General features: G+C 40.5%; 1 long non-coding RNA gene across 1 annotated transcript; it reads right to left on the bottom strand.

Moving 5' to 3' along the window:
- Positions 1–34,272: 34,272 nt before the first annotated feature.
- Positions 34,273–54,404, bottom strand: LOC110195622 (uncharacterized). Its single transcript, XR_002320945.2, has 3 exons — positions 54,096–54,404; positions 41,689–41,787; positions 34,273–35,267 (listed from the first exon to the last, which is right to left on the bottom strand). It is a non-coding gene; the product is annotated as an uncharacterized LOC110195622 (long non-coding RNA).
- Positions 54,405–72,089: the final 17,685 nt, after the last annotated feature.

Genomic DNA, 72,089 nt, shown 5'->3' with positions numbered 1-72,089 from the left:
TTTAACTGGACCTGTGATCCCACTGGCATAGTGACATGCTATTGAGAAAACCCTCTCTACTAACACAGACTGACCCCTTATTTGTAGTGTAGTCTTACACAGTTGCTTAGGGACACTGAGAAGTTAAGTAATTTGTCCAAGGTCACACTGCCAGTACATCAGATGCAGAGCTTGAAGCAGTTGGGGGGGGGGTGCTAGCGCCATCTCAAACTGGCTTTGGGGAGCCAATTGTTAAACATTTACCTGCACAGCAATGACCTGAACACAGATTTTTCTGGATCTTCATCTGGTTCTCTATCTGCTGTACTATGCTGCCTTTCTCCCTAATAATTAGGAATGTCTCAATATTGGAATGGGCTACAGCTATAGGTGGTGAGTTGTCTGTCATTGGAGGTATTCAAGTACAAACCATCAACTACTGATTCCTGAATGCTGTAGAAGGGACCTAGAGACCATAACACCCCTTGTGCTCAAAATAATATTCTGAATTATCCATTTCTCAAGTCTTTGGCAGATTTTTTAAATATGTAGCTGTTCTGATTTTAGAATCAACAAATGCCCTGCAAAAGACCCAAACCAAGGAAGCTCACCATGCAGCCGAAATATTTTCTGACACAGCTCTGAAAACAGGGGGATGGAGAGATGTTTGTTTCCTGCCAGCTCGATACACAGTGCCTTACATAAGATCACATGCTAAGACAGGCTGTACTTCTTGGCCTCCAAATCAGGAATCATGCTTTGGGGATCATGACTGGAACAACACAGAGGCAACAATTCTGAGGTACGAGTTCCGTCCAGGAAAGGAGTCAAGCCTAGGCTTGCCATGGCTCCCCACACTGTGAAGTGAGAGGATACTAAAAGCCACCTTGGTTTTTAAAGCATTCAGATGGTGGAGCATTCTGAAACAAAGGATGAGGTCCATCTGAGAAAGATCAGCCTAAAGAATGGTCTCAAAATTTCCTTTAGGGAGACCGTGCAATGTACACAGTTCAGCATGAGCTCTGAAGAACACAGTATTCATTGGTGTACCAGATACATGTTGATGTCTCTTTAAAGCTGGGAGCATTTAAACAGTGTGGATCAAACCATGTACATTTTATTCAACTGTTTACTGCAAAAAAAAGAAAAGGAAGGGAGAGAGAGAAAGAGAAAGAGAGAAAGAAAGAAAGAAAGAAACAAACAAACAAACAAACAAAAAAAAAAAAAAAAAAGAAAAAAAAAAAAAAAAAACAAAAAAAAAAAAAAAAAAAAAAAAAAAAAAAAAAAAAAACAAAGAAAAAAAAGAAAGAAAGAAAGAAAAGAAAAGAAAGAAAGAAAGAAAGAAAGAAAGAAAGAAAGAAAGAAAGAAAGAAAGAAAGAAAGAAAGAAAAGAAGATAGGAAGGAAGGAAAAAAGAAAGAAAGAGATGGAGGAAGGAAGGAAGGCAAGAAGGAAGGGAGGGAGGAAAAGAGAAAGAAAGAAGGAAAGGAAGGAAGGAAAGAAGGAGGGAGGGAGGGAAGAAAGGAGGGAGGGAAGGAAGGAGGGAAATAAAAGAGAAAGAAAGAGAAAAAGAAAAAAGAGGGAAAGGAGGGAGAAAGGAAGAAAAGAAGGAGAAAAGGAAGGGAGGGAGGGAAAGAAAAAGAAAAAAAGATCTTAATGCTTCACAAAACAAACATTAAAAAATTAGAACTGCCAGAGGGGGGCTTAAAAAAAAAAAGGAAAAACCTTTAGACAGACAACGAGCCCAAAGGGACGGCTCAACTTCCCCTACCTTGTTACTAACAAGCAGATGTGATGGGTAGAACCCTACAGCATTATAATTAAGCTCAGTGAAAGAGCCAGGGGGCCATCTAAGCCTTCTCAAAAGCTTGCCCCAGTGTTGATTCTGCAGCCTTTCTGTGGGTACTGTTCCAGGGTTTTAAGTGACTGTCAAAAACATTTTCCATATATTTAGAGTACACTTCTTATATTTCATACCGGACCCATTCTTTCCCTCTACAGCCCCGATGAGCAAGGGTTCCACCTGTCACTCAACATGCAGCTGTTTATTTTTCTTTGACCAGCCATGCTTCCAATTCCAGCTTTGGCCTCAGTGGATCTGTGATTTCAGTGATGCAGGCATTCCCTTCAACAGTACAGGTTACTGTCCTGCCCATTCTGTGGGACTTCGATCTATACGTTCATTGCAGTGGGGCCTTCTTCATGTTCTCTTGCTATTTCATGGGTACCATTAGAGCATGGGGGTTGCGTGACGGTTATGTTTCACTGTCACACTGTTTTAGTACCAGGGGTACCCATCTTATTTTTTCCTCCAATTTTCTTCCAATCATTCAATCATGTCTTTAATGACATCTTTCACAGCATCTCTCCCATCTGATTCCTTGTTTGTAGAGAAGGCAGCCTGTTCGCGCTCACCAAGAAATCTCTGTTGCTCTTTGGGTAACGGTCAACTTCAGTCCTTTGGAGATTGCAATATTCCATGACTCACAACCATACACTTTTTAATCTGTCTTCAGAAGCAAGGTCTCCACTCATGACTCTCCTCATTTTTATTATTCCCATCTGCACTCACTCCAAGATCCCCCTCAAAGACATGACCTTCCCTTCCTGGGCCTCAACAAGCCCTTTGGTTAAGGCTCCTCAGCGAAGCATGAGCAAAGGCTTGGAGCTAGAAGGAGTACAGTGTGTTCTGAGGACAATCACATTTGTCTGGCTGGAACAGAAGGCTCATGTCAGAAGAGAATGAGAAATAAGTCTGGACAGACAGGGTCAGACCAATTTGAAGAGTATGTTGAATGCAGGGGCCTTCCCCTCTACGGTTCACTCTGTGCTCATCGATGCATACCCATTTTATGTACAAGTCGGTAGAATGTCAAGTACCGTCAAGGGCAGGCACTCTGAGAGTTTTCTCTTAGTACGGTGACTGGCGCCAGGTCAGTGATAAATGAAGGCTTCTTGATTGATTCATTGACTGCCAGGCTAAAGACTATAGATTTTATTTGATTTGCAGTGGTAATTGTTGGAGTGGAAACGTGAACCCGGGGAGTGGCTGGGTATCTTCTTGGAACTTGAGTGAATCTCTCCCAGCTATCATGTGCCTTGAGACAGTGACTGCCTTTTGTCCTGTAACCACCCCAGTGCACAGTATGTTCTTGGGAAATGTAAACAACAATGAACTAACAGGGAAAAAAAAACCCAAAAAACCAGAAGGACTTCTCTGCCCCTAGGACTTCTGTGAATCATGGGAGCTCTTTTGGTTTGTGGCAATTTGCTTGGAGAGCTCTTTCAACAACTTCTTGTACGTTCCTGTTAGCACTTTCTGTACCCTGCGTTTTCTCCAAGAAGCCCAGCTCAAGTCTCCCTTTTCCTGGAAGTCTTTCCTAGCTGCTCCCCTCTTTAATTTGTCCCCCCTCTCAGTTCTCAAAATAATAACAGCTACCATTTATGTGCCAGGCACCATACTAAGTGCTTTACAGATATTATCTTATTTAATCTTCACAACAACCTTGGGAGATAGGTGCTGTTGTTATTCCCATTTTACAGTTGAGGAAACTGAGGCAGACAGTGGTTAAATGACTTTCCTAGGGTCACACAGCCAGCAGTATTTGAACTTAAGTCTTCCTGACTTTATGCCTGGTACTCTATCCACTGAGTCAGCTAGCAGCCTCATAGCCCTTCTGTTCACGCCAATAAGAATCACAGCATACTAAAGTCCAGAGGGGCCCCAGAGATCATTTAGTTCAACCCCCATGTTTTATAGTGGTGGTAATTGAGGCCCAGAAAAGGCAAGTATCTACCCCAAAGTCATACCACTAAGCTAGTTAAACAGCAAAGTAAAGCCTTAAATCCAGATTTCTGACTCCAAAGCCATTGTAGTACTTTCCACGACAGCAAGCTTTTCTCCTAATCATTTGGCCCGTGTCACAAACGGTCTCCCTCATTTCCCATATCTACTCAGTTGCCATCTCTTGGTTATTCTACCTCCATGACATCTCTCCTATCTGCCCTCCTTCTCTCCATTTACATGGTCTACCACCCTAACTAGGTTAGGCCCTCATTATCTTCTGCTGGACTACTTCAACAGCCTCTTCACTGGCCTTCCTGTTTCTGTTCTCTTTCCCCAACCCATCCTCCACACAGCTGCCAAAATAATCATCTACCCACAGGTCTGACCATATCCATCCATTGCTCCAAAATCTTCAGAGGCTCCCTATTGCCTCTAGGGTAAAATTAAAACTCCTCGCCTTGGCATTCGAAGTCTGTCATGGTGTGGCTGTAGCCTATTTACCAGACTTATTTCACATCGCTCCAACCAAAATGGCATACTTGCTGACCACCAAACTTGGCCTTCCATCGCCTACCTCCCACATCTTTATACAGACTCCCAGTGATGCCTGGAATGAACTCTCTCCTCCTTCTTCCCTGCCTTAAAATCTTCTACTTCATCAAGGCTCTCCTTCAGTGTCATGTCTTCCAGAATCCTTTCCCAATTCTATAGCAATTAGTGCTCCTTGAATTGTTTTAATTATCTATGTTAATATTATGTACCCCCAGTAAAATGTAAGGGAACAGGGACTGTATTTTTATTAAGTTTTTGGAGCCTTAGGACATAGAATTGTGCCTGGCACATAGTTGTCTCTTAATAAATACTTATGAAATGACTGAATGATCTTGCAGTGATATTTCATTATCTTTGGGAGACAGTTTAGTGCAATGAAAAATGCATTGGTTTTGGAGGAAAAGGAGCTGGGTTCAAATCCTGGTTCTGCAAATCAAGTCAGATCAATAAGTCAAAGAGCATTTATTAAATGCCTACTTTTTGTCAGGTACCACGCTAATTTCTCTGGACCCACTCTCTCCTATAAAATGAGGGTTTTGGACTAAATTGCTTCTCAGTTCCCTTCCAACTTTAAATCTATGATTCTCTGTGTTTTTAGTCTTACATTCTCAGATTGTGAATTTCTCCAAAGTAAGAGACCATGCTTTGTTCACGTGTGTATTCCCTTCAATCTCTATTGCAGTGACATGCACATTCTAGGTTCTCAATAAGGATTTTGTGGTTAGGTTGACTTCTCTTCTTCTCCATTCTCACCCAAATTAGACAAAGGACCCAGTCTTCCCCTCCCTTGGCCCTTCCCACAGTCTTCATGACTAGGCTTGCCTCCAAGGCTAAATGACATTGTTCTCACCTTCTCCTCCACCCCTTACTGCCACCCAGGCTCAGGGTCCTATATATATAAAAAAGGCCAAAAAAATCACTGTCTTATTTTTAAGATTGGAAGTTGGGTTTTGAGCAGGGCTCAGTTGTGATCACTACTCCATGAGGAAAGGATCCAAGTATATCTGTTTAGACCAAGCTATCTCAGGTACTCTGTCTGGGGGTATCCCATGCTCACATTACAGCAGAAGAAAGGTTCATTAAATCAGAGACTCCTAAAGTTGGAAGGGACTTCAGGGGACACTGAGTCCAAGGCTGTAATTTCCTTGAGGTCAGGGGCTGTCTTTTGCCTTTTTATGTATCCCAGTGCTTGGCAGGTAGGTGCTTCATAAATGTTTATTAAGTAACTGATTGAATTGCAACTCTCCACTGGAGAACACTGGGAAGATGGCTTCTTGGAAAATCTTGATAACACGTAAGAGAAATGATGCGGAGAGATTGGGGAGCGTGTATGGACATTCTGTAACCGGTTCTGCTTAATTAATTGGTTCCATGGATTTAAATGGAGATTTTTCCCATTGATTGCCTAGCTGGAGCTATCAACATTTTCAGAAAAGGCCTGAGTCAGCTTCAGCTACCTCTTGGCTTCTTTCATATCTGGGAAGAACTTAGTGACTTCCTCTCATGATGTTCAGTGAGAAATTGTGCTGTAAGGGAGAAAGGCTCAGGGCTTTCACCTCCCTCTGAGGACATTTGACCTCCTAGAAAGGGCCTGAATACTTAGTCTTGCATCTCCAACCTTGGTCAGGAGCATGAACCAGAATAAGAACCCAAGTGTTATAGCCAGTCCAGTAGCAACACTCCAAGGAACAAGCAGCCAGGGAGGACCTTCTGGACCCCAGCCCTACAGGAAGAATCATCTGTCAGTCAAGTTACATCTGAACATAAACTTGACGGACCAATGCTAAATAGGAACTAAGCCTACTCCCCCAGAGATACCATGCCCACATGGTATTGGAAAAAATGTTTGTATTTTATTCTTGCTCTATCTTTGAAGTAAATATTCCTTTGTAAAAGTTACCTACTGTTGAGTGGCTAAGTATAAGAGGGGGGCCAGTCCACTGGCCCCTAACAACAGGGGAAATATGGCCAGTGTGAGTTTGCACTAATGGCAACAGAGAAGAGCTACACCTTTCCCCGAATTCCTCAGGGTCCCCTGGAACTCTGAGGGAGAGATGTATCAGCCTGGCCCTGAGAGAGTAGAGACAGAGGGTATATTTTCCATCTCCATTATCTCCAAAACATCATCATTTTGGTAGGGACAAAGACTACCAGAGCTATTACCCTAATAAATTTTGTACTTAGAGCTAATTCAGCTTTAGGCAGCCCAAACCTGGAGCCTTTTGACAGCGCTAACAGAGCTCGCAATGCCCTTCCCAGAAAGGAAAGTAGATGGCAAATACTACTGTCCAGCTTTTAGCCACTAAAAAGTGGACCTGTGGTAGTAAAAAAGCTTTAGGGGACTTATTTCAGGTCAGCCATCAGGAGGCTGAAGGAGCAGAGCTTCAAATAGAACTCAAGGCACAAGGCACTCAGCAAGTAACTTCCCGCTATGCTTCCTGGAGAAGGAGTTTAGGAGAAAGCAGAAGCAATTAGAGACACCATAGCCCCTACTCAATCATCTGCTTTCCCAAGCTAGATCCTAAGCAGACAGCAAGTTGACCCACAAGTCATTAGGCTACAGATGTTAAAGTCCCTTTCAAAAGCCTCCAGAAAAGGTCGGATCATTCTTCATTTCCTTTTTTATGCACCTCCTCTGATCATAACACAGTATTGGGACCTGTAGGGAAGTGAGCTGAAATCTCAAAGTATAAATTGCAGTACTTAATTTTAGGGACAGTAAAAATCTAGTTGGGGTTAAAAGACAGATAGGAGGCAGAATAGTGTAGGAAAAAGCACATTCATTTGGGAACCAGGTCACCCACTTGAGTTTAATTTATGGTTCTATCATTAATCATCTGGGTGCCCCTGGGTAAATCACTTCACCTAGGGTTTCAGTTAACTTACTGTAAAATGAAAGGTGGGTTCAGGTGGACTAGATAATCTCTAAGATCCCTTCAAATTCTAAACACTATAGTTCTATGAACTGATTAGAAGATAATTAGCATGCCTATCAATTGGGAATGGCTGGAAAAATTCTGGTATATGAATGTGATGAAATATTATCATGCTATAAGCAATGATAAAAGGGACAGCTTGAGAGAAACCAGGGAAGACTTGTATGAACTGATGCAGAATTAAATGAGCCGAACCAGGAGAATAATTTGTACAAGAAAAACAACACTGTAAAGCTAAACAACTTTGAAAGATTCAAATATTCTGATTCATGCAATAACCAATCATTATCCAGAGGACTGATTATGAAGGATACTAGTGATCTCTTTATAGAGAGATGATAGACCCAGAGTGCAGAATGAGACAAACATTTTTGGACACAAACAAGGCAGGAAGTTGTTTTGCTTGACTATGCACACTTGCTACAATAATTTGATTTTTTTTTTTAATTTTCCAGTGGGGAGAGAGAGAAAATAAATCCTTGTTAATTGAAAAATAAAAACAATTTTTTTAAAGTTTAAGAAAAAAAGGGCAACCATCAATCTCTAGAAGTGATATGGGCTGGACAAGGACAATTAGCGTTTTAGAATTTCTGAAGGACAAGACATCACTTTGGGATGGAGTGCTTTAGGAGACCTTTATGGAAGAGGGAGCCAGATGTGAAGGATAAAGAAGAAAGGTTATAGACTTGCAAAGAGGAGGGGAAAAGGCATTCTAGGCTGGGCCAAGAGCGTGATTGAAACTATAGAGACAAGAGCACACATGGTAGTCTCTGAAGACAATGATTAAACTAATCTATTCTGAGTGGATGTGTAGGGGAGCACTGATATATATGTTTGGAAAGATAGCCTAAGGTTAGTTGTGGAAGGGCCTTGAAGACAAAACTAAGAAATTTGGACTTGATTCTTTTGGTAATGGAAAGCAATGAAGGCTTTTGAGCAGGAAAAAAGATATGATTCAATTAAATACAATTTTAAACAAAAAACTTTGATTTGTTCATGCCTAACACTATTCAAGATGCTGAAGAAAGAAAATAAAGCTTAGATAAGAGATGATGTCTGCCTTCTTAAGGCTCACAGTCTAATAAGAGAGTATACTACCTTCACATATACCTGTAATACAAAATGATAAGTCCATTAGAGATGTAAAAAATAAGTGTTTTGTGACTTCCAAGGGATAAAAATTTAACATTGATGGGGGGAATCAAGGAAGAGTTTATGGAAGAAATGATATGTATAAGAGTGTAAAGGATGTGTAGGAACTCAAATCAATAAGCATTTAAGTGCTTACTATCCACCAGGTACTGTGCTAAGAGCTGGAAATACAAATAATTGCAAAATAAAAGACAGTTCCTGCCCTTGAGGAATTTACATTCTAATGGAGAAGCTAATGCATGGAAGGAAGCTAAAAAAGTCAGGGGGTCAAGGAGGGAAGGACATGTTTGAGCACATGATGGAGAGCAAAGTTGAGAGTCCGGAATGGATCCCAGAGAGGACTGTAGGAGTGAACATGGCTCGACAATTTCCTTAAAATGTAGGATCTGGGAAGAACCCATCAATCATAGGAAGGTACTATAAGGGAGGAAAGACCTTCCAGGGTAAAAAGACTGCTTGTTAATAGTGAAAAAAGAAGTACACCAAGTTAGAAACACAGCCCAAAGAGGAATGGAGGATTGAATATGGCTGACCTGGGCATTTTCCTTAAAATGGAGATTTTAGGAAGAACTGACCAGTCAGAGGATGGGTCTACAGAGGAGGAGGCATCTTCTCAGGAAGGTGAAAAAGATAAAGTAAAAAAATAGCATGCTTTGACCCGCATTCAGATTCCATCAGTTCTTTCTCTGAAGGTGGATAGGATTTTTCATCTTAAGTCCTTTGGAATTATCTTGGAACATTGTATTGCTAAGTATAGGTAAGTCATTCACACAATATTGCTGTTACTTGTACAGTGTTCTGGTTCTACTCACTTCACTTTGCATCAATTCATGTAAGTCTTTCTGGGTTTTTCTGAAGCTATTCCGCTCATCATTTCTAATAGCACAACACTATTCTATCACAATCATATTACTGCAGGTCACATCTCACTCTTCCTATAGTAAGTTGTTGTTGTTATTCGGTTGTTCCATTTGTATCTGATTCTCTGTGACCCCACTTGGGGTTTTCTCTGCAAAGATACTAGAGTGGTTTTGCCATTTCCTTCTCCAATTAATTTTACAAATGAGGAAACTGAGGCAGAATTTAGTGACTTGCCCAGAGTCACACAGCTAGTAAGTGTCTAAGGCCAGATTTGAAGTCAGGAAGATGAGTCTTTTTGACTCTAGGCCCAGCACTTTATCCACTTTACCACATAGCTGCCCCCTAAAATAGATAATGGCCTTCTAATTGGACTCCATGCTTTCAGTCTCTCCCCACTCCAAGCTCTATTCTTCTGCTCAGGTGCAAAAATTATTTTCCTAAATCCCAACTCTGACCATGTCACTCTCCTACTCAATAAATTCCTGTAGTTTTCTATTGACTCTAAGATCAAAAATCATTTCATTCATTTATATTATTTAATTTTTATGTAAAATTTACAACACATAAAATTATAGGTATAGTAGTACATGTATATTATTTTATGAATGAGCAAATAATCATATATTGGGAGTGTGTCCACAAATTTTTTTTTTACTGATGGGGCACATGAACAAAAATAATTGGAAGCCCCTGATCTTCTCTTCTCTAGGCTAAACACCTTCAAATCCTTTAACTTTTCTTCAGAGGTCCTATCTGCTTCTCCCTTCAATCATTAACCTTATTTTTTCTCCTCTGATCTGTTCCCACTTATCCTCATTTCAAAGAAGAAGGAGAGGGAAGAAAAGAAGAAAGCTTTGCATGTGTTCTCAGCTGATTGATCTACCTTTTCTCTTATTAGTTGGCAAGGAACACAGGTATAGTCCAGGGAAATGACTTTATTTGGGCCCGGGGCATCTTGACACAAGCATAACTAAATGAAGGCACAAATTTGTTATCTTCCCACACATGGCTCTTCCACACAAGCCAGAATGAGCCGGTTGTATATAGCCAGTAGGTGCAGGCCCAGGTCCTAGGAGACCATAGCCACCTCCTCCTGAATGGATAGGCTTAATTTAGCATCAGTTGAAGCTGCACCAGGGAAGGTTTAATGGATTAAGTTAGAATGAGGTATCAAAATGCGATTGAGAAAAACCATCTGTCCACAGTCAAGCAGGTGCTTCCTGCAGAAGCAAGGGAAAGAAGTATCTTAAGAAAGCCCTAAATAACTACACCAGGGAGGCTGATTTGATAAGTAACTCACCAGCAATGGCCTGGTTGATTTCCTCTTGTGAATTTTAGCCTGATGCAATACTGAGCCTGCACTCACGTGGACAATACCTAGGTATGGCCCTTGGTCTGCCCAGATCCTGGGTGGCAATAATGATGATAATTGTGCTTGCAGAAAGAACACGTGACTCTGCATGTTCCAGAAAGAAAAAGAGGGCATCCTAGTGTGAAGTTCTTCCCTTGGCGGTTCTTTCTATCCCAGTGGCTTGTCTTCTTTGATACAACCTTCATCCCCTGCACTAGTCACAAAGGCAAAGGTTTGTATCCTGAAGCTTCAAGTTTTTCATCATTGAATCAGCACAGCACAGAGAAAGAGCCAGGGCAACTGTATTTCTGGAAGAGAACTAGATCCAGGCGTGTTCCCCTGATTACTGCCCCACCCCATTACATATATAAGTCCTGTAATGTAGCTCCTTTCACAGTGAATTTCCAAGTACTGAAGAATTAGGAGTTATAAATGGACACATCCTATCTGGACAGCTTTGGAACTTATAAATCCCGCAGCATCCACTACAGTGTATGGAAAGGGACGAGTGGTATTCTCTTGTGTATCTGGCAAAGCGGCTGAGGATAGATGTCATTTTGTCAACACATGAGCATGGCTCTTTCTGGGGCCTCTGGTCATTTTCTTCTGCTCCCCTTGGTCTCTGGTAATGGGAGGGATACCTTTTTTTCCCTACAAAGAACTGGCCCCAGGAGGTCCCCATAACTAAAACAAAAGTTCTTTTCAGGCCTCCTAGCTATGCTGCCAAGGTGTGAAAGTAATTAGCTGCAGTTCCAACACCACACTTACAGATGATGTGCATGGGGAAAGAAGCATTTGGAGGCCAAGTCATGATCCTGGAACAGCCTTGTACCAAGAGCAGAGGCCTGCTTGGCCAGGTGAATCTATACTCTGTAATGAAGAGCCTGCAGAAAAAACTCCCTGAGGGAAAACGGGGATTGCTAAGGATTCTGGGAAAGGTCATGACTACTAACACCCAGCTGGCTAAGGCAGCTTTTGAGAGGAGAAGCCCCTAAATTCTCTTATTCCAGAACTCAGAATGTTCCCAGCTCAAAGCAGGGTATTGATTTAGACTTCCAGGAATGCTTTCGGTCTAAGTGATTTGTCTTGTTTTCTATAAAAACTAACAACACTGTCATTGATTGGTATGAGAGGCATTCAGACTCAAGGCACATCTACCCAGCACAGAGCAAAATTAATCAGAGGATGGCAGCTTTGAGAAAGAGGCTCCACATTGTGATTACTGCTGCCAATCTCTTCTGTGGGTTCCCAGGATGTCCAGGCAAGCTGTGGCCTATCCCATGCAAAATGGCTGCAACCTCAGTGAGTGCCAGCTACACACACACACACACACACACACACACACACACACACACACACACATTCTTCTGTGCTATTAGGCTGGAATTTCCCGGACAATGACCTTGCTTTATTATGTCCCAGAAGAAATGCCATAAGCCAAAGAACTAATTTATTTGTAAGTGGCTGAGGCACCTTGGTAAAGAGGACCCAATAAACCAGGAAAGGCTAATAGTGTTATGTTGGGCATGAACCCAGGGCTGTATGCCAGGCTGGTGCAGCCTGAGATTTGAATCATTATTCACAATATTCACATTATGGTGTCGTTAGGATATTCCCTCTGGGCCTGAATTTTAATTGAAATCATTATGTACCTTTTTACCTGGTTTTTCAACATGCTCTTGGTTATTCTTACTTCTTAGTATGTGCGGTAATTTACATCTCTCAGCCTCCCCTTTCTCCCCTCCCTCTTCCCACCTTCCACTTTACTGCTCCCTCCTTCTTCCCTTACCACTTCTCACTTTCTCTCACCCTTTCTCCCTTTTTCTCTCCCTCATTCCATCTCTCTCTGTCTCTGTCTCTCTGTTCCTCTCTCCCCACCTCCCCCTCCTTCCTTCTTTTTCTCTCTCACCCTCCCTTCCTCCCTCTTTCTCTCTCTCTTTTCATCTCTCTGTCTCTCTGTCTCTCCCTCCCCTCCCTCCCTCCTTCCCTTCCTCTCTCTCACCCTCCCTCTTTTTCTCCCTTTTTCCATCTCTCTCCTTTTCTGTCTCCTTCTCTGTCTCTCTCTCTCTTTCTCTCTCTCCTTCTCTGTTTCTTTCTGTCTCTGTCTCTGCCTCCCTGTGTCTCTGTGTCTCTCTGTCTCTCTCCTTTCTCCCTTCCTTCCTCCCCCTCACTGTCTCTCTTTTCACTTTCTCCCTCCCTCCTTTGTTCTCTCTCTCTCCTTCTTTCTCTGCCTCTCTGTGTCTGTCTTGGTCTGTGTCTGTTTCTCTCTGTCTCTGTCTCTCTCTTGCTGTCTCTCTCTCTCTCCTTTCTCCCTTCCTTCCTCCCCCCATTGTCTTTCTCCCCACTTTCCCCTCCCTCCTTTGCTCTCTCTCTCTCTCTCTCTCTCTCTCCCTCTTCCTCCCACTCTCCTCTTCCCTCTCTCTCTCCTTTTCTCTCTTCCCTTCCTCTTTCTTTTTTCTCTTTCCTTCTTCTTCCCACCCCGCCCACTACCTATGTGAAACTTAAGCAAGTTACTTAATGTCTCAGCCTTAGCTTCCTCATCTGAAAAATAAGGAAGTTGGATTAGGCCTCCAACATCTCTTCCACCTTCAAATATATGATCTTATGGAGCAACTTAGAGCAGTTTACAAGTCTGCCAGAGTGAGTTATCAATGCTGAAGACTGGTTTCTGTCCTCCTCCCCTCTTCTTTTTGATAGAAACTGGAGTATGGGGGGGGGAGTATGGGGGGGGTAGGGGGAGGGCTTCACCAAGGAGAAGTCCATTATAAACAAAAACTTACCAAAATAGCATCATCCACCATATGTGTTACACTGGGCTGGGTTCTGAGATACAGAAGTAAACAAAAGCAATGACACCTTCTATGTGTTCATATGAAACTCAAAGAATAAAATGAATGCAATGGGACAATTATACAAAGAAAAGATATAGTGTTGTCTCTTTGAAAGTTTGAGTTTTCAAAGCCAGGCCTTCCAAGCTTTCCTCCTCAGAACCTGCATCTGCAAATTAGGTAGGCCCTCGCCCATAAATGGCAGTTCTTGGAAATGACTGAGTGAGCCAGCCACATGTCCTAGGTCTGGAGAACTGGATTAAAATCACATAGTTCAGTCAATTGTGGTTTGTTCTATTTTTTCACTCAGTAATAGCAGCAAATATTGAGCAACAGAACAAATTCACCTAAATCAGACGATTTGGACAAATGCTTAAGACAGACAGCTTAAGACATAGAACTTGAGTTTTGTTTATTTCTTTGAAATAAGACTTCTACATCTTTCTTTACTTAGCATTCATACTGTGCGTCTAGACATGCCTATAGTTTGGCTTTTGGTCCCATTGGGGTGTGTGTGTGTGTGTGTGTGTGTGTGTGTGTGTGTGTGTGTTGTGTGTGTGTGTAAAACTCTTATCCAGGCCTCTACAAATAAATTATTATTAAAAAATGAAGCATATATGATCTCTCATTTTAACAACTAAGAATTTGGGACTGTTTCATTATTTTACTGTCTCAGGGAGAACAAGATTCTTCACTGGCCAAAGTATAGCACCTTTGCAACTATATTTTGGGCAACAAAAAACCTCCAGTCTTCCTACTTTCGTTGTTGTTTGACATCATGGAGGTGAATGCCATGACATGCTCGTGAATTGGATTTAAGTGAGAGAGAACTGTGCAAAGTCACCAGCTCTACTTTCTCCTCTGGAACCATACGAGTCCAGTGGCTAGATACACATCAGGACAACTGGAGATGCCCCGTCCCCCCACTCTTACAAGATACTGAAAGATGGTTAGAGACACTAATTCTTTGAAGCTTTTGAAATGGAGGACTATTAAAGGAAGCATCCTGTTACATCAGTACAGTAGAGAGAATGTACTGGAAAATCAAGATATTTAGATTTAAGTTCCAGCCTGCCCCTTGCCAACCGTGTGGCCTTGGTCAAATCATTTAAGTCCTATGAACCCCAGTTTCTTTAGGTATAAAATGAGAATGTTCAACCAGATGAACTCCAAGTCTTCCAGCTCTTAACATTCTCAATTCAAATCAATGGATCCTTGTGTCATTACCTCACTGGACTAAAAGAGAAATACAAAGAATAAGGAACCCAGAAATTGATCCAAGATCCTGATTACTGGTCCTCAGTTCTGCCCATTGTGGGAAAAATGTCTTTGTTTTTTCATTGACTGATTGCAGAGCTTAGTACAAAATCTATAAAGCAGATATTGAGACAAACTGTTTCATTGTCCAACTTCCTAAATCGCCAATGCGTGTCATGGTATAATAGGTATTGCTAACCTGTCCCAATGTCTGTATTTTCACATTTAAATTCATTTACCTCCCTGCACACACGACACATGCTCCAAGTCAGAAGTCAGCAGTGTCAGTGTCAATTGAGATCAGAGGCAACTTCCATTTGGGTTCGTGGGCACACCAACTCAGTTTTTCAAGGGATCCCCTTGTCTAGACTGAAATTGCTTTATTCATTTTTGCCTTCCATGAGAATGAGCCAGGATGAATTCTTCCTCTCAAAAGCAGAGTTTATTTTTCTTTCCTGAGCATTTTAAGATGCTCGGACACATGCCTCACAGCAATTCCGTCCTCATTTCAGTTTGGGGCCTGGCCAATTGGTAAAAGGGTTCAGTGTGTGTTTATTGCTTCTTTGTTCTCTAGCATTTTCTGGAGATTGGTGACTGATTTTCCAGGCTGCTGCAGGAAGGCAGTCAAAATCCTCTGGATTCACCAAGCCCTCCAAAAAGACCCAAGATTATTTCCCCACCTGAAGCCCCCATCCCTTTATTAGCATATAGGGGAGCCATCATTTCCCTCTCTAAACTATTACACAGAGCTCTCCTGTAGCTGCAAGACCTATGAATGAAGAGACAAGTCACCCAGGCACCAGAGCTTATAGGCTTTTGGGGAGTGAGGGGGATGAGAGGAGGGGGCCTTGCTTTGCTAGCTCTTATCTGGAAGACAGGGGACCTTCCCCCTTGACACTAGGATCTGGAAGACTCTGGGGCCTCTGCTGTCTGGTTTCAAGTAAACAGCTGATATCAGTTTGGAGAACAGATTCATGGGAGTTTGGGTGGGCATTGGGTTGTTTTCCCTCCCCCACAAGTTTGTCTCTTATCTTTAACTCTGCCAGCTGTCTAAGCTCCTGGGTATATGAATCTGATGCAAAAGATTATTAGCTCCCCTTCATAACCAATTGCATTAATAATCATCCCCAGTTCTTCCCCTCCCTGCCCCTCAAGGCCTGGTCCAATTTGTAGATCTCTTTCTTGTCTGAGAGGTGAGAGAGCATTTTGTCTGACACCTGTCCTGGTGCTCTGCAAAGTGCAAAGCACTATCTCAATGGGAGCTATTATTATCATTATTATTATGATGCCCTCCATCTCCACAGTCTCCATCTGCTGCCGAGGTTCCCCAGGGATCAATGTTGTACAACTTGAAACACGGCTGCGGTCATTCAGCGCTGCTTGAAATAGTTCTTCCCCTTCCCCTCCTACCCCCATCCCTCTTGCTTATAGGACTGCCTTCCTTCATTTCACACAACAATGAACTCATTATCCTCACATCATCCTTCCTTTAGCATGGCCATTCCCATGGAGTGGGGTAGAAAGGAGAAGGGTTTTGTTCTCTGAGGAGTCACAGCCTTCATCACCAGGGACTGCATCCTACTATCTGATATGAAACAGGTAGCCATACACAAATCTGAGAGGATGAGTGTAAGGTCAGGTCTCACCACAACTCAGCATGAACAAGGGCTTGGAAGGAAATGGAACCCCAAGCCGGAATGGGCAGGGCTCCCTCATCTGTACCTGAGGCCCAATTTTAGTCCCCACTAGGATTTTCCTCTTCTGCAGCTGTCATATCCCCGACCTTTACTTGCTGTCCTCCAAAATCTAGGGCAGAGAGGGGCTATGACCCCCACCTGCATTTTTTCATTGGTATCACTGGGTCTTATACACACCTCCTTTTTCTTTCCTAGCCAATCTGGAAGCAAAAATAACAATTCTTCTTCTTCTTCTTCTTCTTCTTCTTCTTCTTCTTCTTCTTCTTCTTCTTCTTCTTCTTCTTCTTCTTCTCTTCTTCTTCCTTCTTCTCTTCTTCTTCTCTTCTTCTTCTTCTTCTTCTTCTTCTTCTTCTCTTCTTCTTCTTCTTCTTCTCCTTCTTCTCCTTCTTCTCCTTCTCCTCCTCCTTCTTCTATCGTTTCAGTCATGTCTGATTCTTCATGACTCCATTTAGGGTTTTCTTGGCAAGGATACTGGTTTTCCATTTCCTTCTCCAACTCATTTTATAGATGAAGAAACTGAAGCAAACAGGGTTAAGTGACTTGTCCAGAGTCACACAGCTAGTTAGTGTCTGAGGCCAGATTTGAATTCAGGAAGATGAGTCTTCCTGACTCCAGGCCCAGCACTCTATCCACTGTACCACCGAGTTGCCCAAGCAAAGACAGGGTCTTCTCAAAAAAAGTTTTCACTTTCATTGAGAATGGACAAAACCAGAAGAATCTGGATTCTGAGAGGATAAGAGCCGGTTTGGGGGGTTTACCCAGTTTTTCTTATATTCCCAGAGTCAGTGTCTTACACACAGTATGTGCTTAATAATTGCTCATTAGGTTGAATTAGATTGAAAGAAAGGCAAAGTAAAACAGAATTGATTGCCATGTATTCCAAGAATAATCAGTCTGGAAATAGAAGAGACCTCAGTAATCATCTAGTCTGAACCCCTCATTTTACAGACAAAGAAACAGAGTCCCAAAGTCACATAGGTGGTTACTGTCAGATGTGATATTTGAACCTAGATCTTCTGACTCTAGAGCTAGTGTTCTTTCCATTATGAGTTAAAGGTCACAGATGGCTTATCCTAATATAACCCAATATGTGACAAGTCTGTTGGCACTAACTTCTGGGCCAAATAGCCCCCTCTCCTACCTATGTAGCCTTGGGGTCTGTCCAGCTACCATCTTTCCACAGTCTTTCCTCTTCCAACATGTCCTTCTTCTAACTGGGCCAATCACTTACCTTTCAAGGAAGGCTTCTTATCCCCTTCTGGCCTGTCATCCAACTTCCAGTTTCAGTAATCCTTTCTACCACTAGCTCTAGAGACATTAATTGAGTCATTTCCAGGGAACTTTATACAATGGCTCCTCTTCAACTAGATGCCAACTATGACACCTCACTATGAGATGGAGGTAAACCTGGGTTCTCCGTAGAAGTTTCACCAGGTTTGACCAAGGAAGAAAGACTTGTAATACATAATTAGTAAAGGTATTTATCGTCCAAAGACTAACTTAGTTAAACGTGGAGATCTTAATCATGAGAAAATGGAACACCAGATGAATTTTTTTCAGGCACAGTGATATAAACAGTCAAAGGAATAACACAATAGTCTACATAGAGGAGTTGTGAGTGCAATCATTGAATGTGTCTACACTGAAAAAATCACAATTTTGAAATATTAAGTATAACACCATATACAAATCAATCTCCAATCACATCCCTATACAATTCTCACTGATAGGAGAGAAAAGTCCTTTATTCCCAAGGTTCACAGCAGCTTTGGAAGAGCTAGGTAGAATGATTCCCTTCTTGGTAAGTTAATTTGTATTTCCTGGGAAAGTGGTTACATGGCACAAATGGTGATGTAGCTGATATCTATCCATTAGGAAGACTTGAGTTCAAATCCAGCCTCAATCATTTACTAGCTGTGTGACCCTGGGCAAGTCACTTTACCCTGTTTGCCTCAGTTTCCTCATCTGTCAAATGAGCTGGAGAAGGAAATGGCAAACCACTCCAGTATCTTTGCCAAGAAAATCCTAAATGGGGTCACTGAGAGTCTGACACAACTCCACAACAATAACAACATCCTCCCAAGCACTCAAGTTCTACAACCAAGGTGTCATTCTTGACTCCTTTCTCAGTCTCAACCCTCATATCCAACCTGTTACTTCTGTGTTCAGTAACATTTCTCATATATGCCTCACTTCTGTCCTCTGACCTGCAACTACCTAAGTGAAGACCTTCATCACCTCATGCCTAGACTATTTCAGTGGTCTTCTGCATGGTCTCCTTGCTTCAAATATCCACTCAAACCCATCCTTCATAGAGCTATCAAACTGATCTTCCAAAAAAAAAAAAAGAGCCAGGCCTGTTCATATCACCTCTCTATTCAATAAACTTCGATGGCTCCCCATCAACTCCAAGCTCCTCTATTTGCTATTCAAAGCTCTTCATCACCTAATCCCTTCCAACATTTCCAGTCTTCTCTAGTAAGTACACCTTACTTCCACCCTACTTACCCTTATGTTTGATGACAATGGCCCTCCTGTGCACACAACACTCCATCTCCCAACTCAGACCCTTTTCCCTACTCTCCATCTTTGTGTCTGCCTCCTGGCCTCCCTGGCTTCCTCCAAGTCCCAGCTAAGGTCCCACCTACTGCAAGAAGCCTTCCTCAGTCCTTCTTAATCTTAGTGTTGATGACCCCCAAGTTATCCTGCATAGGATAACTTGTACATGATTGTTTCCACGTTGTTCCTCCTCATTAGAATGTGAGTTCCTTGGTTTTTGCCTCTCTTTGTATCGCTACCATTTAGCATACAGTCTTGGTACAGAGTGGGTACTTAGTACATGTGTGTTGAACAACCAATTCATTCTATTTGCAAGCATCTTTAGCCCCTCCCCCCCAGGAAACAACTCAGGACAGACAGGTTTAATAGGTGCACCCTCTGAGTCACTGCGTTTATTACACTAATGCCTCCCACAACTTTGGCTTGAAACAGGGTCACCTGGCACACTGGATAAAGCCGAGGCCGGCAGGCAATTTTAATCGCCCTTTCGACTCCGCATTCCGAGGCAGACAGGGATTTCGGGAGCGTGTCAGGCTCGTCGGAACTGTGAGGATTCTCTCAACTCTATCAATCACTTAGCAGCTTCTAAAGCTGAGTCCACCCACCAGGCAAGAGCCGACAGCGATAAACTTGAGTCTGACCCAAGGCTCAACCACATTCCTCTAATAAACTGAGCCTAGAGGACTAGACTCTGCCCATTAATCCCACGTGGCATCGAAGCCTGATCTGGGCTATTTGCAGCGTGACTGTCTGGGCTCCAAGCCTGAGCCTCTAGATTTTCTCACCTTTATTCCACTAACCTCCTCACCCTGGAGATTCCTCCACCCTTGCGGGCCCTCCTCCGATAGTGTATTCCCTGGAACCACCACTTAAGGAAGTGCTAAAACTATCCCACACTAGTACCTTCTGTCCCCCCAGTGCAGCTGCATTTTGCTTTTTATACGCGGTCTTCCCACACTAGAATGTAAGCTAATTAAGGGCATGGACTTTCTTCTTCTTCTTCTTAAATTCAATATATCCAAAACAGAACTTACTATCTTTCCCCCTAAATCCTTCCCCCTACCTTCGCTATTACCAACCCTTGTAAGTTAGTACATCCTCCCAGTCCCTTAGATTCACAACGTAGGAGTCATCCTGGACTCCTCACTATCCCTCACCCTCCCCACCCCACCCCCATCTCCCAAATAGGCCCCCTTCTCTCCTCTAACACTGCTACCAATCTAGTGCAGACTCTCATCACCTCTCACCTGGATTATTACAATAGCTGCTGAGGGGTGGAGGGGATCGAGGTCTGTTCGCCTCACATCTGCCTACTCCAGTCCATCCCATATTCGGCCACTAAAGTGATTTTCCTAAAACAAAGATCTGACCATGTTACACCCCCGCCCCCCAAAATTAATAAACTCCAGTGGCTCCTAATTGCCTCCAAAATCAAACACAAAATGCTCTGTTTGGCATTCAAAGCCCATAATAACCTAGCCCACCCTACTTTTCTAGTCTTCTTACACCTTCCTTCCCAACATCTACTCTTCAGTGCAGTGACACTGAGCTGATCCATGAACAATACACACCATCTCTCAGCTCTAGACATTCTGGCTGTTCTTCGTGCCTGGAATGCTCTTCCTCCTCTATTCCAGTTACTGACCTTCCAGGCTTCCTTTAAGTTCCAACTAAAATCCCATCTTTTAAGGGAAGCCTTCCTTAAACTTTGTTCATTCCACTTGCTAGCTCCTTGAGGTCAAGGACTGTCTTTAGCCTCTTTTTTTATCCCCCCAAAATACTTAGTAGAATGATAATGGACATAAGCATATCAATTATTACAGATGGGACTTTCTTATGCAAATAGGCAAAGGAACTATGCATTGTCAGTACAAGACTTCCAGGACGGAAACTCCATCCACCAACCTAGGGAGCTCCTTTGCTTGGGATCACACAGTTTACAAGAATTAGAAGTAGGATTCAAACCCAGGTCTTTCTGCCTCCAAGCTCAGCACTCTATCCACTACACTGCTACTTCTTTTTGCATTTAGAAAATAATATTAATATTGTTTACAAGGAAAGGTTCAGAAAGGCAGTAAAAGAGGAGGAGGAAGAGGGGAGGCATATTGAAAATGACTGTGATGTGAAAAGAAATACATCAATTATACTTTCTTAAATGACGCTCATTATAATGGTAATGACACCATCTTGTACTGCTACCTCAACTTTACCTTTTCCCAAGTGTTCTCATGACTCTTATGGCCTTTATTTTTACAAGGTGTTATTATTTCCATTTTATAGATGAGAAAACTGAGGTCAGGAAAGCAAGTGGGCCGGGGTTCTAGGAAAGTCAGAGTGAGGGGAAAGAGTAGACACCACAAGGCTCAGCCAGGTATTTATGGGCCCCTGGGCAAGTTCTTCTTTGAAGGGGAGGTGCCTTGAAGTCTTGTGAGATGTCCTAGAATGTGACCTCAATCTTCCTGTGGTACTTTCCCTACCCTTTGATCTCTACTGTTTAGCATACCTGGCTATTCTCAGAAGCTCACGATTTTGACCTGGTCACCTATTATGATCCCTCTCTATTCCTGACCTCATGTCCTCTTTGGCCTCCTCTCTACCCCTGGCCTGGCAAATGAATTCTAAGTTCTGAGGGTTCCCTTGGCTGGAGCCTTTCTTTGATTTGTTATCCCTGCCCCCCAGCTTAATCCTGACATAAAGATCCAAATTCCCTGTCCTTGACCTGTCTAAATAGGGTAGGTGGTTTTGCATACTTATCAAAGCTAAAACCACAGCCCAGGTTTCCTACCACCAGCCCAGTTCTCTTTCCAGTGAACAGACTGGTGGTTCCCAAACAGGATCTCACTGCCATTGTGTAAAAAAAACCAAACCATCAGTGTTGTGATGATCTGAACTTCCTCATTCTCCTCTGATTACTTCTGATTTAAATATGTTTTTCTTTACAAAGGTAGCCTGGGAGAATTTGCCTATTTCTTTTATCTCTTTGAATCATCTTTCCAGGCCCAGGGAAAGAAAATACTCCTGGGCTACATGTGTAAATGTGAGAAAAGTTTCTCCCCCTAACACCATACCAAGTGAGCAAGACCTAATCAAAGCTATACTCCAGCCCTTCTGTCCCTCCATAAGTAAGACAGCCCCCTCTCCAACAGGGCTTCCTCCTATAAATAGATATCTTTCTTCCTATAAATAGATACACCCCTCTTGAGTCTATTGGTGCCAAGTAAACACGGAGATGAAGCTATCCGTAGGACCATGAAGTCTCAGCACACTCTGGGAGTTGTGAAATGAACCACCTGCCTGAGCTCGGCTGTGGCATTTGGGACACATAAGTATTTGACTCTCTGCATTAGGTGCCTAAAACACAAATTTATCCAGTATAGGCCCTCTTGGACAACATAATCATCTCATGTAACTTTGGGGGTGGGAGGGGGGATGTCAGATGTATACAAATGAATCACTATAAATGCTCTAGTTTCCTTTCAGAGCTCAGCTCCAACACCACTCTCGATAGGAAATCTTTCCCAGGCCCACCACTGCTAGCACACCTAGGTGATGCAAGGGATAGCATGCAGTGTTTGGAGTCAGGAAGACTAGAATTCAAAACCTGCCTCAGATTCTTACTAGCTCTGTGACCTTGGGCAAGTCACTTAACCTCTGTCTGCCTCAGTTTCATCATTTGCAAAATGAGGATCATAATGGCACCTATGTTACAGGGTTGTTGTAAGCTTTGAATGAAATAACAGGTAAAGTTCTTTGAAAACCTCAAGGTACTATGTAAATGCAAGGCTTAATGCTGCCTCTCCCTCAAATCACTGTGTATCTATTTTGTTTGTGCCTATCTGTGTATTTCTTGTTTCCCCCAGGTACACTGTAAGTTCCATAAGGGCAAGGAGCAAAAGTTTCCTTGAATCCCCAGTACCTTCCACAGTGACTGGCATGTAGTGGATGCTGATAAATAATTGTTGGCTGCACTTGGTCATGTACACGCCTCTTATCCCAGCTACCAGGGAGGGAGCTACAGGGCAGCAGTGGGGCTAAAGCCATTCTGGTGTCCACACTAAGTCTGACACCACTGTGGTGTGCCCCAGGCAGCGAGAGACCAACAGGCTAAGTAAGGGGGAGCAAACCAGCCCAGGTAGGAAACAGAGCAAGGCTTCCATGCCATCACTGATAGGAGGTAGATAGATAGATAGATAGATAGATAGATAGATAGATAGATAGATAGATAGATAGATAAAATAGATAGATGGACAGACACACAGATGCATAGAGATAGATAGATAGATAGATAGATAGATAGATAGATAGATAGATAAAATAGATAGATGGACAGACACACAGACACATAGAGGTAGACAGATAGATAGATGGACAGACACACAGACACACAGAGATAGATGGATAGATAGATAGATAAAATAGATAGATGGACAGACACAGAGATAGATAGATAGATAAAATAGATGGACAGACACACAGACACATAGAGATAGATAGATAGATAGATAGATAGATAGATAGATAGATAGATAGATAGATAGAAATAGATAGATGGACAGACACACAGACACAAAGAGATAGATAAGATAGATAGATAGATAGATAGATAGATAGATAGATAGATCGATCAAATAGATAGATGGACAAACACACAGACACATAGAGATAGATAAGATAGATAGATAGATAGATAGATAGATAGATAGACAGATAGACAGATACACAGATAGAGATAGATAGATGGACAGACAGATACACAGATAAAGATAGATTGCTAGATAGATAGATACAATAGATGGACACACAGACACAGATAGAGATAGATAGATAGATAGATAGATAGATAGATAGATAGATAGATAGATAGATAGATAGATACATAGATAGATGATAGATAGATAGATAGATAGATAGATAGATAGATACATAGATACATAGATAGATATTTAGATAGACAGACAGACAGATAGACACAGGAAATAGTTGGTAGATAGATAATAAGTGAGCAAACACTTATTGTTTGATGAATTGATTTAGGGGAAAGATAGGGCATCTCTGGAACACACATGAGAGGCTCTGGAAAGCAGTGATATAATAGCACAAAGACAGGACTCAGATTTGAGAACTGGATTTGAGCCTAGGTCTGAAGACCTAGAATTCAAAGGGACTTAGAGATCAGGAGACCCAAGCTGTTCATTTTATAGTTGAGAAAACTGCAACCCTGAGACAGGAAGTGAGTTGCTCAAATTCATAGTTAGCAAATAGCAGAGTCAAGATTCCAACCCCAGGTCTATGACTGCAACAGTCTGTTGCTCTTTCCACAGGACCAAGCTCACCATGGGACTTGAAGGAGTTACTTAAACACTTGATGCCTCAACCATCTCACTTGTAAAATAAGGAAGCTGGTCTGGTACCAGGTGGCAGATACACTGCCCACAGGCTACATATGACCCACAGCACTCCCCAGTTTGGCCCAAATCGGATTAAAATGTATTGGGGGAATATGCAACAAAATAAAAATACAATAAAACATAGACAATATTACATTTTAAAATGAAGTAAATATGTAGACCGCAGGGATCTTTATGAACAGCTTACTGGGCCCCCCCCCATTTCTATTTGAGTTCAACGCCTCCAGTGTAGATAGATAACCTTTAAGGTTCCAACCAGCTTTAACAGTCTGCCAATAAAGAGCCCATGATCAATTATCAATCCCATTATATTGCAAAGTTGTCATTTGCTTAGTAAGTTAGGTAGATCCTTTTGGGGACACTCCGTATTATTGCGTTCTCATTTGCAGATGGCCTTTAAAAATAATTTGACAACCTTTTTAGAACAATCCATCCTCTTTAGAGCTAGGTTGTTAAATATCGACTAAGACCCTTCCCTCTCCAGTTTCATGGACTAGTCTGGTAGCTGAATGATGGAGTAAGGCGATAGGAACAAGCAGTGGTCTTGGGGTTAGGAGAGACCTGTATTTGAATCCCACCTCTCCCAGGTACTACCTGCATACGCAAGTCTCTCTAAACCTCAGTTTCCTCATTTGTCCAATGGAGATAATGATAGGACTTAGCTGATAGGATTATAGTTTTAGAGCTGGAAGGGCCTCAGATGCCATCTGACCCAACCTCCTCTTTACCCAAGTTGATTTGGTTGTATCAGAAGCGAAATTTGAACCCAGGGCCTCTAACTCCAGATACAGTGCTCTTTTTACTGCCTCACAGAATTGTGTTGAGGATCAACTAAAAATAATTTCTATAAAGCACTGTCTAAACAGCAGCTATTATTTTTTCAGGTTAAAAATACCAGCAGAATGGATGTTTTTTCATCCGTTCCACAAAGGACCTTTCCAAGTATGTTGACTCATTCGTACCTTTTTAAGTAAGAAGCATATGAGTGACAATTGGGTCTGCAGGTTCTTTGACAGAAAGAAAATATTCAATGAAATTGGGTCCATTTAAGGGATTTCAGACAGCTAGTCAAGGCAATGGGCTGAAGTGTTGCATTCAGATCCTTTCTTCCTGGAGTTTCCAGAAGGCCAGATGCTTCAGTTTCCCAGTGCTGAAGGATTCTGTAATTTGACCCATGTCAAAGCCAATGGGAATCCTTTAGTCAAAATTGATAGACTTTTCTGAAGAGGTCAGGAGAGCATCCGTGCTGTATGAGAAATATCATTGCTCTTCCTTTTTTTCATTAGAAAATTGTGGTCCACAGGGATACTCAAGTTGGAAATTTAAGATGGCTGAGTTCTATTTGTCTCCAGTGATAATTCACTGTCTGACTCACCCAAGTCATCCAAATGCTTGATGTCTCCATTGGGAAAATAAGACTATTGATGACTGCTTCTCCCGGCATGGAGTGGGCTTGATGCTCTGACCCTCAGGTCAGATACTGACCTAATACAACCTGTGGAAAGAAATCTTCTTAAGTTGAAGAGGAGAATGTAGAAGGAGATTCCATTACAACTTCTTTATTGTTCAGTTGTTTCAGTCGTGTCTACCTCTTCATGACCCCATTTGAGGTTTTCTTGGCAAAGATACTGGAGTGATTTCCCATTTCTTTCTCCAGCTTATTTTACAGATGAGGAAACTAAGGCAAAGAAGGTGAAGTGACTTGCCCGGGGTCACACAGCTAGTAAGTGTCTGAGGTAAGATTTGAACTTGGGAAAATGAGTCTTCTTGGCTCCAGACCCAACCCTCTATCCACTGCACCAACCTGACTGCCCATTACAAGTTCTACATAACAGCAGACCCAGTGGGGCAGAATCTGGCATGGAATTCCTTCTGAAGATCAAGTTGGCTTCCCATCATCACCCTTTGCTTAGCTACTACAGCCAGTTAGGAATCACTTCAGAGATCTAGATCACTGGAAGAAACTATTAAAATCATCTAGTCAACTTCTCCCATTTTATAGATAAGGAAACTGAGACCCAGAGAGAATCCGTTTACTTTTCCAAGGTCATACAGCTATTTAGCAGTGAAATTAGGACTCAGAGTCTAAAGTCTCTTGATTCCTAATTCATGCTATGTAGAAAAGAAGGAAAAAAGAATTTAAGTACTTATTATCACTGAACTAAAACAATGAGAATAAAAATAGAAATCCAGACAATCCCTGCTCTCAGAGAGCTCACATTCTAGTTAGCAGAGACAGTATATATGCTAGGGTTCAGCTGAAGGGCCAGTGGCAAAGTCTTGTGGTCTGGAGGTTGTGCCGTGGGAAAGGGAAGATCATGGCAAGATCTGGGAGGGATGGTTTCAGGTAGAGACAGTGAGGAATGCCCAAAAGCATGGGCTCAGCCCTTCAGAGATGAGCGATCTCGGACTGGATTCTGGGATGGGGCAGGTGGGGGCCGCCCTGCAACAAGCTGGCATATGATATGCAATTGGGGCATAAACTGAAAAGCTGCGTATAAGGGGAATAGGAGAAAGACAGAAAGCTTTTGGACCTTTCTATAAGGCCAGAAGGGGGAAATAGGCCACTCCAAGTCTAACCATCAGCGTTCAGCTCTGTAGAAGCCATTTGTGAGGATACGTATACAGTAACACCTCCCCTTTTCAGGGAAGACTTCAAAAGAGGAAAAACACTTCAAGAAAATCAAGTCTCAGTAATGATAAGGACTGAACTGAAAGGTTTCTGTAAGGCTCTGACCTCTTCTGTTTTTTGTTTTGTTTTGTTTTGTGTTTAAGAAATTTTATCCTTCATTGATGAGGTTGAAGAACATAATGGGATAACATCAATGCACAGTGTATATGGGGAAAACAAAATATACTCCAAGGATCATTGCCTTCCTACTAAACTGGTTTTCTCTTCTTCTATGAATCAACTGGCTTATGGACAAAACACCCCAGAATACTGAAGCACCCTCCTGATTGGTCTCTGTACATCAAGTCTCTTCCCCCACTCCAAACCATCTTCCGTACAACTACCAAAATGAATTTCCATAACCACAGAAATGACCAACTCACTCCACTACTCAGTAAACTCCATTGGCCATTTATTATCTCTAAGATCAAATATAAATCCGTTTGGCTTTTAAAGCCCTTCACAACCTTCACCCCCCCAAGCACACCCTATATTTTCAAGTTCATTATCCATTACTCTCCTTCCTGGGCTCTACGGTCTAGCCAAATTGCCCTTCCTGAAATGTCATGTCACGTCCTGTTTCCACATCTTTCCACTGGCTGTGTTCCGTTCCTGGAATGAGCTCCCTCCCACAGAATCACTCACTTCTTCCGAGACACTGCTCAAACACCACCTTATATGTGCACCCTTCGTAAGTACCTTCACTGCTAGTGCCCTCCTTCCCTAATGACTTAGTATTTACTCTGCCCATACTTTTTATGTGTCCAATGTGTCCCAACTCTACCCTTCCCCCCTCCCCAATAGAATGTAAACTTTCTGAAAGCAGGAATTGTCTCATATTTTTTTTTTGCTTTTATATCTCAAGCACCATACCCCTAGTGCTTTCTAAATGTTTATTCATTGATTCAATCATGGGGTCATAGAATATGGCTTGGCTCTCATTTTCCAAATGAGGAAATTTAAACCCAAAAAGGACGTGAAGCAGGATTTGAATCCAGGTCTGAATCCAAACCTGGTGTTCTTTTCATGGTCTTATGTTGCTTCTCCTCTTTTTTTTTTCTTTCTTTTTGTTAGGCAATCGGGGTTAAGTGACTTGCCCAGGGTCACACAGCTAGTAAGTGTCATGTGTTGTGTGCCTGAGACCGGTTTTGAACTCAGGTCCTCCTGACTCCAAGGCCAGAGCTCTATCCACCTTATGTTGCTTCTCAAAGAAGAAGAAAGAAGCAAGTCTTTTACCCCTTTAGTTAGCAGCCTAAATTTAAGCCCCAGCCTCTCCTCCCCACTAACATCATTTCATGAAAGATCCTCTAACCCAGAATCAACCATTTAATAAGAACAATAATAGCTTTTATTTAGCTTTTTATGGTTTTGCAAAGTGCTTTATATGCATTACATACTTTTTTAAGGTAAATGTTATTATCTCCTTTTCCAGATGAGAAAACTGAGGCTGATAGAGGCTAAAGTGACTTGCCCAGGGTCATGCTTCTAATAGATATATAAGGAAGAATTCAAACTCGAGTCTTCCTGATTCCAAGTCCAACACTTTGCCCACTGCTATTAAATAAAAGAGTGACTTGTGAGGTCACAGCATTCCCTCCCAGCAACCTCTGCAGCACAGGTGATGTTTGGACAGAATTTACATTTATGCTTGTGCCTTCAGGGACTAATACTGCAGTTGTGGGAGACAAGTTGGTCAGGAAGCTTTCAAACCTGTCCACAGTTCTTTGTTCCTTTATGATCACAAACAAAACCCAAAGCCAGGAAGTGCTGCCTGCCCCACTCCACCCACCAAACTACCCACCAGTGGCCAGTGCCACGCTCCCAAGAAGTCAGAATGTCCTTTGGGTAAGAAATAAGACTCTCCCACTTCCTTGTTCTGTGTGGGAGCAACCCCAGAAAGGCACAAAGCTCTCCAGGTTCCGTCCCAGCTGGATGACTAAGGTGCTTGGAAGTCTAAAGAGCATGGGGGTGGAGATGGGGGAAAGGTTAGGCGAGAAAATGGGGGACAAACAATGTGAAAGAGAAGCAGAAAACAGGAGAGAAAAAAAACTGGGGAGAGGGAAAAATAATTCATCAGCAGAACCAGAAATTACCATCAGTTAGATTTACTGCACTCATATGCCAAACTGCTGCCGACCATAATTAACTTCAAGACAAACCCTATCTCCCAGCTTAGATTCAATTAATTCACATGGTGTTTATTGGAGAGCTTTCGTTATTACACGATGGGAGGATGGGCAGGGCCCCCAGCTTAGCTAACCCTCCAGTCTCTTCCCCAGGACAATTTATATGTCAGTTATATTGTGTTCAAGCTGTAGAGCAGTGACAGAATGAATAGATAAGTGTTTGTAGGAACAGATATTCAGGAAGACGCCACATTAAGCAAGCACAGCCACTGGGTGATGTCATTTTTTTTTCTGGCTATTTGTTTGAAATCTGAGAGAGGAGAAAAAAAAAAACACATCACCACCACCCATGGCTATCAGAGTGTGATTTAATCTGATGTGTCTTTGAAGCTCTAATTGTTATCAAATTAATTTGTGTAAAAAAGCTAAGGCTCTTTGAGCTGGTTGTTTGCTTGAAGGAAAGGAAAGAGAAAAGAAACAGCTGTAAGAACATGATGAATGTCTGTGGAAGGGTCCTGTGGTTTGTAAACATCTTAGAAAAGGCATCTTCCTTCCTCGGGGAAGTACTGTCTGACAGGGATTGCTATCTGACCCTAAACAGGCAGGTTGGGCTGAATGCAGTTTATTCTGCTTTCCATCTTCTTAAAAACGGATGGAAAGCTCTTCAAAATGTCCTCTGTGTAAAAGAGTGGGGAAGGGAAAAGCAGAGGGCGAGGAGGAGGAGGTAGCCTGGTCAAAATAAAAAAAAAAAATCCAACAAGGATCCCTGTAAAAGAATACATATCCTGCTGCAAGGGCAATTTCTTTCCCCTGAAATTGAAATCAATATTAAATTAAACGTGTGAGCTTCATCTCCATGGGTAACTGGTAGAGACCTTGCTAGCTCTCTTTCCTAGCCAACTGTCACCTTCATCAAATCTGCTTGGACAGCTGATATTTGGGGCAAGTTTTCATGCCTGCGACGTACATGTTCCCCAGAACAGAAATAGATTAATACATTCGTCTGTTCCCTGCTGCTTGGGAGCAAATGAGAAAGAAAAAAAAAACAACAACAACCTCATAAAACCAAGGTTTGTAGAGAGAACAAAGAAAACGGAGGAAAAAAATTTCAGCTCCTAAAGCATCCACATCCTGTTAACAAGCTCTGTCACCTGTGGCAGGTCAGTTAAGGGGATATTGATCTCTGGAAGAAGCTGGTCTGAAATATTATCTCAGTGCCTCCAGTGAGACTCCCTTTCTCCCTTGCTTTGGAGAATAATATTCATTGTCGTTCTAATCTTTCAATTTGCTGATTTCACTACTTAGCTGTTTTTTCCAGGACAGAGTGATTCTATGTTGAGGCCGCCCAGGAAGACACATTAGGAAACAGTCATTAAGAGAAACTAACACAGAGGTCCATAATCACACCATGGAAGTGCACACAAAAGCAATTCTCTCTGTCACACTTCCTTGTTGTTATTATTATTCTCCGGCCAGTCTGTAGTCCTCACCAGAATATGATTTCATACAGCAGAAGTATGGAACTTGTCTTCCCCCCACCCTCCCCTCCCTCTCATGGCTCCTACAGGATGGCACATAGCCATCTCTACTGTGAAAAGATGGAGGATGAGCCAAAGGCATCAGGCCCCCTGAGGATGGCAGAAAGGATGACCTTGATTGAACTGGCACTGAAAGCATTGAGTCAGAAGAAAAAAGAAAAAAAAAACAAGGGAGAACTTCCTAAATAGGAAAACAGTGTTCATAAGTAACATCCTTACATGTGTCATCATCATTATCCTAAAAACCTTCCCCCACAAAACCCCATAACTCTTCCTGGGGTAGCTGACAGATTGAGTGGGCAGGAGAGACAGAAGTAATGGCCATGAGAAAATAACATTCCTAGAAGCCACTCCTGTCTTTGTCTAAATAATGGTTTCCAGTTTGCTCAATAACTAGGTATAAATTCCAAAATGGCAAATTCTGCTTCTATAGGGTGTGCTAGTATACTGTGACTATACCTATTAATATGAGTATGTGAATGATAGAAGACAGGAGTAATTTCCCCTAGGCTACAAGGAGGTTAAACTATAATTTATATTTTACTATTGAAAAGAGATCCTGTCCAGTGTGGCCCTGGACGGGATGGCCCCATGAGAACCTTTATAATCCTCTGTACCTCATGGTACAATTCTATGAGCCAAAGGCAAAAGAGGGCTGTCTGGATTAAAAAGAGGAATCTGGGAATACACGACAAAATTGGATCATAGGTTTATAATTGGAAAGGACCTTAGAGATAATTTAATTCAATGTACCCATTTTACAGATAAGGAAACTGAGACCCAGGGAGATCCTAGCTGAAGTAATCTGTTCCAGTGGAAAGATCATTGGAAATCTTGGCTATGCTGCGTATTACCTGTATGACCTTGGGCAAGTCATTTATTCCATTTGGGCCTCAGTTTTCTCATCCGTAAAATTAGAAAATCATATTCTCATCAATCTTTCAATCTGTTTTCTTAGGATCCTAAGTGATTTGCCCAAAGTTATACATGTGATAAGTAGCAGTGATAGGATTTGAACTCAGCCTCTTTGCTTTGGGAAGATAAATATTTAAGTAGCATAGCTGTGATCAGTTGAGAGACAACTTCTCATGATGGATGGAAAACCGTCCTCAGAGTCAGGATGTCCTAGGTTTAAGACATATGCTGATTGCAAGTCACTTCATCTCTCAGTGACTCAGGCAATGCTCTAACATGTAAGTTGAAAGTCAGTTGCTCTGGGAAGACATATATGAACTGATGCAAAATGAAGTGAGCAGAACCAGGATAAGACTGTATACAGTAATTGCAATATTGTGCAATGATCCACCACAAATGATTTAGTGGTTCTCAGCAATACAATGATGTAAGAAAATTCCTAAGGACTCATGATGAAAAATGCTATCCACCTCCAGAGAAAGAATTGATGGAGTCTGAATGCAGATCAAAGCATACTTTTTTAATTTTATCTTTCTTGAGTTTTGTTTTGTTGTATTTTAATCTGTGCTTTCTTTCACAACATGACTAATATGGAAATGTTTTACATGACTGCACTCATATAATCTCTATCAAATTGCTTGCCTTCTCAGGAAGGAGGGAGGGGAGGGAGGAAAGGAGAGAATTTGGAACTTAAAATTTAAAAAAAAATTAATGTTAAACATTTTAAATGTAATTGGAAAAAATATTTTTGTTTTGATTTTTGGCTAGGCAATGGGGTTAAGTGACTTGCCCAGGGGCACACAGCTGGTAAGTGTTATGTGCCTGAGATCACATTTGAACTCAGGTCCTCCTGACTCTAGGGCTGGTGCTGTACCCACTGCGCCACCTCACTGCCCCCTGGAAAAAAATATTTTTAAAAATCAGTTGCTGATAAAGAACATCTCCTCTCCAGGATTTCCCTATATCAATGAAGCCACAGGTCAAATTTTTTTAAATGACATTAATTATTTATATAAGAACAAGCTTTACAGATTCGCCCTTCAGACAGAGGGTAATACACTATGGTACACAGAGCCCAAAAGAGATGTCTACCATCATTACATGTTCTGAGTATGGACAATTGATGTTGCCTGTCCAGTTTAGGAAATCAATCATGGCTTAAGACAAGTTTTACCAAAGAGGGCCCTTCATTTGTCTACTGGGGAATTCTGCTTTAAACTATCACATTTACACGCAACTGATCAAATGCATTTGAAAGCAGTAGCTTTACTAGAGACCAATTCCAGGGGCTATAACATCCCATTGAGAAATAAAGTGTTCCAAAAAGAGTCATCAATAAAACATTTTTAAAAAAGAAAAATAGTCTGCATAACTGAATTTTACATGTAACTTCTTTTTCCTTTAACCATTCTTGAATGAAAATCTAAGTCCTATGGCATGCTTTGCTTTCTGCTTTTTTAAAAAAATAACCTTTTCTTGATGACTGAGCTATCAAGAAGGATGTTAATTATTATGCTATACTAATTATTATATTATATTTTGCTAATTATCATATTATATTATGGAGTGACAAAATGATCCTTTTGGGGATTCTTGAGGCATCCCTACACTTCACACTACAGTTAACGTGTTCTGTGTCCACCACCACCCAAATGCAGCTGTCACTAGGACAAGAGCACTACCCACAGGAAGACTGAACAGCCAAAACCCAGGTGAAGCTTAGAGGAGATAAGGCGAGTCCAAACACTGAGGCATTAAAAAATGGCAACCTGGAAAGTGTGCCCTTTTGGATAAGCCCCATCTCATTTGGGGTCACTTCGGCCTTGGACATTTGCCTTCTCCCTTGACCACACCTGTCATTTCTTCGTCTTTGCATCTGAGTGCGCCCAAAGCGCTCTGTTTCTGGATTTTGGATGCATCTCCTAACTCTGGCCCTCTTCTTCACTACTACATTGGCCTTCCACAGCCTTTCCTTTATTTCTGCAGACCACCTCCCAAGAGTCTGTCACAGTTATCCTTCTTCCACTATAAAGAGGCTCCTGTTTATGGACAAGGCCAGAGGGAACATGCTTGCCTCTGAACTTAATATTTACTTAATAGGGTTGGATTAGGAAGAATAAGCTAGGTGGAGTAGTGGATGGAGCTCTCACCTTGGAGCCAGGAGGACCTGAGTTCAAATCTAGCCTCTGATACTTATTAGCTGACTTTTTTTTTTTTTTTGCTTAGGCAAAGTGACTTGCCTAAGCAAGGGGAAAAAAAAGTCAGCTAGGTGGTGTGGTAGATTATTATTTCCCCAAAAACATCCCTGAGTCATTTGCCATATTGCTTCCACAGCCATTGATCCTATTTTCCGGCAGCCACACATTAACAAATACTCTGGGAACTGGGTGGATGCTTCAGTGGGTGGCCTTGGAGAATGGAGCTGAGTTGGGTAGCTCAGGTCCACAGGCAATATCCAGGTCAAGAGAGGAATCCCTTAGTAGGTGCTTAATAAATGCTTGTTGGCCAACTGTCTGAAGCCATGGAGAAGTAACTCTTGGAGAAGCTGCCCCAAAGGGCAGGAAATGCTTTTGGAAAGTGTATTGACCATTGTCCTCAGGCCTAAGAGTGCTGTTTTTTAGAATTTTAGAAAAAAAATGCTGTTTTAGTAGAAAGCTAACGAAAAAGATTTTTGTTTAATGTCATGTCTATTCTGTATCACCTAACAAGACTGAACGCCAATAGTTTCTCCAGATGGTGACATACGCAGAACGTTGTGCTTGGAGTACACAGACCTCAGTTAACGAACGTCCTATCTCCACCATTTGCTAGGCAAATGTCTGAACTTTTCTGAGTCTCATTTTCTTCATCCATAAAATGGGATGTTAATACTTTCAACTTCCTACAGTTGTTGTGAAGGTCAGAGAAAATAATTTATATGTGCTCATATAGTTCCTTATACAAATGTGAGTTGCTAATATCATTCCTGTGACTGTCCTGATTAATCCCATGAAGCTGCAAAGTATTGACTATACTGGAAATCCAATCTAACAATTTCTTTAAAAAAAACAAACAGGAGCAGTTAGGTGGTACAGTGGATAGAGCACTGGTCCTGGAGTAAGGAGGATCTGAGTTCAAATCCAGCCTCAGACACATAACACTTACTAGCTGTGTAACTCTGGGCAAGTCACTTAACCCCAATTGCCTTACCAAAAAAAAAAAAAACAGTAGGCTTTCTCAGTGAGGTAGAAAGAGAAAATTCCAGGAGGTTATGGGCTTCTTTGCCAACCCATTTTCAAGAAAAACAGTCTCTATGTTCCTTTTAACAATCACCAAGAGGCATCGACCTTTTTACAACAGGCCTTGGAAAATGGCTTATAAGAAAAAACTGAATGTGTTGTTTCTTTTCAGCTTTAAATATCAGAAAGATTGCAGCATTGTGTCATACTACAGTTAAACCCTCAGAGTTTCCACTGTTTCATGATTCCCTTTCTCGGTTTCTGCCAAAAGGAGGATATGTCTGAGGACCTTGTTTCTTTTATTTTGGTTTTGGTTTCTGCTTTCTCGTCCCCTGGGTATCTTGGAGTAGTTGGAATGTGCCTTTGTCTCTGCATGTTCCTCTCCCTGTCGATCTTTTTCTCTAACAAGTACCCACTTGGTTATCCAGGAGACCTAGAAAAACAGGGATAAGAATCACATAGGATGAGAAAGTCTAGAGAGTTTGCAATTTGCTTCGGTGGAGGGAGCATCCATGTGGATGGAATCACAGATATTTTTCAAATGGTAATAATAGCTAACAAAACCCTTAGCATTTTATTTCATCTGATCTACACAACAAACTTGGGAAAGTAGGAACCAAAATATTCTAATGCCCTCTAAGAGAAGAGGCATAGGGATATCCACTATTTAATCTGTGGTTAATATGGTGTTGAAGATGAAAATATTTTTTAAAAAGTAGTGGGAGAAATAATCATTTCTTAAATATGATCTCAATTTTTTTTTCTAATTTTTCTTTACTTCAGTGACTTGTAAAGAGTGTAGTAGAAATGACACTGGATTTGAAGTCAGGGTAGATAGGTTCAAATTCCAGCTCTGCTAATGACTACAAGTCACTTACCCCTATCTGGGCCTCAATTTCCTCATCTGGAAAATAAAGGGGTTGGACCAGATAATTTCTAATACTCATCTTCCACAGAGGTGCCAAATTATTGCTCCTAAAACACAGATCTCACCATTTTATCCCTCTTTTCAAATAATTCAAATAGTTTCTTATTGCCTCTAGGAGACAATATAAAATCCTCAGCCTGACATTTAAAGCCCTCCAGAATCTGGCTCATACCTACCTTTCCAATGTGATTTCATAGTACTTCGTCCCATGCACTCTCCAGCCTATTGAAACAGACCTGTTCAGTTCTCCTCACACATTACATACTGTCTCCTTCCCTTTGCAAAAGTGGCCCTTCATGCCTAGAATGTACTCCTTCCTCCCCTCACAGAATATAAAGTCCCATGAAGTCCAGCTCAGGTACCAGCTCCTATGAAGCCTTTTGTGATTTTCCTACTGGCTATTAGCACTTTCTCTCTCTTGAGATTCCTCTGTATTTATTTACTTGTGTAAATGCTGTGTTTACCTCCTTTCTCTTAGCTGAGTCTAAACAGCTTGCAGGCTGGAATGACTTGATTTTTGGCTTTGTTTTTCCAAAGTGCCTACCTCAAAGCTGGGCACATAATAGGTACTTAATAGATGTTTATGGGATTTCTTCCAGATCTAAATCCCTTGAATATATGATCCAATGACTATCACACAAGACACATCATTTCCTGTCTTCGGGCATTTTCTCTGGCTGTTCTCCACATCTGGAATGCTCTACCTCCTCATCTCTGCCTACTCACCTCCCCAAGCTTCCTTCAATCTCCAGCTAAAATCTCACTTTCTATAAGAAGCCTTTCCCAAGGCCCTTTGGGGCCCCCAAAACTTGTGCTCTACCTCTGCTCATTCTCTCCAATTTCTTCCTAAATAATAACTTGTTTATACATAGTTGTTTGCATGTGGTTTCCCCCATCAGACTGTGTGGGAGCTCCTTGAGGCCAGGGATTAGGTGTTTCTGTTTTGTTTTAGTTTGGTTTGGTTTGAGGGAGGGGGTTTTTGTTTTCTTCTTTCTTTGTATCTCTAGCACTTAGTATATTGCCTAACACATTTGTTGTTAAGTTGTTTCAAAATTGCTCCGACTTTTTGTGACCCCATTTGGGGTTTCCTTGGCCAAGATGCTAGAATGGTCTGCCATTTGCTTCTCCAGCTTATTGTACAGATGAGGAAACTGAGGTACTCAGGGTTAAATGAACTTGCCCAGGGTCACAGAGTTAGTAATTGTCCAAGACCGGATTTGAACTCAGATCTTCCTGACTCCAGGCCCAGTGCTCTTATTCACTGTACCACCAAGGTGCCTAACACATAGTAAGCACTTAATAAATGCTTAATTTTTTTTAAGATTCAAGATAATATAAAAATCATGTTTTTCCATGGGCTCTTAAAACTAGAAAGAACATTCAAGATTATTTAGTTCAATCCTGTCCCTGACTTGAGTCTTTTCTACAACACCCATCTTGTCCCAAGAAATTCTGCCTTCCTAAACAGCCCATTCCATTGTCAGCCAACTCTAGGTGTGTGTTGTTGTGAGCCAACATCTATCTCAGTGTGATTCTCACTCCTTTCTTGTCATTTTTACTCAGTCTATTCCACAAACTGCTCTTTTTTTAATTTTTCTTTTCCATGGGTGTTTCTTTCAGCCAACTCTCTAACTATGTTGATGTTTTAGAAAAAGCCTTAAGATCAGAGCTTCCCTGGGATGGTGCCTCTATGAAGTGGGATACTGGTATGTGTTTAACAAGTGGCTCTCTGAGAAAACAAATACAGACATGAGAATACACTGGTAAATTTAATCCGCGTTATTAACACTTTATCCATTGCTTTCTTAGGTGTAGACCGGGGTGGGGAACCTGCAGCCTCGAGGCCACAGGTGGCCTTCTAGGTCCTTGGGTGCAGGCTTTTGATCAATTCCAAGTTTTACAGAACAAAATCCTTTTATTAAGGGGATTTGTTCTGCGAAGTCTGGATTCAGTCAAAGGGCCGCACTTGAGGACCTAGAGCGCCACATGTGGCCTTGAGGCCCCAGGTTCCCCACACCCAGATTCTAGGCAATCAACGAAATACTAAATCAATCCCTGATTTGCTTGCATTTGCAGATTTCCAACACGTAAATGTTTACACTGAAAATTTAACAATTGGACTCTCTAGCTGGTTTGAGCCGCCCCAGTATACTACTCCATATTCCCCTCCCCATGCATGTTTCATGGAGCAGGCATACATCCTCTGCCATAACTATTGGATAGAATGGAAGTAGCTTTTAGACAGGAATGGTTTCATTTTTTTGTCTCCATACCCCTAAAGCTTCCTTAGCACAGCGATCGGCACATAACAAACAGCATGTGCTTAATAAATACTTACTGATTTATTGCTTCCAAATGTCTCATACGTTCCTCATAGCCCAGAGTGTGAGTCCACCTCCCCAAGGCAAAATGGGCAAAATCTCATAATTACAGGACACTAAGCAGAGCTTTCATCCCCTCAAGGAAAACTGAAAAAAAGCGACCCACTCTGCAAACGCTAACCACGAAAAAATAACACGCAACTTCCTCCATGGTATCATGGGTTTCCTTGGATACTATGCCAACTAAAACCCAGAGGAAGATTTCACGAAGAGCAACCACACGTAGCTTTGGGTATTGTGGCCAGGCCCACAGACCGCCTTATACTAGGGGGATGCTGTTTCTAGACTTGAGACCAGAATGCCCATTCACGAGGGCTTAGAGACCATGAGGTATGACACCTGGGTCCCATGGAGAAGTTTCACATTCATTTCCCATTATTGCAAATGGCCATGGATTTCCAAACACAAGAGTTCTTTTTTAAGTATCCAACTCCAGAAAAATCTGATTACACTGAAACTCACTTCTATACAGTGCAATAGAAAGGCAGGGGGCATTTATTAAGCACGTACTATTTGCCAGGCACCACTTTACAAATATTATCTCATTTAATCCTCATTATAACTCCTGAAGGTAGGTGCTATTATTATCCCCATTTTATGGTAGAGTAAATTGAGGCAGACAGAAATCAAATGACTTGCTTAGGGTCACATAGCTAGTAAGCATCTGAGGCTGGATTTCAACTCAGCTCTTCCTAGTGCCCTATCCTAATCTTGCCCTAGAAACTTGCCAACTGTATGTCCCTGAGAAAATCACTTCACCTTTCTGAGGACCAATTTTTTCCTCTTTGAGATGAGGGGGTTGGATGTGATGACCGCTGAGGTCCCTTCCTGCTCTCAGTCTATGCTCGCATTATCCTATGATTCTCTGATTTAGAATTAAAAGACCCTCTAGTTCTGGATCTGTAATTCTCTGACCTGGGTTACATCTATATACATTACAAAGGAGAAAGGAGAAATTCCTCATGTCACCATGGTAACTCCTTCCCAAATCTTACGGGAATACTGGTTTTGTTTTTAATATGACGTATAAAAAAACAAAGAATGAAAGTTCAGGCCAAAGACTTCCATTGTGAGTAAAACTCACATGATTCATAACTGTCTGCTCACAGAAAGTCAACCATTAGCTCGGTGTTTTCTAAACTTTATGTATCAATGTCTTGCTTTAAAAAGAAAAAATCTTAGCAGCTCCCACTACCTTTTTCATAAAACAATCATGAAAATATTTTTTCTAGCTCACGTTTTATTCAAATAAAATTAAGAATTTTTTATAATTGCATAACAACATTAGAATTTTAATATATAATAAAATATATAATATGCCCAGATATTTATTGATGAAAATCTTTTAAAATGTTCATATCTATAGGGTATAGAATATGAACATAATTATATTAATTATGTACTGATGTATTAATTAATTATGTAAGTATATAATTGTGTATTAATAATATAATGAGTGGGCTTGTCTTTCAGCACAGTTTCTTGAAACATATCACACTAATATTCATAATTTTTAATATGTTTTATCAAAGTATTTTCTCTATATGAGTGAAATGACAGGTCTAGGCTCCATCCCCTCATTTATTGAAGTGATAAAAATTTTACTAAAATTGTATGACATTTTATTTATGTGAAATGAGATTTCCTTCTACAATTATTATAGAAGAAAAAAATCAGTATAACTAATCAATACATCATAAAAATCTGAAAATATGTGAGCTTCCCATCTCAGCAAAGGGGTGGAGCGGGAGATAATAATTATAAAGAAAAACATTAATTTTATTAGTAGTTTTAAAAGAATTATGTCTACATGAACTGATGCAGAGTGAAGTAAGCAGAACCAAAAAGCCAATATATACAATGACTACAACAATGTAAATAGAGAGTAACCACACACACACACACACACACACACACACACACACACACATCAAAATTAAAAGTGAATTTTGCAAAATTTTAAAGAACCAGTATGACTTGAAAGGAGATGAGAAAATGTTCCCACTCCACCCCTTTGCTGAGATGGGAAGCTCACATATTTTCAGATTTTTATGATGTATTGATTAGTTATACTGATTTTTTTTCTTCTATTTTTGTCTTTTAAAATATTATTTATTATATGGCATGGCTCTCTGAGAGAAAGGGAGAGATATGAGGGGATGGTAATGTAAAAGAAACTATAGTAATATAATATTATTATTATTAATAAGTAATTAATTAAAATAAGTAATACAATAAAATATGAATATTTTAATATAAAAATCTATGATAATGTAAAACTATAGTAACATATAAAATAGATCAATAAAAACTTACTTAACTATGGTAATATTAAAAAATCTCAGTTTTTCATTCATAATTCTTGATACAATCAAGTTATTCTGTGAGGTATATAACATGTCCAGATACTTTTTTTTTTCATTTTTTTTTGTGAGGCAATTGAGGTTAAGTGACTTGCCCACAGTCACACAGCTAGTGACTGTCATATGTCTGGCCGGATTTGAACTTAGGTCCTCCTGCCTCCAGGGCTGGTGCTCCATCCACTGCAACACCTAGCTGCCCCCAAAGAGGCTCATTTTAAACTAATCTTTGGTATCATGAGCCTATGTTGATTAAAGGTGGCAGTGATGTGCCCTTATTGCAAAATGGCATGTACCTACTCATATTTGACCTTGTTTTCACATCTTATTTAATTATTATTGCACTTTATTCACTTACATATTGAACGCTTACACATGTATATGTTATCTTCCACAAATATAGAAGGTAAGCTCCTTAAGGGCAGGAAATATTTCAGATTTTTTTTTAACTTTAGTGCCTAGTACAATTCCTAGCACTCAATAGAACCTCGATAAATGTTTATTGATTAGCAACTAATGTTGTCGATTTGAGCAAGAGTTGTACCAAAAAATTCAATAATTTCCCATAGCTTTGAGCCCTCTAAGAGAATTTTGTGCCCTACCCTATGGCAGCATGCCCTACTGTTTGGAAAATTTTTCATTGGCAGATGAGGTTCAGAGGTACAGATTCTGCATGCAAGATCTTGGACTTTAGAGCTTAAAGGTATCATAGAAATGCTGTAGTCCAACCCTTTCATGTTACAGATGGGGAAACTGAGACCCAGGGAAGTGAGATGATTCACTCAAGATCCTACAGATAGGAAGTAACAGAGAAAGATTCAAACCCAGGTCTTCAGATGCCAAAATCAGTGCTCTTTCTATATAAAACTGCCTTCTTATGTAAGACTACCTGCCTCAAATAGAAAATGTTACTGAAAGACTACCCTTGAGAACGTGTGCCTGCCAGCCTCAGTCTGACCCACAAACTTGGTATTCTCCAAAATGCCATCTATGTGACCTAGGCCTAGATTCAATTCAACCGGGTTATTCTGGCTTGAAGTGGATTTTCTTGTACTTACCTAAGTTGGACTTTCATCCCTAGGACATGAGCCAGAACTGAACTGATGTTTCATCATCCCTTATAATATCAGATTGAAAAGTAATATATAATAAGTTCTGTGAGGGCAAGAACCATCTCCTTTTTACCTTATCATATCCCTTGGCAGGTGAGTGGTACTTTGCTTATAACAGGCATTCAATCCAATATTCATTAAACGTCCACTATGGGTCAGGTACTGTTTGGCACTAGTGATAAGACAAAAAGACAAAAAATGAAGTATCCCTGCTATCAAAGAGCTTATAGTCTATTAAATGCAAACAGTTTATAGATGTAAATCTTGTTGGAAGAGCCAACCTTGGGCTTTGCAGGAGCCATTGATGTTTTTTTTTCAGTAGCTATAAACAATGCAAAAGGATGTCAAAAGAGCTTCATCCTTTTCTGGGCAAGGCCATTGGGGTTAAGTGACTTGGCCAGGGTCACACAGCTAGTAAATGTCAAATGTCTGGTCTTTGAACTGAGGACCTCCTGACTCCAGGGCCAGTGCTCTATCCGCTGCACCACCCAGCTGCCCCAAAAACTTTACCTTGTAGGTATTTCACGTCCTTTGTGAACTGGAAACATTGGCAAATGGCTAAATAAATTGTGGTACATGCATAGGGTGGAATACAATTTTGCCACAAGAAATGACAAGCATGAGTAATATAGAGAAGCATAGAAAGACTTCTGTAAAGTGATGCAAAGTGAAGTAAGTAGAACCAAGAATTCATGACTACTACAATGTACATGGAAACAGCAGCCCCAATAGACACTGAATACAGCAAAACTATATAGAATAACCATGGCCTCAAAAATACTTCTCCCCTCCCCTTTACAGGGGTCAGTCTCTGTGGGCATGGAATATTGCATAAAACATAGATTTTTTTTTCAGTGTCTGATAGGTTTGGTTGAATTTTTTTTCCTCTTCTTTTTCTTTTTTACATTTTTTTTAGAAGGGCTTGGACTCTTCATGGAAGGGATAATTGACATTGTTAGGCAAGCAGTTTCCTAACATCCCACTCAATCCCACTTACACCCCAGAGAGCATATCAGCATTCTGCCTTCTCAAAGAAAGGGAGTGGGGTAGAATTTTCTACCTAGAATGTTAGCGTTAATAAAAGACCCCAGTGACCATGTAATCCAACCCCCTCAATTTACAGATAAATAAATAAAGGCCCAGAGAGGTAAAATTATTTACTCAATTCCATAAGTGTCAGAGTCAGAATTTGAGCCCCCATCCCTGGATCCCAGGACCAGTGCTCATTCTACCTTCCCATGCTGCTTCCTTATTTATGCCAAAATTTCCCAAATGCTGTTCTAAAGGGATCCATTAGTTGGAAGCTGGTCCATAAAGCTTTCATTACCAAAGGGCCTTCTTAGAATCTAGAACCTGAAAAAAAGGAATTCTTGAGATGGACAGCTAGGTGGTACATTAGATAGCTCTTCAGGCCTGGAGTCAGGAAGACATGAGTTCAAATCCAGCCTTGACACTTTGCAGCTGTGTGACCTTGGACAAGTCACTTAACCACTGTTTGCCTCACTTTCATCTAGTGGAAAAATGGAGATAATACCAGCTTCTACCTACCAGGGTTATTTTGAGTGTCAAATGAGACAATAATTATAAAGTGCCTGGCACAGAGTAAACTCTCTCTATATATTAGCTATTATTATTGACAAGGTAGGTTACAATCACATTCATTGGAGTTGGTGTAACCATGCTCTAATTCTCAAGTAGTTCTTGGGCATGAGGGAGTAGGGACTTACCACACATCTAAGGTAGGTGGGGTAGCTTGTGGTTCCTGGACATGGGCTATGGCCCAGGTATAAGAATGAAAATCAAATAAGTTTCCATAATGGAATAACATTTACATGTAATTGCCTTCTTCATGAATATTTAGCAGTCAGAAAGTTATCTCCCATAGCACAATAAAGACTGTTTTCCCATAGCAGAATAGACCAATTCCTACAATGTCAATGTTATTCAGCAGAGGTTTCTGGGGACTACAATGCCCCAATATAACAGGTTATTACTTCATCCCACAGCCCTCCCCCTCAAGAGAAAGAGCCAAAAACTTTCTTCCATGGGAAGAGATACCACCTGGTACTTCATACCAAAGTATAAAGGTAGTAGGTACACTGTAGGAAAAAGGCCTCTTAATTCAGAGTCATAAATCTCGAGTGGAAATGCCTGTTCTGGGTGAGATCCTATTACCTATGTGACCCAGGGCAAATCACTCAACCTTTCTGAGCTTCAGTTCCCTCATTCACAAATGAGAAGATTAAACTTGATGCACCTTCAGGTTCCTTTCTATAAATAGGATTGACCATCCAACATGAGAGTTTTGAAAAAATTATTTGAGTTATCAAAGTTGAAATATTTGAGTAACCCATCACAGCCCCTCCCCCACCCAAGTCTTTGGGTTTACTTGAACTATATTCAATTCTGGGAATAGCCTCCAAAATCATATTTCTCTTTGAATTTCCATGTCCTTGTTCAGAGTTTACTCTGGGAAATGATATTGATATAGGTCACATCTGATTCTCCTCAGATGCAGGTAAAACAGTACCCAGCTCCTCTATAAACACACAAAATAAATGTATGTATGATTAATAAAATAAATATATAAGATAGCCTTTATTTCATGCTATAGGAAAAAAAAAACAGAAAACACATGAAAAAAATTCGAAGTACTTCATAGATTAGAAATACAAAATACTCCTTCATCAGCAAATTCCTCCTTTCCCTAGTGCTCCATAAAAGTACTCAGCCTTATCAAACTACCCTGAAAGCTTGGACTCCCGTTGGAAGAGAAGTTTTCTTGGCATTGTTAAACAAACAATTTCCCAACATTCCAGTTAATCCCACTTACATCCCAGAGATCTATACCAGCATCTTGCCTTATGGTACTACCCTGAGATTTTAGACTCCATTGGAAGACAAAAGAAATTGAGGTTGTTAGCTGGTCTATCTCCCAACATTTTGCTGAGTTCTATTTTCACCCAAAGACCCACATAGGCATCCATCCTTATGTTGCACAAGCTGAGGGCATGATTCATTCCTGAATTCTCCAGGAAGGAAATTGTATTTAGGGTTGCTAGGAATACAAATATTTCCCAACAGATCCATACTGTCCAAATACTCACAGTAATAGGGAGGCAAAGTCTAAATCTTTTCTTCGCCCATATTAAGTCTTTTGCTGTTCCTACTAGCTATGGGGGCCGCATGTACAATCCTCTCCTCACCCCAAGAGGCTGCCCAAGAAGTCCTCTTCTTTCTTTGAAAGGGTTAATCCCTAATCTACCAAACTTGGAAATGCTACTGAAGTAACACTTGGGCTCATATTTCCCGGGACCTACCCCATCCTCTATTCAAAAGGCTCAAATTCAGGACTTCTCAACCTTTATCTGCAAAGCTAGAGGTTAGGCATCCTCTTGGAACAACTTGGACCATATGGTTCTCTTATACATGTCCATGTGGGTAAGGGTATGTGTGCTTCTACCAATGCCTCCCCAGGGCTGAGTCCAGGAACTTCTTTTGGGGGCCACATGGGTGTATGATGCACACGCTATCACAGAATAAGAGCACATGCAACTTCCAAGGCATGGAATGCCTTGCAATGTCCCAATGCATTAATCAATGGCTTCCAGGGAAAAGGAAGAGAAAGGAGGAGAATTCTCAGGATCCAGGGCTACTCTTAGTTTTGTTGCTATCTCAGGATATCACAGACCTAGGCAAAAAGGGCAAAACCTTGAATGCAAACTCCCTTATGCATGCTTAGCACAAAGGGTATAGCTGTTCCCACTATACTGAGTCCAGAGCAGTTTGAGTGGGCATGTTTACACCCATCACATGGAGATACAATAAAAGTCTGAAACAAAGGCTCACCTCTGCAAATTCATAAGAGTTGATCAGGGAACTCTCCTATTCATCCATCACCCTTTTGGATCCAAAAAATTCAAATTGGCCAGATAGTTTCATAAGGAAGTATGGGTTAGAAAACTCACTTCTCCTGTATATTCTCATTTATAAATCAATTAAATTTTTATCTCCAAGGCACTGTGCTTACTATTTTTCATTTGTATAATAACTTTGATGATGTCAGCAAATAGAAAAGGCAATGTAGCTAATGAGAGCTAGCTGACAGGGAAAGGGAATAACTCTGGCCAATAGCCTCGAAGACTGCATCAGCTTTTCTTCCCATGCTAAGGCTGCCTGTAATCAATAAATAAAAGTTAAGAGAAGCAGGGTTTTCACTACTGAAACTGGTCTAGATATCCTTACTATTACAAGTGAGAACTTTGGGAAGAGGCAATAAAGAAGAGGAATTGAGGCAAGACTTATAAGATCAATGCAACAATTTGCTGAGGATGGTCTGGATCTCCTTGAGAAAATGTATTTGTGCATGTGTGTGTGTGTGTGTGTGTGTGTGTGTGTGTGTGTGTGTGTATGATTAAATGCATTGTTCCAGAGCCAGGACACAGATTCCATCATCTGGAGAAGTAGGCAATGATGACTTGGATCCTAGGTTCCCCTTAAAGCTACATTTCTGACTGCATGGGCTGAGTCCATTCCCCCCTGTTGGGGTCGCCAGGTCATAAGAGGTAAATCTTTAAGGAAAATGTTAAAATTGGGAGGTGATGGCCAAAAAAAAGAAAATAGCTGAGATATTTCCTTCCCTTAGGCAGCTAGTTGCTATAGTAATAAGTTAGGTAGCACAGTGGATAGAGCCCTGCATATGCAGTTAAAAAGATCTAAGTCCAAATACAGCCTCAGACACTTACTTACTAGCTGTTTGACTTTGCACCCTTCATGTGTTTCAGTTCCTTCAACTGTGAAATGAGTAGTCATAATAGCACCTACCTCTCAGGGTTGTTTGAGGATCAAATGAGATCATATCTATAAAGCACTTAGCATAGTGCCTGGAACATAGTAGGCACTTAATAAATTTTTGTTCCCTTCTCTCCTTTCCCCTTCATTTTTATCATTTTCAGTTTCAGACTTGATTCTATTTTTGAATATTTAGAAGCATTTTCTCAAATCTGTCCACCAGAAGAGCACTTCCACTTGAGAGATTTGTGGATGATTCACCCATTTGTTAGTGACTAAATGGAGAACTCATTGAAAAAGCAACACAAAACTATCTCCAGTTTAAGGATAAAGTCTCTTCTATCTCTAAATCTCTGATCCTAAGATTTTGCTTACAATTTGCAAAAGCAACGACAGAGTGCCTAATGGTCACCTGATCTAGTAGAGAGAGAGGGCTAGACTTAGAATCAAAAAGACCTGGATTCAAGTCCAACTTTCATCAAATGTTAGCTGCTTGAAGCACTTACATTCTATATGGCCCCAAACAACTAAGTTGATCCTTGTATCCTATGGATGAGTTAATCTGCAGGAATAGAGAAAATAGTCAAAAAATCTAGACTCAAAAACAAACAAGCAAAAGCAACCGTCCAGGTACCTTGTCAAAAAAAAAATTTCAGATTTGTCTCACATAACTTCTTAACACTAGAAGGTCTGAAATTTAAGAATACTTTGAAGGTCCGAGCTGTATCAATTGCCATAATGCTTTTTTTAATCCACTGAGGAAAAAAAAAAAGAGATAGTAGGATGAATATGTTTATTTCAAAGCAAAATTATAATTTTATGTAAGCATTTTATATAAGATTATGTAAGTATGAAGTAATACTCGTCATCCTTCTAGTGTTAATTAGCCCAAGATGACTCATAGTAGCCACTGTTTCTCTTTCTAAATGCTCACAAACCATCTATTTAATAATCTCTCCAGGAATTTTCCTGTGAACTAACACCAAGCCCACAAGCCTAAGGTTTACGGAATTCACCTCATCCCCTTTTCCAAAACTGAGACCATGTTTGCCAGTTTCTACAGTCTTCCACCAACTATCCTATTCTCCACAATTCTTCAAAAATCGCCAAGTGTGGTTCAGTATTTACGTTAAGTTCTCACAGCATTGCTCTGCTCAATTGTTTCAGGCCAGAGGACTTGAACTCTTAGAATTTCAAGGCATTCTGTTACTCATATATTTTTGACTACAATTATTCTTTATCTGTGTTTTTTCTACGTTTTTCCAATCGGAAAATCATTCTCCTTGATAGAAAATATGAAAGGCAAATAATAGTTAAATCATTAAGTTTTCTCTCCATCATCTGATCACATTACACCTTTAGCTCCAAACAGGGGCAATCCACTTCCTTATTCCTCCTCTTGCTCCAGGTCTGTTATAAAAAGTCCTGTTTATTTTCCCCATTTTTTGTTTGCCTCATTTCTTTTGGCTCATTGTCCTGATACTATTCCTGATAGCATTCATAAATCCATAAAACTCTTACTGTTTTTCTCCTGTTACTATCTTAAGTGCATGTTTTTTTAAATATGAACTCAACCATTAAGATCCTTGTAAAGTTACGTTAGTGACTTTAGCTAGCTCCTTCTCTTCTTCATTGACTTCCTTTGCAATTGAATCATCAGTATTTCATTTTCAAGGATTTTTCATCCTTCTTAAGTCTGGCCTACAGAGTACTTGCATCGCACTTCCACCTCTTTAGAATCCCTTGTTGCCTTCAAAATGTTTTTCAAACTACACTTCCTTTTTTTAAATTTTTTTTGGCAATTGGGGTTAAGTGACTTGCCCAGGGTCACACAGCTAGCAAGTGTCAAGTGTTTGGTCTGAGGCCAAATTTGAACTCAGATCCTCCTGACTTCAAGGCCGGTGCTTTATTCGCTGTGCACACTAGAAACTAAACTTTCTACATGAAAGTTATCCCAATTGTCACCAATTACCCTCAGTTGCTAGTGCCTTTCCCCCAAATATTACATTGTATTTACTTTTATGTATATCATATATTGTTATTTATATGCATATTGTCCCCTCTAATAGATTGTGAACTTCTTGAAGATAAGGACTGTTTTATTTGTCTTTGTGTGTGTATATACACATATATATGATATATATATACACATATATGTATGTACATATACATATATGTGTATATATGCACACATTATACATATATACATTCATATATATATGTGTATGTGTATATATATATATAGTACACACACGTGGTAGGTATGTAACAAATGTTTGGTGATTGAGGGAGTGATAAGAGTCCATGAAATAACATCTATTTTTTCTCTTAATTTTTTGAAATCTACTTTACTAAAACCAAGGATGCAAATCCAAGCATATACAACATTCTCCTTCTTGACTCTCAAGAATTCTAGAACAATAGAGTCACAGTCTCTGAAAGTTCCTATCACTTCCACTTTGCCAATTGCATTTGGAGTGCTAATAGTTAAATTGATGCTTTTAGATTATCTGAAAAGCTATGTGATTCTTATCAGCTTGTCCCTTTTCTGCCACTGTCACTATCACCAAAGAAACAGAATGAGAACACACAGAACTGAGAGCCATATTGCATTTTCCTACATACATGGTGGCCAAGATCAAAGAATTCATCACCTTACTGACCAGTCTACTGGTGATGACCCTCTCCATACTTAGCTAGGCTGGTCCTTGGAATATAGACCATTAATTGTCAGAGCTAGTACTTTGATATGATACAGTCTTCAAGAACCCAGGGTCACCTCCACTCCACAGTGAGGCATTGGAGTAAAACTTTGTGGAGGAGCTTTAGGAGATAAAGCAATAAACTCTTGACTAGGATTGGAATGCATTTTATCATGGGTAAGAAGAATGTATTTGGCTGTAGACTTACTGATTGATCAAGTGGCTTGAAATAGAAAATGGAAGAGAGAAAAATGACCAGATACAATTTTAAACCCAGATCTGATAGAGGACCTCAAAGAAGGATCAGAGGTCAGATGAGATAATCGGGGATGCAAACAAGATGTCAAAAACTGGAAACAATCTGAGACCTAAAGCTAGAAGAACTGGATAAAAGATATGATAAGCTTGAGAGGAATGGGGAAGATAGAGAGGATGTTCTGCAGCCTCAAGTATCATTCTCTGGCCTTCTTTTAACAAAGTTTTAGCAGGCTAACCATGCTACATTGAGCATGCTTACAAGGACTAGTTTGAAAGCATGAGAACCAGATCAGGATGATTCTGGGGCCCGCAGGTAGTTCGCTTTTCTGCCCTAGGCTTTATACTAGAAGGCAAGGTAATATACTGAGTCATCTCAGTTCAGAAAGATATGAATTCAGATTACACCTCTGACGTTTACTAGTTGTGTGGATCATGGGCAAGTGACAACCTCACACAACCTCAGTTTCCTCATCTTTGAAATGGTACTGTTTTTACTTGCTTCGAATGAGATAATGTACGCAAAGCATTTTGCAAACCTAAATACTCTTTAAAAACACCTGCAATTATGATAGTTTCCACTGATACTTTTGAGATTACCCTTGCACAAATCGCCAGAAACTGGTAGCAGTCAGTGGACTTGGTGAATCTCTTGGGCACTCTCAAACTCAAGCCATATGGAAATTTTACTTCTCAACTGTACATGTGAGGTGTGCATATGTGAATGCCTCTGTATCTCTTCATAATGGAGTCACCGGCTACTTGACACACCTCTTTTTTTTTTCTTTGTAGGCGATCGAGATTAAGTGACTTGCCCAGGGTCACACAGCTAGTAAATGTCTAAGGCCAGATTTGAACTCAGGTTCTCCTGACTCAGGGCCAGGGATCTATCCACTGCACCACCTAGCTGCCCCTAGACACACCCCTTAAATATTCTGGCAATCATTAAATTGTAAGCTCCTAGAGGGCAGGAATTATCTTTTGCCTCTTTTTGTATCCTCATGCTTAGCACAGTGCCTGGGACATAGTAGGTGCTTAATGTTTATTGACCGATTTAATTGGTTGGCACATTTGAACTGGGCCGTATTGTTTTATAGGCATAGGATGCTGGCTCTTTCTCAGATTATATAATCACCTCCCCCAGAAAGAACCTCCCATCACTTATGTAACTCCTTCCCTTTCTCCTCTGTGTCACATTCTTCCACTCATTGGCCTCTTGAACCTTGTCCTAAATCCCCTCTGACTTCTGAGAATCTTTAGCTTCCTGACTCCCTTCTTCAATAATTTATTCTCCCCTGTCAAGGCACTCTTCATCCTCTTTAATGAACCTGACTCTAGGGAGACATTCCTCTGGCTCACCCTCCTCTCTTGACCTTCTCCTTCAGCGAGGAAGCCAGCTTGCCTCTAACGCAGCCAGCTGCTGATTTCCTCCGGCAGAAAGACAAAAATAGCACAATCCCCACAGGACGCTGGGCCCTCCTAGTCTTCATGCCTCCTGATATAGAAAGGCCTAGGGCTAACGTCTTTAGGGGCTTTGAGTGGGCCACTACTCGGAGCTGCTGGCTCCTGAGAGGATGGACATCTATGGCTCCATATTTTTTACGTATCCAGAAGGTCTCTTCATTTTTCATACCGTTTCATCCTATCTCAGACTAAACTGGCCAGACTAAACTCTACTATGTCCCTCCTTTGTGGCCTCTCCCCGCCTCCCACTCCCTTCTCTGATCCCTTTTGTTGTGTGTGTTTTCTCCCATTAATGCATTGATAGAGCCCAGACCTGGAGTCAGGAAGACCTGAGTTCAAATGTGGCCTTACCAGCAGTAAGATCCTGGCAAGTCACTGAAGCATCTTTTGCCTCAGTTTCCTCATCTGTAAAATGGAGATAATAATAGCACCTACCTTCCCGGGTTGTTGTCAGCATCAAATAAGATAATAATTGTAAAGCGTTTAACACAGTGCCTGGCCCATAGTAAATGTTAACCATGATGATGATGATGATGGTGATAATCCTTTCGGACAGGAACTGTTTTTGTTTCTGCTTGTATCTGTACATAGTAAGCACTTAATAAATACTCATTGACTGACTTACATAAGTATCATGCACTTACTGTCTACTAAATTAGTGCCTTGGTAGGTACGAGGATGTAAAGGTACAGGTAGGTGAATGTGGTTTCAATGTCAAGGCCAAATGTAGTCCCTATAGATCCCTGGATGTGGGAATTCAGAACATCGGTATCATGGCATTATGAGCTAGAAGAGATTTTAGAAGTAACCTCACCCAAGACCATTGTACAGAGAAGAAAACAGAGGAACAAAGAGATAAAATCATTGTGTCATTAGTGAGGGGCAGAGCCATGATATAAACCCAAGCCTTCTGATGTCAAATTACCTTACTTATCTGCCATAGTACACTGATTTATAATCAGCTCTCTTTCTCTGGAGATCTTCCAATGTTTTCTAGTTTTTTTCTTGTTTGTTTCTTTATTTGGCCTGGATAGAAAACCTCCAAAGTCCCAATTGCCTAACACATATCTAGTAATATTTTTTAAAATAAGGACAGTATTGTGCTTTGTAATTCTTAGCCCCAAGACTCAACATTATCATTTATTCACGACAACCAGACAGCCTCACATACTCAGTATGTCACTTGAACGTAGATTTAGAGCTGGGAGAAAAAAAAGCCACAGAGGTTATCTAGTTAAACCTCCTCATTTCATAAATAAGGAAACTGAGATCCACAGAGGTGACCCTCTAAGGTTCCTCTTTATACAAGGAAGTGGCCAAGGCGGGTGAATCCTACCCACTTGAATCCCACAAGGTCCTCTGATACCAAATCCCATCTTCTTTCGACTGTACCACTAAATCCAAAACACTTTACCCAACCAGTACACCATGTTGTCGTGTTGATATGTTCTTCTTCTTTTTTTTATAATTGTTAAAACCATTAAAACTGTCACCATAGAAGTCACCAAATGATCATATCTCTATATTGCAGATCAATGCAGAAGCAAGGCATTAAATATCTAGTGATGAGCTCTAATCCCTCTGGTCCAATCCAGTGGCATTAGTTAAGAGCCTCCTATGCGCACAATGAGTAGCTTAACAGTACAGTGGATAGAGTGCAGGGTCTGAAGTTAGGAAGACATCTCCCGGAGTTCAAATCTGGCCTCAGACACTTACTAGCTATGTGACTCTGGGAAATCACTTAGCCCTGTTTGCCTCAGTTTCCTTACCTGTAAAATGAAGGAAATGGCAAACCACTCCAGTATCTTTGCCAAGAAAACCCCCAGATAGGGTCATGAAGAGTTGGACACAACTGAAAAATGACTTAACAAAAACAATATGGGCACAAAGGAATCAGGAAGAGCTAGACAGACAGAATAAATAAGTTAGTTCAGGGATTTTTTATGGAAAATAGGTTCATTGTAGAAAGTTGAAAAGGTCTAGGATTATCTTCACTAGATCTAAGGCACCTGGTTTAGAAGGGATTTCTTACACTCCCAATACCTGGAAGCAAATACATTGAAGAATGATTGAGATAAGGATATAACAAGAGTTGCCTTCAAAGACAAAAAGGAAGTGGAGTATAGTAGAGGACCTGGGTAGCATCCAGTTCTCCCCTACCTCAGCAGAGGACAAAGGAGTTCAAATTTACAGACAGGAAATAGGCATTAAAAGAGTCCTCTCAATGAGAAATGGTGAACTAGGTCAGCCAAAGAGTCTGTGGAGCCTCCTTTTATAGAGAGCTTCAGGAATGAAACACCAGTTTTGGATAAAGACAGCTCAAATACTGGCTTCAGAAAAAGAAAGCTCAAAACTCTCTAGAAGCAGAGGAATTCAGAGACTCAGTGATGAAAAAAGAAAAGTAGGACTATGGGGCAAGTCATTGTACCTGTCTTTGTTACCTCATATGTAGAATATGGACCCTGGACTAATCAATAATAGATGATATTTAAGAGGCCATAACTAAACAAGGGATAGAGAAGATCAAAAAAGATATAATGAACAATTTTTGATTATATAAAATTAAAAGTTTTTGCACAAACAAAACCAATGCAGGTAAAATTAGAAGGGAAACAGGTAGATGCGGGCAAATGTTTAACAACTGGCTCTCAAAAATGGATGCATGGCAGACTTTTAAGTTGAATCTGCATCATTAATATTTTTCCCATCACATTCTCAAGTCTAGAGTACAATCAACAAAGCAGTAAATCCAGCCCTGATTTGCAGTGTTTGCCAATTTTCAAGGTGTAAATGCTCATACTGAAAACTCCATAATTGGTTCTTGTGAGCCAGTTCAAGCACGGAAACAGGGGTAGGGGAGGAATCTTTGCAGCAAATTTTTTCTGATAAAAGTCTCATATCTAAGACATATAACAAATAGATTCAAATTAATAGTACAAAAGCCATTTATTCCCCAACTGGTAAATAGACAAAGCATATGAAGAGCTTTCAAAAGAAGAAACACAAGCTATCAACAAGTACAAGCAAAAAATGCTCTAATCACTAATAATTAGAGAAATGCAAATTAATGCAGTTCTGAAGTTCCACTTCAGACCCATCAGAGGCAGCCAGGTTGTGCAATGGAGAGAGCATTAAACTTAGAGTCAGGAATAAAAAGGAGTTTGTATCCAGCCTGAGACACTTACCAGGGCCTGACTCTGGACAAATCACTCAACCTTTCTTTTTCAATGTCCTTATCTGTAAAAAAGGAGATAATAATAATACCTACCTTCATTGGTTGTTGTGAAGGTCAAATAAGATTGTGTGTGTAAAGCATTTTGTAATAAATGTTAGCTATATTACCAGATTAGTAAAAATAAAAATGATAATAAAAGAAAAATGCCAAGTGTTGAGTCTGTGGGAAAACAGGTACACAATGAACTGTTGGTAGAGCTGTGAACCAGTCCAACTCTTCTGGAAAGCAATTTGAAACTAGGTCCCCCAAAATCAATAAGCTGCTACCCAGAGATACCACTGCTGGGTATACACTCCAAAGACATCAAAGAAAGAGGAAAAGGAACCATAGGTTAAAAATATTTATAGCAGCTCTTTTTGTAGTAGCAAAGAACTGGAAACTAAGGGGGTTCCCGTTTTGAGGAGGAAATGGCTGAACAAGTTATGGTCTATGAGCGGAATGGAATGTTATTGTACTACAAGAAGTTATGAAATAAATGGTGTTAGAGAATGAACGCAGGCTTCCGAGAAGACCTGTATGAACTAATGATACAGAGAGAAATGAGCAAAAGCAGAATTTATACAATAACAGTATTATAAAGAAAAACCACTTTGAAAAATTTGAGAGTTCTTATCCACTCATTTCACTCTTATCCATTCAACATGACAACTCTGTTTCTAGAGAATTGATGATAAATTTTGGGACCTACCTCTTAAGGAAGAAGTGATGAACTGAAGATGCAGAATGCGACATACATTTGGGGAGCATAGTCAATGTGGGAATTTTTTTTTTATTATGTATATTTTTCACTAGAGAAAGAAATGCAAACCATTCCAGTATCTTTGCCAAGAAAATCCCATGGACAGCATTGGTGTGATAAGGTTCAAGTGGTCACAAAGAATCAGACAGCATTGACTGACTCAACAATAACAACAACAATGTATATTTGTAACAAGAGTTTCATTGTTTTGGTTTTCCAAAAGGCAGTATGGGAGGTGGGAGAATAGGGTAAATAAGAAGCCTTCCCACCCCCACCCTCCCTACACACACACACACAACACACACACACACACACACACCACACACACACACACACACACACACACATACACGAAAGGAGGGTTGGTTTTTGTTTTTTGTTTTTTTAATAGAGAAAAAAGAATAGAAGGAAGGTCAGAGAAGTGGCCACCTTTGAAAGCTACAGTTTGATCTTATCACACACTTTAAAAGAAAAGCAAATTATACATAATAGAGACCTGAAGCTTCATATGCAAACTTTTTCTGCCCTTTGTACAAAGGCCCATCCTATTTGGTATTTAAATTCAAAATAAAATATAACCCATGTTTCAAGCCTGAGGCATTTGTAAAATACTTCATGACTCCATGAGGAGTGGAAATGGGGCAGGAGTTTTGGAGAAGAGATTTTCTTTTTTATTACTGCTTGGGAGGAGAGCAAACATGGTCCCAAGCCTTCTTTAAAGACAGACCTATGCAAAGAAGAGCACAGATTTTGGAAGACAGCTGTGTAAGGGAAAGCAGACTTCTCAACATGTCCTTGATTTCCAGCTCCCCTTCGGTGACATTGGGGCCTCTCTGAGCTGAGATAATCTTGATTCCAAAGTGGGAGAGTTCATTTACTCTATGTATATCCTAATCTGTATCATTTCTCTGACTTCTGTTTGCTATCTGCTTGGATAAATGGGTTTAGTCACTATTTGTGATAATCTTGTGTAATTAGCATCTGGTGGGAAAGAGTCAAGCAGTTAGATATAAGCTTTCTCTTTAAAAGGTAAGGACTAGAAAGAAAAAATAATAATACAGTAATCATTCCCCTATACTAGCAATTAAAGGGACAGGGAGATATAATTCTAGTATGGTACCCTTCTTCCTCAGAGTACAAGTGATCAGCCACTGCCGACCATTGTCTCTTCTCTCTCTCACATCCAGGCAGGAATCAAAGTCTCCAGGGGAGAGAACTGGACAGGATTCTTTGTCTCTCTGTGAGCCACATTTAGATAACCCAGGTGAATGTGTGGGTATGGGTGTTTGACTTTGCTTCACAGGCAACAAAAACACCCAGTCTATAGTGAGAACCCCTCCACAGGAATGTGCCAATAATTTCTAATCAATTATTCTACAAGAAATTAATTATTTTATTTTTTAAAGCATTGGATTTTTTTTTCCCCAGTGGCTCTGAGGTTTAGGCACATTAATACTATGTGCCATAGTAGGTGTCTAATAAATACATATTCCCTTTCCTCTCCCCTCTGAAGTCAAATCCTTGTGGCTTCTTCTTTGTCTACCATTCCTTACTTAGCCTTTTTAATTTGAATTGGTGTTGCCTCTGGCTATATATTGAGTTTGTGGAAAACTTCTTTGACTTTGAAGAATGATATTTTCCATAATCATCTCTCATTTTATCTTCCTATTCAAGAAAACATATTTTGGGGCATTTTTTTTCCTTTTCACAGTAATTTCTTTTTCTTTTGAAGCACAGATAATTTTGTTTCTTCCTAGTTGTAGTCTAGAATTTTTTTCATATGTACTTATGGATTTTTTTAAAATTTTTACTTTATTTTATGGGGTTATAATGGGCTTGTCCATTCCTGCCTGATGATTGCTGAATTTATAGCTACGCTGAATCCCTTAAAAGTTTTAATGTTACTATGTGCATAATTTATTGTTATATGTAGATACATGAAAAAAACATTGGTTCTGTTTCCAAGATCTGAATTTCAGTTACTGTGTTGCATAAGCAACAAATATTAATTCAATTGAGCATTGTTGCTGTAATGCTGCATATTTATTGTTTGCATCAATATTTTTGTATTAATGTGAGCACACAAGGAGCAATCTCTTAAAAAGACAAGTGGTGAAACAGCTGAGTGCCTGCTCCTATTTGCATTTGAAATAGAGAGTGGGGGCAGCTAGGTGGCACAATGGATAAGAGCACCGGCCCTAGAGTCAGGAGGACCGGAGTTCAAATCTTGCCTCAAACACATAACACTAGCTGTGTGACCCTGGGCAAGACACTTAATCCCCATTGCCTAGCCAAAAAAAAAAAAAAAGAAAGAAAGAAAGAAAGAAAAGAAAAAGAGAGTGGTCTTATAACAGGGAGAATAAAGCTACATCTTAAGGATGAGGACATTTTAAGGATAATGGTCAGAGAAGCAAAAGTCTTGGAAGAGAGTACAAGGAAGAATACTAATATTAAGGCAAATAAAACCATTCAAAAAGGTTTCCCCCCAATCCTACTGGAGAATTGCAAAGGGAAGAAAGGGAAGGGACCTATTATGTGCCAGTGGTTTGATCCTCACAACAACCCTAGGAGGTAGGTGCTACTATTTTTTTTTTTACAGTTAAGAAAACTGAGGCAGGCAAAGGCTAAGTGATTTGCCTGGTGTCACATAACTACTAAAGTATCTGAGACAGAATTTGAACTCAGGTGTTCTTCAGCACAAGCCTAGCTCTCTGTCAGTGGCATTACTTAGTATGTGAGAAACTGACAATAGGGAGTTGTTCTTGGGAATTTCATGCTAGTCCACACTTTGAGGGAGAAGAATTGCTGTAAAATGTAGGAGCGCCTCTAATCAGAGGAGTTATTTTTACATAGAAGCAGAATATCACAATGAAATCCAGAAACATGGCATAGCAGATAGAATATTGGGCTTAGAATCAGGAAGACCTGAGTTCAAATCCAGCTGCACACATTTACTAGCTACGTGGCCCTGGGCAAGTCACTTTATGGTTGTCTATCTCAGTTTCCTCAGCAAAAAAAATGGAGATAATAATAGCACCCATTTCATAGGGCTGCTGAGAGGATCAAATGAGATAATGTTTGTAAAGTACTTAGTGACTGGCACATAGCAGGCACTTAGGGGGAGCTAGGTGGTGCAGTGGATAGAGCACCAGAGTCAGGAAGACACATCTTCCTGAGTTCAAATCTGGCCTTAGACATTTACTAGTGTGACTTTGGACAAGTCACTTAGCCCTGTTTGCCTCAGTTTCCTCATCTGTAAAATATTGCTGGAGAAGGAAATGACAAACCACTCCAGTATCTTTGCCAAGAAAACCCCAAATGGGGTCATGAAGAGTCGGACATGACTAAAAAGACCGAGATACAAGAGGCACTTAATAAATTTCCTTCCCCATTTCATCTTTGAGTAAGGCTGAGGCCCTTTTGTGGAGAGATCCCAGCGGTCAGTGGCATTTTCTCTGGACATAGGCCACATCCCCCAAGAGAACAATATACAGGAAGGCTGGGACAGACAACAGTGGTCCCAAGGCACTAGAAGGCCCCCAGAGCTACACAAACTGATTACATTGGCATAGTGGGGGGGTGATACCCTCACTAGCTATGAATAACCTCTTTGATGCATGACGGGAAGCCATTTGGGATGAATGTATACAAATTTTAGCCGAGCTCTTAATAGGAGCAGATCACAAGACGCCTGTACTAATTTTGTCTCTAATACTGTGTGGCAAAAAGAAGAGGGAGAAAGCCCTTTGAGTTCCTTCTCAGAAGGGAATGATGTTTGCAGACACTAATGCAAAGGTCATAGCAGAAAGAGCAGGTCAAAGTGTATTGTAGAGACTGAGGCAAGGCTTCATCCTCTGACATCTGATGTCATCTTTTTTTCGTTTTGGGGGTTTGGGGTTTTTTTTTAATCTCTTCAGGATACTGACCTAGTAGTGGTATTGCTGGGTCAAAGGGTATGCATAGCTTGATAGCCCTTTGGGCATGGGTCCAAACTGCTCTCCAGAATGGTGGGATCTTTTCCTCAACAACGTGAGGAGAAGGGCATAAGCACTAACAATTAAGATTAGAAAAGGATGCATGAGCTGAGTTTTGAGGGAAGCTTCTAAGAGGCAGAGGTGAGGAGGAAGTGCATTCTGGGTAGGGAGGAAAGAAGTGGGAGATCCAAATGCCTGGTACAGGAGACAGGCCAGTTTGATTGAAATATAGAGCACATGAAGGTAGATAATGTTCAATAATCCTGGAAAAGTAGGATGAAAATTTGGAACTATCTCCCAAAAGCTATTAAACTGTGCATACTCTTTACCCCAGCAATACCACTATGGAGTTTATATCCTAAAGAGTTCAAAGGAAAAAAGTCCTTTTTGAACCCATGTGTACAAAAATATTTATAGTGGCAAATAATTGGAAAGAGAGAGGGCACTCATCATTTAGGTGAACAATTTACAATCTATGACTGTGATGGAATATTACTGTACCATAAGAATTGATGATGTGGACAGTTTCAGAGAAACCTAAAAAGATTTGTATGAACTGATGCGGAGTGAAGTGAGAAGAACCAGAAAAATAGTTTGTAGAATAACAACAATATTTTAAAGACAGCTTTCAAAGATTTGGGAATTCTGATCATGAAAATCACCAAGCACAATTCCAGAAGACTCATGATGAAACAAGCTATCCACCTTCAGATAGAGAGGTGATGAACCAATAGCGAAGACTGAAGCATAATTTGAGAGAGGGTGGTACAGGGCGACTTAGCCAATGTAGGAATTTGTTCTGCTTGACTACAAGTTTGTAACAGGGGTTTCGCCTTTCTTGCTCTCTCAACTGTAGAAGAGGAGAGAGATGGAAGGGACTCAAAGTGGATCTTTATTTGAAAAAATATATAATTTTTAAAAGAAAAAAGAAGAAGAGGAAGATGAAGAAAGAGAAGGAGGTAGAGGAGGAGACAGAGAAGAAGAGGCTAGAGCCATATGTAGTGTTTCAACTGCCAGATTTAGATGGCAAGCAATCAGGAGCCGTTGATATTTCTTGAACAGGAGAACAACACAATGAGTAGGATTAGATTACTGGATGTTCCTTCCCATCCAGATGTTCTATATGCATTACCTTCCTCCAGATACCCTTGTTTACAGAGCACGAAGCAAGTTTCTGGTCATACAGACATTGGTTTCTTACCCAAAATTCAACGATTACAGAATTACCAAATTGCAGAGCTGGAAACGACTTGAGAGGACATTTAGTCCAAGAAATGAACACCTCAACATGAATGGACTTGACAACACCTCTGACATGGTCATCCAGCTTCTGGTGACCTTCAAGGAGGAAGAATCCAGTATTCTCTAGGCAGCCCATTCCATTCTTGAACAGGTCCCCAGACAACTGAGCCTCAGTCTGCCTCTTTGCAACTTGCACACATTCTTCCTAGTTCTACCTTCCAGGGCCAAGAAGAACCAGTCTGACCCCTCTTCCACCCTTGAAATACCAGAATATAGTTCTCATAGGTCCCTGTTCCTCAAATAAATCAGAATAGAATCTAACATTGCATGTATGTCATAGTCTCTCCCTCATAATGGCCCAGAGTTGCTAATGCTATGAGAAATACCTCCTTGGAATAGAGGGAGGTCAGCAGCATATGGAAAGTATGCACAGCACATTAAGAAAATTCTTTACCATTTATATCACAGCTTCTCTTTCCCAAGGATCTTAATAGGTGATGACCATTTAGGTATTTGCCTTTAAGTAAATACTAAGCCCTATTTCCTTCCACACAGGAATTCACAAAGGCTGCCATCATGCTTTCCAAATCCCTAACCAAATTTAATTTGAATGGAATGACTGAGAGGCAAATGTTTGCTATCCTTCCTCAGAACTCGGTGTCTTGACAAGCCACAAGGTGGGCTGGGACTTTGTCTATTTCAGCCAAGAATTGGGGATCCTCAGAAGTTCTCAACAATCTAAACTTCTCTGTTCCTAGAAGGAAAAAAAAAACAACAAAACTTTAGACCACTCAGACTAGGGATAGTCTTAGGGATATGTAAATTTAAGACAAACGGGGAATTTGCCTTAAACTCTGTACAAGAATGCATTGATTTGTCTGACTCAGAAGCAACTTGTTAGGTAGAAAACCTTAGTTTATCAAAGGTTCAGAGAATGGATATTTAAATGAATTGAAATTAACTTATTTTCATTTGTCCTTTATTTTCAAAGAAATTATCTGAAGGTTGAGCTTAACCCCACCCCAAAGGGATGTTTATTTAAATGCTTGAGGTTTGAAAATCATCCCAGAAAGTGTTAGTGCGCTTTCTTCCATTGAGAGGTATGGAAGAATAACCACCCTTCTCCTCCTGGCTGTCTCTAATTTATGCCCTGAATTTTCCCACCTCAGGGCATTTGTTCACTCTATTACTCAGGTCTTCCTTTATCTCCTCTGTTGGTTGTTGTTTGTCCTTCCTTCTCAAAGAGGATGATGTCATCATCAGGGAGGGGATGCCATGACATGCAAGTGAATTGGATTTCAGTGAGGCGGGGCTGTGCAAAGTCACCAGCCTTGCTCTCTCCTCTGAAGCCATCTGGATCCAATGGTGAGATATAGATCAGGATGTCTGGAGATGGCCTTAGATGAAGCCACCCTTTAAAGCTCAAATGTCACCTTTTTGAAGAAGCTTTCTCTGAGATCCCTAACTTCCCCACCGCTTCCCTCAGCATATAACCACACACCCGGGGACATAAACTTTTCCTTGAAGACCTTGGGAAGCATTTTGTTTACATGCTGTCATTCACTTATATATCATATTACTTGTATTGTCCTGCTCTCTCAAGGCCAAGCCTGGTACATTTTACCCCCACTCAGGATTCTCAGGCACTAAGAGGTTCGGGGTTATCATTTTTCTCCACCATTGTCTAGACCCTCCACTGGCTTAACCCCGTCTATTTTAGGGGCCAAGTAACTAATGTTCCAGTTCTATTTAATTTCTTAACATTGGATAACTTCTACAAAGGAATATTAATTTCAAAGCTATAGCAAGAACAAAATACAAATATTTTCCCCCTTGCCATATACCTTGAGGGCACACTCCCCTCTCTATCCCTCCAGTCTCTGGAGGACCATCAGGCTTTTAACTTTGTTTCTATTTAGCATTGGTCCTACTAAGTTCATGTCCAAAGACAGAATCATTGCTAGGCTGAAGTTAGAACCCTTATTTTCTCAGGAAATTGATACCAGGCTGGCTGCAGCCCCCAACCTATATTCCCTAACTGCCAGATTCCTATGGCTTATGTTTCTAGACAAGATTGGAGACTCTACTCCCTGTGCCTAGCATGGAAAAGAAAAAATTAAGATGCCAAAGACCTAGGCCTGTTTTAGGGGTGGAAGCGAGAGAGGAGAACATACCCCTCAGAGAGGGAAGGAGGCCCCTAAGGCTCTCCCTTCCTTACCACATTGCCTCACAGCTGTGAGTGAAGGAAACATCTCGTTCTCTCGGATTTGGATGAAGCAAAAGCCCTCCTGGGTGCTAACTCATGCCCTTTGAAGACTCCCAATCATTCTGGCTACAGAGCCAGTGGAAAAAGTCTCCTCTGAACCATGTGGTAAGACAATACAAAATGTCCACACATCCTCCACTCCTACAGTTTCCTGGACTCAGATCCCTAGTGTCTTCCCAGTGAATGATGCCATTTTAGCAAATTGACCATGCCTGCATACATTCCTAACTCTCATTACATTATTGTATTGTGGTTCAGTCATTTTCGGTCGTGTCCGACTATTGGTGACCCCATTTGGGGTTTTCTTGGCAAAGATACTGGAGTGATTTGCCATTTCCTTCTCCAGCTCATTTTACAGATGAAGAAACTGAGGCAAACAGGGCTAAGTAGCTTGCCCAGGGCCACACAGCTAGTAAATGTCTGAGGCTAGATTTGAATTCAGGAAGATGAGTCTTCCTGAATCAAGGCCCAGCACTTCAATCACTTTGCTACCTGGTTGCTCTAATTGTATTGTAGGGTAATTCTTTTTTGTTTCTATTTTTGATTTTTAGTGACAGTCTGGAACTGAATATTTTATGAATTTCTTATCTTCCCCAAGTTTAGTATTATGTACTCTACAAGCAATAGGTACTTATTAATCAATGTTTATTAAGCTGAACTGAATTGAATTGAATAATTTGCTGCCCTCTTCCACAGCCCTTAACACCTAATGACCTTTGGGGTATCTACCAGTAAGTAAATAATAAGTCTATTTCTTTCCTTGATTGGCTTATTATTCTGAACCTCAAGGATCAGTACACTTGGGTCCCCAGGCAATGGATCAGGATCTATTAATTGCTACTTGTTTTGCTTCAAGCAAGTCACTTCTTAGATACTTAGTTTCAGAAGGAGGAATAGAAGGAGGAGGAGGAGGAGGAGGATATCTCTACGGTTTCTTCCAATTCTGTGATCTTTACCAAGAACTTTGAGATGATTTCTAAGGTCCCTTTTACTTCCCTGATTTCAAGGAAATTCTGTCAGAACAGGAGACTGAAAAAAAAAAAGACAAGAAAAAAGAAAAAAAAAGAATAGGAGACTAGACTGAATGTGGACTCATCCCAAGATATTACCTAGAGGAGGGCGGGGGAGAGGAAGGGGGAGGGAAGGATCCAGCTCAAACCAGCTCACAAGACCTAATTGTTAAATTTTTTAAAAAATTTAATTAATTTAATTTTTTTTTTAAATTTTGAATTCTAGATTCTGAGCTGGTTGTTAAATTTTCAGTGTGAGCATTTGCACTTCACTTATGCTACAAATTAGGACTTGACTTACTGATCGCCTAGACTTCAGAAAGTGATGGAGAAAGTGTGAATGATGCAGATCAAACTCTGTGTGCTTTTTTTTTTCAGAGAATTGGTTATCAAAAATTTACCAGTAGATCCCTGCCTGGAAGTTCCTTTTTTGAATAAATGCCTGATATTTAGTGGGTTAGAAGAGCAGCAGTTATTTGGGATGTGGGGGATAATTTATCTCTTCCCAAAACCAAGCAGAGCACCACAATTCTGGGGGATTGAGGGATCCAGAAGCCTTGTAAGTACTCATCACCCAGCCTGTGAACCAGCCCTCATGCTACCATCAGAAGCTGATTGGATCAAGCAAAGACCACGACATGTTGGACCCTGTCCAATTCTGATCCATGTAGGTGAGACAGCAGTGTATCTGTTCATGTGTCCAGACAGATCTCTTCAAAATTTGGAAATTCGCAGGTGGCGGCTCCCACTGTTCTCTTTTCACAGTCACACACACATTTCTTCCTTTCCTTTCCATCCCCCCTTCTCTCCCTAGCAGATTGCCAAGTATTTCCATTCCATCTGGATTAAGGTACAGCAGGAATTTTGTTAGTAGATGCTGGAGCCAAGAGTTGGAAATAGCTCTTGCCTCCCCTTCCTGCCCAAACTTCTAGATGGAGGACAAGTAGGTCAGTACAGTGAAAGAAGTCATACCAATTACCCTATGGACAAGATGGGCTGCAGAGACTTTCCCCCTCCTGTCAAGCCCTTTAGACTTCCCTAAGCCCTTTGCGTTCCTTATGTCATTTAATCCTTACAACAATTCTGTGGAGTAGACTGAGGTGTACTCACCTTCATTTTACAGACAAGAAAACAAAAACTCAGAGGGTTCAAGGGTTCAAGACGACACAACTAGGTAGTAATGGAATTGAGGCTAGAACCCAGATCTGACTCTTTACCTTATACTGCTGTGCCTTGAACCCCTTCCCCTCTCAGACCTCAGCTTATAGTTATGCATGTAAAAAAATGTGAAAACCTTAAAGATGATTCCTAGTAGTGGCCCTAAGACTCTTCTTCTAAAGTATTTATCATCATCATCATCATTATCATTATTTTTATAATTTTAATTAGTATATATTGATATGATATATGATATAGTATATTATAATATATGTTATATATGATATGATACAATAATATGATATATTATAATAGAAACTATATTATGATATAATATCATATTATATATTATAGTCTATTATAATATATCATGTTATAATAGAGACTATATTACAATATACTATAATTTTATCATTACAATAACTAAGGAAACTTTCAAAGGCTATAAGTTGCAAAATAATTGTTTATCTTCATTGTTTGAGGAAGTTCCTCACCAAGAATTTCCCACACTGTTGAAATCACTGGTCTTGTAATAAAAAACAAAAAATAAAAAAATTCCCACCCTTATATGGCACTTTAAGATTTGTAAAATGCCTTACATGCCTCATCTGATCTGATGCTCATAAACATTCCGTGAGAGTTGCTATCATTACTTCCATTTTATAAGTGGGGAAACTTGCAGCCACAGAGGTTGAGTTACGTGACCAGTAAGTATCAGAGGGTGAGAATGGAACCCTGGTCCTGTGTGGTTCAGATTCAGCACTCTAGTCATTATACTACCACGCTTTTCTAAAATGAGGCTGCAGATCAAAGCATATATTCACAAAATCACAGCATCTCAAGGCTGGAAGGGGATTTGGAGAGTATTTAGTCTAAACTTCCAGGTAGTGCAGGAATCTTCTTTTTTCAATGTACTCAAAGAGTGTAACCTCAGGGAGAGCAGTTGACTTATCCAGGGGCATCCAGCTAGTTAACTCCTGAGGTAGGATCTTAGAATCGTAAGATCAGACTCAGTCTCCCTGACTCCCAAGTACCTCATTCTATCTGCTCCCCACCCTGGACAGAAGACAAGCATGCCTTTTTACCTAGAGCAGTTTAATCAAAGCACTGATCACTGTGCATCTGGAACAGGAACAAGAGCTAAGAAGGAATAAATACATGGCCTGCCAACCACTCTTCCATCCTTGCTCTCTTAATTGAAATGGCAATGAGTCACATTTGTAATACTCGACATTTCTTGGACCAGTAACATGTAAAATCACTCAGAAGCTGAGCTGTTTATCTAAAATTTACCAGGGATTTGTGTGCCACTGTTGTTATTACTTCCGGTACCAGGAAAATGAAAAGGCCAAATTTAGTAGCAGGTCCACTTGTTTCCAAGAAGGCTGAGATGAAATCTTCTGTCTTATTTACTCCAAACCAGGCTTCCCAAACCTCACCCTTCTTGAGACTTAGAGAGATGCTCTCCCCTTCCCTAAGTTGGCACTCCCTGAAGGTCTCAATCATTGCCACCATGATTCATCTGTTGTGGGTTCAAAGGGAGGCATCTTTAAGACCCTGGGGTCAGTCACACAGCACAGGTTCTTCTGAGCGCCAGTAGGACCTGGGTTCTCCTCAGATCTCACCTCTGACACTTACTAGTTATGTGACTCAACCTCTCTGCACTGAGCGATGTGTCAAAAGAAAAGCTGGGTGATGTGAGCAGCAATTTTTTTTTGAAGGACATAATCATTACACATCAACTCACATGACATTCCAACCTCATGTTTTGGGGCACGTGGTCCTCTGAACAAAGACACAGTAAGTAAGGTCTCAGGAGAGTAGAACATTAAAGCAGGAAGGGACTTTAATCCAACCCCATCATTTTATGCAAGAGGAAACTGAGGCGTGGAAAAGGAAACACCTGGCCAAGTTCCAACAGCAAGTTAGAGGTAGAGCCAGAATTCAAATTCTAGAGTTCTTTCATAGAATCATAGCTTTAGAGCCAGAAGTAGAGGCTATTTAAGCCAATCCTCTAATTTTACAGGTGAAGAAACTGAGGCCCAGAGAGGTTGTGACTCGCCTAGGGTCACATAGGTAGGAAGAAACAGATGCAGTATTTGAACTCACGCTGTCTCTCTTCTCTTTGTTACACTGTACTTTCTTCCCTCTGGCACCTTCTGACATCTGGTACATTGCCGGGGGAGAGGGAAGTAGTAGGAAAAGGAAGGGACAGTAAATGGGTTGGACAAGGTGGCATCTGGGTTACCTTCAGACTCTGGGATGCTACGATTCTGTGAGACCTTGTGTTGGAGACTTGCGCTGCCTTCTTTGCTTAATGCAATGTAAGCTTCTTGAAGGCAGGAACTATGTGTGTTCCCAGCACGAAGGACAGTGCCTGGCACATAGTGTGTGCTTAATAGATGTTCCTGACTGATTGATGATTGATTGGTTGTCCTCCAGGACAAGCTACAACTATCCACAACTCCAATCCACGTAACAGTTCTCACAGGGTCAAACAGCGGTATTTGTGCAGTGGACACTGTGTCTTTTCAATGACCTCCTTACGACTATGCCTGATAAGCAACTTGGACACAGAGTCTAGTCCATCAGCAACAGCCAACTGGAATTTGGGTTTTGGCCAACATTTAATCCATTTAGCTTGTCTCACTCCTCTGAGCTCTTCTGAATTTATTTTATTTGTTTATTTGCTTGTTTACTTACTTATTCATTCATTCATTCATTTTTATTTATTTATGCATTTATTTATTCATTCATTCATTAATTCATTCATTCATTCATTTGTTCATTCATTTATTTGTTTATTTATTTATTTATTTACTTATTTATCTCTGTGAAACTTTTTTAAAAGACAGAGGGTTCCTAGGCAGCTAGGTGCCTAGAAGAGCGCTGGGCTTAGAGTCAGGAAGACCTGAGTTCAACTTCAGCCTTAGAAACTCACTAGTTGTATGACCCTAGATAAGGCACTTAACCTCTTTCTACCTCATTTTCTTCAGTTGTAAAATGGGGACAATAACAGCACCTGCCTCACAAGATTTTCGCCAGGATCAAATGAGGTAACATTTGTAAAGTACTTATCACAGTGCTGGGTACAAAGTAAGCACTTCATAAATGCATATTCCCTTCCTTCCTCCCTTCCTACCTATGCAAGGATCAGCCTGGCCCAAATCAAAAGGCAGGAAAAAGTCCAAAAGGGAAGGGGAGAAACAAAGGATTGGGAGAGTCAGAACTGTGGAAAGTTGACCAAAACAAAGAGAAAAAGAAAATATGGTGGAAGGAGAATGAACATCAACATAAAGTTGCACATCAGCATAAATTGCTTTGGCCAGCACTCAGTGATAGCACTTTCTTGCACTGTCTGCCATTGTTATAAATTACAATTCTGAGCCCAATTCTGGCTGTAGTAGAGATACTAGCCTGCACAGTGAACATAGTGGGATGACCACCATGCTACTAACCAGTTTGAAGTTATAATACATATCATCTCATATGACTTAGAAAGAGAACTAACTTTGGAACCAGAAGAAACAGCTTCAAATCCTGGCTCCAATATTATCGGTGTGACTTTGGACAAGTAATTTCCTCTCTCTGGGATCTATAAAATGATGAGATTGGACTAAGACAATCTCTAAGATCCCTCCTACACTTTAAAGCGTGCTATGGAAGAAAATTCCACATACTTCATATTGTTATAAATGTCTGAGGGCATGTCATAGAGTAGCAATGCCTAACTTATGAACTGCCTGTGATCCCATTTGGAAAGTCAGAAAGAATTTTACCACTCTACAATGTTATAAATGTTTGCTGGGTTCTTAGACCAGGCCACAAAAGTCTCTTTAACCAATAAAGTTCCTAAAGTCAGCATTAGTTACCTTATTTCAATCATACACAGGCACAATGTTGTAGTAGTAGTAGTAGTAGTAGTAGTAGTAGTAGTAATAGTAGTAGCAGTAGTAGTAGTAGTAGCACAGTAGTAGTGGTAGTAGTGGTAGTAGTAGTAGAAGTAGAAGTAGTAGTAGTAATACTATCATTATCATTAGATTGTAGGTTCCTTAAAGGACAGGGAATGTCTTTTGCTTCTTTTTGCATCCCTAGCACTTTTCATAGTGCCTGGCACATAGTAAGCTCTTAATACATGTTTATTGAATTGAACTGAAATTTGTATGGGAGAACATGAGAGGCAGCCTGGTGTGCTGACTAAAGGGTCTGCCTTTGAATCCGAAAAACCTTCAGTATTTAAATTTTCTTGTGTCAAAGTATCATCTCTGACATGTGATAACTAAGAAACATTGGGCAAATCATTTATCCCCTCTGTGCCTCCACTTCTTCATCTATGAAATGAGGCGATTAAATTTAGAACTGGTACAAGCCATTTTTGAGTCCTCAGTAAATCTTGGAAACTGTGCTCCACGGATGTTACTCTCCACTGGAGGCTTGAGCCTTCACTATAAGACATGCAATTTGACATCACAAAATAAATATTTCCAGTGTGTATCTTGAGGAGTGAAATCTACAGGTTCTAAAAAAAGAAGTGTATTTGTGAACATAGTATTAGAAACTACCCCTCCTTTGTGTATCCCCATGCTTGTTAATGAGTAATGTCAACTCCTCAAGGCAGGGACTTTCCCTTTTCATCTTTGTTTCCCCAGGGTTTGTCTCAGTGCCTGGTAAGAAACACTGGTTTGATTAATGCTTGTTAACTAGTTAATTGATTATTAAGACTTTGACCAACTGCTCAGGTCACCTACTCTTCACTCCAATTTGAGTTGGACAAGATGATCTTTGAAGTACCCTAAAGCTCCATATTCTCATCATGCTATTTTTCAGTTCAGCACAAGATGACAGACTCAGATCCCTCTCCATAGTGGTATCTTTGGAGACTTCAGGTCCATCAAAGAAATGATGGAGATGCTTCTCCTACTTTTTTACAGTTTTTACATCTGCTCAACAAAGGGCATTTCTCTAAGTCAGTGCTTCCCTAGCTGTTCTGAATTGTAGAGCATATGGTATAGTGAACCAGAATCAAATCTGAAATCAGAGGAACTGAATTTGAATCCTATCTCTGACACTTATAGCCTGAATGATCTTGGGTCTTTAACTTCTCCTCATTTGTAAAATGATGAAATCAGACTCAGTGACCCATCAGGTCCTGTCCAGCTCCAAATCTTTGAGTCTCTGTAGGCTGTGAGGTGTTCTCATGGGGTGAAGGAGGGTGGAGGATGGTATGTTTTTGGATTCTAGACTTGTGTTTCCCCAATTCCCATTCAGATGTATTGATTATTCCTAAATTGAGGGGTCATACGGTAATGATGATGCTGGTTATGTGTTTTGAACTGTCATACCATTAAAAAGAGGAAGCCTGTGTCATAATCTAAGAGATTTTAAGCAGGGCCATTCATCTTATAACTTCAAATGATAAAGGCATTGAATAAGTCAAATTCCAGAGTAGATATGATTATGATATTATGGCATTTCCCCCCATTTGCTTATTATCTATTTCTGTAGTACGCAGATTATAACCCATCCACAGCTTCTTGTCTATGTTATTCCACAGATGACAGGATTATAGCTCTTGAGCTGGAAGGGACCTTTGAAGCCATCTGGTCAACCTCCTCATCTTACAGTTGAAGAAACTGAGTCCCAGAGGTTAAGTGACTTGCCCAAGCTCTCATGGACAGTAAGTGGCAGATTCAGGATTTGAACATGGTGGAAAGCCTCCAAATCCAGTGCTCTTTCTTCTGCATCACACTATCCCTCCCCACCCTCCCTGCCTCCAGGCCTTCCATAGAAGATTCACCAAACTTACTGGAGGCCTTCCCTTTGTTTCTTTTAATATGTATATGCAACCAATGCAAAACAGCTTGTCCATATATTATCTCTTTCCTACATGAATAACCCATCTCTTTTTCTAATCATACATGATCTTGATGACATAATCCATGCCTTTTCCTGATCACATGCCATTTTGGACAATATGCTGTGGCCCATGCTTTCCCAGCATGCATCTATCTTTCTGTTATCCTTTGAAATACCACTATGGCTTTCCCTGTGTAAACACAACCCAAATTATTTTCCAAGATTTCCCATTAAAAATAAGAAAGGCCTTCCTCCAGTAGTATGTATGGATATCTGTATATATGTGTGCATATAACAACTAGTTCTAAAGGCCACCATTTGAATGGTGACATAGCTAGTGAAGAAAATGTATTTCCAAGTGTGGCATATCATATAAAGTCCCAGATTGAGATCAATCCCCACTTGAAGCCACTTATGATTTAAAAAGCACCTGGCTTAAACGATCCACCTGGAAATATGTACTACTATTCATAAAATGTATGAGTCATCAACTACACACCCCATTGAAATATAACCTTTAAGTCTACAATGATTCAGACAAATTCTTAATAACAATGTGGGTTTGGTTTGTTAGTTTTAACTGATTGAGAATCAGCTGTCCACTTAAGAAAGCAGTTACTAGATTGCCATATTAAGTAATCTATTTTACCATGAATCCATTCCAACAACTGTCCCCTGTGAAGGACATATACAGTAGTCAACAGCAATGAGCATGATTTGAAATTGTGCCTTCCAGGAATGCACATACATTAGTGACAAAATGTCTACCCTGGGACTCAGCCACCATTTGTCATATGAAAAGGAAATGGCTGATCCTATAGAATATGTAAAAACAAGCACCATGACCTTTGTCACCACTGCACTCTGTGCGTTCTGGGTCACCTCCCAGTTCACTGATAACAGAGCTGAAGAGGTGAAATCTATGTTAGACAGCAGCAGCATCAAGGGAGAAAAATGGTCAAAAAAAGAGGCAAAAATATTATACTGCAAATGGTAAGAATGCTGTCCAAAGGGAAATGTGATTGCTAGAAGCTCATCAGCTGATATTACTTCTACTTCCTCGTATAGAGCCATGAGAGATAGTGCAGCATAAAGAGCTGATCTCAAAGCTAAAGACCGAAGTTCAAGTGCTGTATCAGATATATATGGCCTGTGTAACTCTGACTTCTCAGTATCCTAGGCAACTAAATTACAAAGGAGGTGCCAATCTGCCTTGGCAAACAAGAAGGAAATTTCTTCACTTGGGAGTTCCCTCTATCTCTGAAACCACAGAGGCAGTCCCTACCACCCATATATGATCACATGAACAGAAATAGTCTATGGAATCTAAGTCACAATAGTTCACAGTATTTAAATTTAGGAGAATCTTCATAGATTACCTAATCCAATACCCTCATGCTTATAATGGAAAAACTGAGTTCTTAAGAATTGAAATGACTTGCCCAAGATCATTAGGTTAAAATTAAGGATGCCATCAGAAGAAACCTTCCCCCCCAAAAAAACCAAAACAAAACACTCATCCAGACCAGAGAGAATCCTGAATGAAACCCAAACCAGATGAAAATATAATTGGGAAATGTTTAACAAAATAAATTAAAACATAATACAACATAGACAATGTTAATTTGTGGTTTTCTGAGTCAATATGTAGCCTGAAGTTTCTATTTGAATTTAACATCGTTGCTATCTAGACCAACTCCCTCATTTTAATAAAGAGGAAACTGAGGCACTGAATAGGGAAGCTACTGAGTAAATGAGAGGGTCATGATTCAAACCCAAATC

This window comes from Phascolarctos cinereus, unplaced genomic scaffold, assembly GCF_003287225.1.
Source record: "Phascolarctos cinereus isolate Bilbo 61053 unplaced genomic scaffold, phaCin_HiC Scaffold_7;HRSCAF=346, whole genome shotgun sequence".
NCBI classification, from domain to species: Eukaryota; Metazoa; Chordata; class Mammalia; order Diprotodontia; family Phascolarctidae; genus Phascolarctos; species Phascolarctos cinereus.
Note: the sequence above shows the minus strand (reverse complement) of the source record. Positions and strands in the feature narration are given on the sequence as shown.